This window comes from Rosa rugosa, chromosome 3 (assembly GCF_958449725.1).
Source record: "Rosa rugosa chromosome 3, drRosRugo1.1, whole genome shotgun sequence".
Lineage (NCBI taxonomy): Eukaryota > Viridiplantae > Streptophyta > Magnoliopsida > Rosales > Rosaceae > Rosa > Rosa rugosa.
The window spans coordinates 56128920-56197677 of NC_084822.1; the positions used below are offsets into that span (position 1 = coordinate 56128920).

General features: G+C 38.5%; 10 protein-coding genes across 14 annotated transcripts; 4 read left to right on the forward strand and 6 right to left on the reverse strand.

The window, feature by feature from the left end:
- Window positions 1–1268: 1268 nt before the first annotated feature.
- Window positions 1269–3077, reverse strand: LOC133738574 (ethylene-responsive transcription factor RAP2-1-like). Of its 2 annotated transcripts, none has more exons than XM_062166132.1 (2): window positions 2858–3077; window positions 1269–2734 (listed from the first exon to the last, which is right to left on the reverse strand). In XM_062166132.1, exon 2 carries the CDS (start codon window positions 2656–2658, stop codon window positions 2188–2190), a length of 471 nt encoding a protein of 156 aa, XP_062022116.1. In that variant the 5' UTR covers window positions 2659–2734; window positions 2858–3077; the 3' UTR covers window positions 1269–2187. The 2 variants fall into 2 exon arrangements, with proteins under 2 accessions (XP_062022116.1, XP_062022115.1); XM_062166131.1 differs by having other exon boundaries at window positions 1269–2743.
- Window positions 3078–8547: 5470 nt separating this feature from the next.
- Window positions 8548–10284, reverse strand: LOC133740902 (uncharacterized). The gene has a single exon (XM_062168842.1). The coding sequence runs from the start codon at window positions 10161–10163 to the stop codon at window positions 8934–8936; it is 1230 nt and encodes a 409-aa protein (XP_062024826.1). The 5' UTR covers window positions 10164–10284; the 3' UTR covers window positions 8548–8933.
- Window positions 10285–14421: 4137 nt separating this feature from the next.
- LOC133738273 (uncharacterized) lies at window positions 14422–16875 on the forward strand. The gene is made up of 2 exons (XM_062165770.1): window positions 14422–15613; window positions 16049–16875. The coding sequence occupies exons 1-2, from the start codon at window positions 14665–14667 to the stop codon at window positions 16537–16539; spliced, it is 1440 nt and encodes a 479-aa protein (XP_062021754.1). The 5' UTR covers window positions 14422–14664; the 3' UTR covers window positions 16540–16875.
- Window positions 16876–20411: 3536 nt separating this feature from the next.
- LOC133737983 (F-box/LRR-repeat protein At3g48880-like) lies at window positions 20412–21416 on the forward strand. The gene has a single exon (XM_062165430.1). The coding sequence runs from the start codon at window positions 20412–20414 to the stop codon at window positions 21414–21416; it is 1005 nt and encodes a 334-aa protein (XP_062021414.1).
- Window positions 21417–33632: 12216 nt separating this feature from the next.
- Window positions 33633–35184, forward strand: LOC133741190 (uncharacterized acetyltransferase At3g50280-like). Its single transcript, XM_062169126.1, has one exon. It carries the CDS (start codon window positions 33745–33747, stop codon window positions 35110–35112), a length of 1368 nt encoding a protein of 455 aa, XP_062025110.1. The 5' UTR covers window positions 33633–33744; the 3' UTR covers window positions 35113–35184.
- A 2327-nt stretch (window positions 35185–37511) lies between these two features.
- LOC133736583 (SUMO-conjugating enzyme SCE1-like) lies at window positions 37512–39289 on the reverse strand. The gene is made up of 5 exons (XM_062164124.1): window positions 39105–39289; window positions 38930–39013; window positions 38064–38216; window positions 37869–37982; window positions 37512–37786 (listed from the first exon to the last, which is right to left on the reverse strand). The coding sequence occupies exons 1-5, from the start codon at window positions 39171–39173 to the stop codon at window positions 37724–37726; spliced, it is 483 nt and encodes a 160-aa protein (XP_062020108.1). The 5' UTR covers window positions 39174–39289; the 3' UTR covers window positions 37512–37723.
- A 532-nt stretch (window positions 39290–39821) lies between these two features.
- LOC133736582 (long chain base biosynthesis protein 1-like) lies at window positions 39822–44676 on the reverse strand. 2 transcript variants are annotated; one of them, XM_062164121.1, is made up of 13 exons: window positions 44489–44676; window positions 43973–44118; window positions 43768–43862; window positions 43300–43391; window positions 42955–43048; window positions 42792–42864; window positions 42559–42691; window positions 41956–42130; window positions 41216–41356; window positions 41024–41119; window positions 40708–40849; window positions 40411–40538; window positions 39822–40322 (listed from the first exon to the last, which is right to left on the reverse strand). In XM_062164121.1, exons 2-13 carry the CDS (start codon window positions 44079–44081, stop codon window positions 40146–40148), a joined length of 1455 nt encoding a protein of 484 aa, XP_062020105.1. In that variant the 5' UTR covers window positions 44082–44118; window positions 44489–44676; the 3' UTR covers window positions 39822–40145. The 2 variants fall into 2 exon arrangements, with proteins under 2 accessions (XP_062020105.1, XP_062020106.1); XM_062164122.1 differs by having other exon boundaries at window positions 43973–44131.
- Window positions 44677–52749: 8073 nt separating this feature from the next.
- On the forward strand, window positions 52750–61294 carry LOC133735590 (kinesin-like protein KIN-4A). 2 transcript variants are annotated; one of them, XM_062162992.1, is made up of 26 exons: window positions 52750–53117; window positions 54158–54304; window positions 54389–54538; window positions 54690–54943; window positions 55133–55317; window positions 55409–55533; window positions 55768–55804; window positions 55898–55989; window positions 56113–56220; window positions 56431–56544; window positions 56642–56735; window positions 56938–57053; window positions 57139–57237; window positions 57325–57435; window positions 57534–57650; window positions 57742–57822; window positions 57988–58059; window positions 58323–58416; window positions 58652–58692; window positions 58781–58878; window positions 58961–59059; window positions 59199–59420; window positions 59529–59691; window positions 60044–60214; window positions 60318–60631; window positions 60763–61294. In XM_062162992.1, the coding sequence occupies exons 1-25, from the start codon at window positions 53001–53003 to the stop codon at window positions 60531–60533; spliced, it is 3123 nt and encodes a 1040-aa protein (XP_062018976.1). In that variant the 5' UTR covers window positions 52750–53000; the 3' UTR covers window positions 60534–60631; window positions 60763–61294. The 2 variants fall into 2 exon arrangements, with proteins under 2 accessions (XP_062018976.1, XP_062018977.1); XM_062162993.1 differs by having other exon boundaries at window positions 56941–57053.
- Window positions 61295–61520: 226 nt separating this feature from the next.
- Window positions 61521–63324, reverse strand: LOC133735591 (uncharacterized). Of its 2 annotated transcripts, XM_062162995.1 has the most exons (3): window positions 63232–63304; window positions 63116–63198; window positions 61521–62208 (listed from the first exon to the last, which is right to left on the reverse strand). In XM_062162995.1, exons 1-3 carry the CDS (start codon window positions 63284–63286, stop codon window positions 61843–61845), a joined length of 504 nt encoding a protein of 167 aa, XP_062018979.1. In that variant the 5' UTR covers window positions 63287–63304; the 3' UTR covers window positions 61521–61842. The 2 variants fall into 2 exon arrangements, with proteins under 2 accessions (XP_062018979.1, XP_062018978.1); XM_062162994.1 differs by having other exon boundaries at window positions 63116–63324.
- A 785-nt stretch (window positions 63325–64109) lies between these two features.
- Window positions 64110–67575, reverse strand: LOC133736679 (probable inactive receptor kinase At5g67200). Its single transcript, XM_062164268.1, has 2 exons — window positions 65700–67575; window positions 64110–64945 (listed from the first exon to the last, which is right to left on the reverse strand). The coding sequence occupies exons 1-2, from the start codon at window positions 67105–67107 to the stop codon at window positions 64335–64337; spliced, it is 2019 nt and encodes a 672-aa protein (XP_062020252.1). The 5' UTR covers window positions 67108–67575; the 3' UTR covers window positions 64110–64334.
- Between the last annotated feature and the right edge of the window lie 1183 nt (window positions 67576–68758).

Consider the following 68758-nt stretch of genomic DNA (forward strand, 5'->3'; position numbering starts at 1 on the left):
CAAGAAAAAGAAGATAGTACCCAACTACTCCAAAAATTGGCACCACTTAAACACGCTTAATTATCTCTAGATCAGCGTGATTAAGTACTTGAAGTCTTGATTCTTGTGAGCAGTGTTTAAATATGGACTTTGAATGAGAAACCTGTTGGGACCATATCTATATGTTTAGGTCTTAGGTTTTTAACTTTTGTTCGTGGGGAAGCACTACTTGCTTTTGCTACATAGCTGAAGTACTATCTATACAAAAGATCTTCATATCTTTAGGATTCGATTAATTGGGGAGGTTTAGGTACTTGTAGTCTTTTACGTACTTCTGTCTATGAAGGTGACAACCTGGTTAGAGTAAGCTAGCTAGTAACACCCTGGCGCTTGGGTCGCATTGAATTATTGGTCATGTTTGATCATGGGTCGGTTAAAGTAGAAATTCCAGAGTGATTTCCTTCCGATGTTTCTGAATCAAAGATATGAAACATCATCTGCTCGGTAGTTGAGAAAAGAAGGATGATTCTGTTCTGATTCTCTCTATACAATGCTGCTAATTGTTTTGATTGTAAAGCAAGGTGGATCAGCTTTTTATTTAGAAAATGTGAATCAAAAGCTGAATGTGTTATCTGTAAAGAGAATTCTGTTGCATGTTTACGCCACCGAAATGCCACTTTTCCACGAAGTCAAGTGATGTGCTGAGAATTTTTCTTCGGTTGAAGAAGAAAGATAAGGTTTTATAACCAATTAGCCAATAGACTACTGGTTTGCAGCAGATCGAAGATGGCATTTCCAGTTTAACATCTTGTCAGGAACTGATTTTCTATAGTTTTAGGTGTCATAGAGATAAACTCCACTCAATCATGCGATGACTTAGCTAGGATAGTATTATTTCTGTCAAACCTCTTGACTGAGAAATTCCACCGTCAATATATAATTACTGATATATCAATTTAAGCATATGTTAATTGCTTCGTAAATTTGGTGCTTTGAATTAATCACAACTTAAAAAAGAAAAAGAAAAATGGAAGTCATATAATTGATCATAATACTAATGTAAAATTCAATGATAACCTCAAATTTTCTCTAGTGGGGGAAAAAAATCTAAGCAGATTCATAGAGCTGCAATTAATTAAACAGCACAACTACGATAAGGCCTGCAAGATCCATGAAGACCGTAGATTAGTTAATTATAAGAGATACGAAAGTCAAGAATTTGATTAATACAAAGACAGTTGGGCAGCCAGCCAGCCGCAGATTTTGGCTTACAAAGAGAAAAGAGAACGAAAGAAAAGGAATCACCATCCTTATACATAATAAAAACTCATTTTGGTCCCCATACAGATCACAGGCCAAGCCTCAGCTCTCTCATTCCTCATAGTCATGCTCATACATAATAAAGAACTATAATAGTAATTAAGTAGTTATTAAAAAGGAAAAAGGAAAATAGAAAAGCCTCCACCGTCCATGACGAAGCTTTCACTACCATACTATGAGTCCTATCATGAAACTATGTAAATGGTGCATGAGAGCGACATAACCTCTCTGATTGAGGACCATCTTCTTCCTAGCTACCTCATACTTTCACCACAGGAACATCATCGTTGTTACCGCTTCTTTGCTGCCTCTGCCTCCTCCCTTATCTCCTTATCTACTCGCTCTTGTTTGGCAACTTCCTTATCAAAATCAAATTGAAATGATATAGCTTGTCTGTAACCAAATACCATGAGGTAGGCCACCGCTGTTCCTTTCCCGTTTTGTTCTTTTGCTCAAACTCGGGTCCAGAATCGATACCAACCGCAGAGAATGATCCGCCACCTCCATCCACCAAAACCATACAAGCAACTAAAAAGATTGGAATGAATTCATTGATGACCCAATAACTAACTATTGCTAGCTCTTCAAACTGTTACAGTTTCATGATGAAAAACCAAAACTATACTATACCAATCAAAACAGAATCAACTCTTTTGATTCTGTTTTCTCAGACTCCAATAATATCTCATTCTATGTTTATCTATCTATCTCTCACTTATTGCACAAGTAGGGTAGCTATATGTTTATCATCAACTGAGATATATAGAAATATGGCTAGAAATATATAGAAGAAGAAACCAATAATTAAGAAAAGAACAACGAAAAGAGAATAATATTATAGACAGTTGGTGATCAGTCTCATCATCATCGTGCCTAGGAACTGTTTCATCAGTTGTCATCGGAGTTTTCCGGGTCCGGGTATTCGTTCAAATCAGGCTTAATCTGGGAGCCAGTTTTCGACTGAGACGACGGCGACCGGAGAGCAGTTTGGAGAGCGTCGACTTTGGCCCCAACCTCGGTGGCCTTCTTGCGTATGGAAGCGGACGACATGTCGTGCAGCTGGCCTTCTTGGAAAACTAACTCCGGGAAGTTGAGTCTCGCAGAAGGGCCTCGGAGGTAGAAAACGGCGGTGTCGTAGGCTCTGGCGGCGGCGACAGGAGTTGTGTACGAACCAAGCCAAATCCTGGACCGCTTGTTGGGTTCTCTAATCTCGGCCACCCACTTGCCCCACTTTCTCATCCTTATTCCTCTGTAGGGCTTTTCCTGGTTATCATCGTGCTCATGTTGTCTCTTCTTGCGCTTCTCTAAGCTCGTGGTCGAGGAAGAAGACGATGACGAACAACTGTACTCTCCTTCCATCCCAAGAAAACGAAAACTCTAGCTAGCTCGGCTAATATGGGTTTGGTTCCCTTAGCTTTTCTCTTGTGGCTTCTAGCTTTAGAGACTAACACAAAACAAAACAAAACTCAAATGAATGAATGAAGATTATATACGTAATATGAGGTGAAATTCATATATAGGAGGAGAGAGAGGGAAGGGATCGGATTTAGTTTCGTACTTGGCTGCTAGTGTGTCGTATGGGCACGGCCGCCACGTTGATGTATGTTGAAGATAAATACAAAAATGGCCGACATATTCCATCATCTGCTCCCACCTTACCTAGCTTCTTCTTCTTCGTTCTATTTCATATCTCTCTCCCTCTCTCTCTTTAGTTTCTCTCTTTCCCTTTCAGCACTGCTGCTATGGTTTGTTTGCAATTTTTGTGCTAGTGTAGTATGAAAAGGCCTTTTGGAGCGCTTATATATAATCTCTTAGGGGAAGAGGACCCACGTAGCGGTTTTGTGGGCATGTGAGACCGCCGACGTGGATGGATGTTTACTCCTCTTGCACGCAATCTCAACCACAGTAGCTTTGGATAATTGGTCCGCCCTCTTTTCCAGGATACACCAAATCCGTTCATGTTTTACAACATAACGTTCATCTTCGAAGAAATTCAATTAAGTCAGAGGTCGTTTAGTGATTCTGTATAACATGAGTAGACGATCCACTTCATTAATTAGTCTTAGTTGCTCTGTTTATTAATTGAGACATTATTATTATTCTACATGTTTTTATCTAAGAAATGTATATAGTTCTTACGAAATACACTTATAAAGATAATATTTTATTTATTTAATACAATAAGATCATCAAACAATTTTTATATAATGAACTGTTTATACTTATGAAGATAATATTTTATTTATTGATGGAGACATTATTATGACATTTTACATGTTATCATCTAAGAAATGTATATAGTTTTCGCGAAACACACTTATATTTATTTGATACAATAAGATCATCAAATAATTTTTATATAATATAAACGGTTTGACAATTTAAGATAAATGTTATCCGTCGTAAAGATGAGTGAACGAGCCGATTCTCTAAGAAGATGATCGGTCTATTTCTTCCCTACAACATCAAAAATTATTTTAATTTGTCAACCCAAAAGTTTGAGGGATGTTTTTGTTGCCACTTGTGAACTATAAAAAACGATGAGGACCACAGACCCACAGAGGTCGGTGGTGGATGGGAACCGCAATGGAAATGGCAAAAAACTGCCATAGCTTTTAATCCAGTTCGGTTCAAGGAGCTTGGCTTTGGTCACTTTATTTTTTAGACTGATTCCAATTGTCAATTTTGTTGTTAATGTTGAAGCCATGAATGGTATCAATTTATTGGAGATTAGCTTGCTTGCCACTTGCTTGCTTTGCTCGGGCCACCTAAAATCAAACAATGATTTTGGGACGTGTCGAGTGAGCACTGGTTTCTGCATAAATTATTGGGGGTAGTCAATTACTCATTTTGAATATTATGACTTCAAACGCTGCCGAGCACCACCGTCACAAATTCAATACTCACCAATTTTATGTTCATAAAATTTTTCATTCAGATGTGAAAATTCCTTAATTTTCTATTGGATGCTCATGGATCTGTAGGATATTCTTGCTCCCAGTCTCTCTTTAACCAAACTTAGGGGGGTGTATTCAATTCAGATTTTAAAAAATTCTGTTTGAGTTTTTATCATTCATGGATTTACTTAATCCACTGATTGTTTAAATTCCATATGTACTCTTATTGATTATAATGGATTGATTTACTAGTATTTGTTTAGATTTTACTAGTCCTTATGATGTTTTTGTAGCTTCAGTTTAGTCAAGGTTTAGGTCGTATAGGCTAATCGTCTTTTTCTTAAATGTGCAGGCAACTCTAGAATGGATTTTCTTTGTTAGGGATTTGTCTTCCGATTAGGCCGAAAAGGCAAAAGCAACGTTTATGTGCTTTGGGAGCTTAGGCTCTGTTGTATGGATGATCCTGAGGGTGACTTTGTAAAGTTATGCGAATATTGATGCCCCTCAAAAAAAAAAAAAAAATTCACTACTTGAAACAGAAAAGTTTTATACTTGAACAAGGTATAAAATCCTTTACAATGCCATACACAACTAACTATGACAACCAAAACGATTTAGTGAATTCTAATTATTGAAGAAACACATCAATAAATATGTGATTTTCTAGTTTCATACTTGTGTATCCCTTGCACACTTAAATAAATTTAAATTAAATTCAACTATCGAGTCGATCTAATTAGAAACCAGAAAAGGAGAATTAACATTAGAGATAGTATAAAGTACGTTTTCCTTAGTTTGGGCTTTGCAATCTTAACTATTGACTCATATCTCCTTCAAAGTCTTTCACATGTGTATAGCATGCTTGATTTTCAAGTATTCATTACCTTGACATTAGGCATCAAATTTTCCATCTTTTTATAATATTACATCAGCCAAGATATTACACAAAAAATAAAGTACTAAACTAATGACATAATTTATTTCATATCTAATTTACAAAAGAAAATAAACATGTGTGGATGTATCATCTTAACAATATCATTAAGAGTTACCTTCATTACCTAGAAGGAAAGGCTTCTAGAGCTATAGTGATAAAACTAAAAAAATTATTATATGGGAGCAGAGGTAGAGGAGGATAGTGGGAAAATGGGTCTAAGACAAAATGGATTAATGTCATCTATTTGAAGGATGCTTCTTCATTTTTTTAAATTTTTTTTAGGAAGAGCTTCTTCATTTTTTGAGTGAATCCATCAAAATCTCTTAGGAAGTGGCTGAATTGTCTTTGTATAAAAAGCACTATAAAATCCTCCAAAATTAAATCCTAAAAAATCCGTATACTTTTGAATATCGCCAGATTTGAATGGATAATTTTAAATTTTAATTGAATACACCAATATTTTAAAAGATTATTTAAAATCTCAATTAAATAACCATGGACTTTTAAAATACAAAAAAATCTTATAGACTCTGAAATGAATACACCCCCTTTAGTTGTAAGTGAGCAATCTGGGTGGCAAATTTTTTTTGTTTTTGTTTTTGGTTGTAATCTGGGGTGGCAATTGAATCGTGTAAGTGACTCTAAACGTAGGACTCTATAAGTTATTATGGTACTAGATACATTCCCAAAGATAGCTTCTTTATACGAGAAATCTTGCTCTCTGCCGCACCATGTGGCGGTGCGACCCTCTAATCAGATGAAAGAAATTTTTTCTTCTTTTCCAAAACTGCCCCTGATTTTTAATGTAAAATACCCAAAATACCTCCCTACTTGGGCAGCCCCACCGCCACGTAGTGCGGGTGTCGTACCTAAGTCTCTCTCTTTATACATGACATTCGTATTAAATTTAATATATTTTAAAATTTTATAATTATAATCGAGAATAGTCAAATTAACTATCATTTGACATTTACATAGTAATTACATAAATTCAATACTCGATAACACTAGAGAATGGAGAGAATACCTTCGATACATTTTGAGACTTTGAGTTATGTACGCGATGAATCCAATGATGGCACTGATTGCGTCATACAAGTTCCAAGCCGAGGAGGTGGATGTTTGGCGTCGACAATCCAATCTTTTTCATTTTGGCACTTGAAACGTGGAGGATGAACGGCACGTGGAACATTGTGCGATGTGGATGAGTTCGGTACCTTTAATTTTTGTCAACTGGGCAATTTGGAGGTTTTCTAAGTCGGCACAGAAATAGTAAATGAGAAATGGATATTGTCTTGCAAAATGAAACGTCAGAAATGATTTCTGTACTAAATTTGGATATTACATTTCACATGTAAACTGCGACTGTTTATTTAAGTCAACAATGAAACTTCAGACCCAAAAAAAAAAAAAAAAAAAATCAACAATGAAACTGGTTCTAAGATGCTACAGTACTTCTCAATTAAAATAAGAAGCTGCTTTAGCTGTTCTATACTTCCCGGTTCCAACCTACAGTAATATAAGTGTATTCAAGCTAAGAGTAGCTCTTCTTGCCAAAAAAAAAAAGCTAAGAGTAGCTCTTTGCCAAAAAAAAAAAAAGCTAAGAGTAGCTCGGTAGCTATAGAACACACCGTAAAGAGTGACTAATTTAATGTTTAATTTCAATACTCCGAAACAATTTAGAATTTCTGCTGTAAATAACATAGTGGAATTGAATAAATTTAACGACAGAGCAGTAGAATTTATAAAAATCAGTTTTCATAAAATGAACGGGGTGTTTTATTCCCGGTGATTAGAAAGAAGACAACCTTACCATGCTGCTTACTAAGGTCAAGTGCTGAACAAGAATCAGAACCAAACCCAGAATCTTTTAAGGTCAAAACGCTTTACCATGCTGCTTACTGATAAGGACTTTTGCAAATTGCCACCCAGAAGTAAGGAAGACTCATGGTAAGGCATCTGCCCCAACATATTGAATATGATTTTAATACACCATTATAATATCAAGGACCAAATACAAGTAAAATCTCAACAATATGTATATGTTAAGGGATATATAATGGCATGTGAGATCCAGAATAAGTTTTGAACTTACAATTACATGTGATCTATTACATCATTTGGATTCTGAACTGACTGCTCATTGCTCAATGAGGCTACACATCCCAGTTTCGCCCCAGCAAATTCGAATCACCCAAGCTCCAGTTATCATCACAACATTTGTTGATGTACTTTCAGGTGATCAAGATAAGGATAAGGAACACCACGTGAAACCAGAACAAACAAACATGTGAACAGCACGATTTAAACACTTGAAGTCTACAACGGTAATTAGTAAAAGGAGACACCATGTATCTTATCTAATTTAAGCCAAAAGAAACTTCATTGATACAGAAAGTCCACACTCTAATTTCAACGGAGATATTTAAAAGAAGTATCTAAGTGGTATGTTTTTCTTTAAGCTCAGGTGATGGGGTTCTAGTTGGACATCCAAATTTGCTAGTTGGACCTCTCCTACTTATTGGACCTCTAATTCACTTTTTTATACTTAAATAGCTAAGTGAACCTCCTTAATTTTACCAAAATATCCTTGAACAATTAAATTTATTCTTCAACAATCTTTTGTTCTATTTTTTTTTTTATTATCTCTATTAATTCAACTAAGAGAAGAAGAAGCAAAATTAATTGACCAAATTGCAAATTTGGACTAGTCAAGTAAGTCAATTTTCAGGTATTAACGCTGCTCGTGAGTCTTCCGGGTATTAACGCTCAAACTCGAAGAAGAGCCTTTCCTAAAAGCGAGATTCTTTGATGTTGGTTCCCTCGGTTCTATGAATCAATCCAACATTTTGGAGTGTCGTAAGCCATGGAGAATTGAAGATATAAACTTTGAAGAAAAAGTTAAGGGAAGTAGCAGAACAATTGAGAAATTACAAGTATTTTTTGTTACTGTTGCATTCATCTATCCCTTCCTAAAGTTGAAACAAATAAGGAGTAGTTTTGCTTACAAGTATAAAGGCCAAACTTATCTAATTCCATCTTCAAAATATGTGACGTTAATAGAAAACAATAACAATTTAAAAATTTCTACAAATGTATCATCTCGCATCCAAACATACATGAGAGATTAAACGGAGAACATACTTTGAAAATAAAAAGAAAAATGTCCTTAGTTTGTCGTGGGAGGTAAGAAGAGTTTTTTTTTTCTTCTCTCTTTCTCTCCGAGTCTCTGTATCCTTATATGTCTTTTTATATGAGTTGACAAAGTCCAATAACTATTGAAAAATGATGGAGGTCCATATAGCAAATTTAGAGGTCCAACTAGAACCACCGTCTTAGTACCATCTTTTCCCATTCAACAAAGTCCATACCTCACCAGCTCACCCATGATACTTGAGACGAAATAACAAAAGCTAAAACAAGAAATGCAATGCAATCTTATAGTGAACATCAGTAGCTAGTTTAGCAGAATATAGGTATTGGATTACAGACTACACCCTAGATCAAACAGTTGTATCGAAGTTGCCAGGGATGAACTTTAAGTGTTAGTTAGTAGTCACATTAAGCTAAAGGGAATTTAAAAGAAAGAAGTTTGGACCTTCGACTGTGGACGATGGAGAAGGAAAATGTGGTCACAAATATCTTTGTATTCTTAACCAGGAACTACGAACACTTTACATTCTTGAACACCAACTTCATCCTTTGCCATTGATCACAATGTAGCTGCATTGCTAATCAAACAGTGCCACAGCTGAATCAAATGGCATGCCTGATACAACTACAAATTCAAACTCACTATATCAAAAGAACCCATCTTCATCTTCTGAATCCTCATCCTCGCTGTCCTCCAACAAATAGTCCCCATCCTCACTTTCCTCATAGTCTTCCTCCCAATCTCCTTCTTCCACTTCCCCTTCTGAAAATGCCGAAATCCTCATTCCACCAGACCCCTGAGACCTTAGTCCAACAAGATCATCAACCACATTGTCCAATTCACTCCCACCACCAAATCCCAAATCCGAAAACACGGAATCCTCGTCAGAGAACTCACTTGTCCTCCTTTTCGGCACCAAATCCTTCTCGGAAATCTCCCCCTTTTCGACCTCAGTCCACGGCACCCACACATCCGCATGCCTCCCCAAAGCTCTATCCCAATCCCCCACCACCACAGTCCCCAAAGTGGACTCTCTAGCCTTCCTCAACATGTCCGAAAAATCCGAATCGTCGGAAACCAAGAACAACCAGTCAATCCCACGGCTCATAGAATGCTGCATTTGCCTCTTCAATGCCCAATCCGCCGCCTGCGGCTTATCCTCCACCGTCTTCACAAAAACCCCAGCTCTTCTCAGCTCAGCCGCCAGTCCATACCCAACCTTGGGCTTGATCAAAGTACTCGCAGCCTCATTGTACTTATGATTCCCCGAAATAAACCTCTCCTTGAAACGCTGCCGTTTCTTCCCTTTCAGAGACCGCATTCGGTTCAGCTTCTTCTGCCGCTCCCGCTCGTGTAGCTGCTTGAAGTGCTTCGTCAAATCCAAATTCGACTTACACTTCCGGCCGCAGACTCCGCAAATGTAAGGCTCGGGAGGCGTGACTATCCCCTTGCGCTCCAGAATGTCTAATTGCTTCCGTTCCCGGCGCTGCTCCACTACCCAGTTGGGCAAGTGGATGAAGGCGTGGCGGTTGGCGTAGGCCGACACGTCAACTACCTCGCCCAAGTGCTGGGCCACCTGTTTCAGCGCCATGGCCGCCTGGTACGGCGGCCCGCGAGGGGGTTTGTTGTCCAGGTCCCACAAAATCACCACTTTCTTCTGTTTCGGCGTGTATATGCCTTGCTTGTTTCTCACCATGTCGATTTCGGAGTTCGCGCCAGCTGTATAGCTCCTCCTCCATCTTCGTTTGTTAAAGGAAATTGAGGACGAGTGTTTTGGGTTGATTTGGGAATTGAAGAATGGGGATTGGGAGGAATTGAGGAAAAGGAGAGGAAGGGGTTTGTTATAAGGGATTGGGTTGCAGATGATGGGGTTCATTTGATGTGAGTGTGCCTTCGTTGCTTTGGAGACGACGAAGATTACGAATTTTCTGGGATTATGTGGGAACTGAATCGGTTGGGCCTTTCATTTCTAAAAGATATAATTCTGGACTCGTTATTAATGGGCTGACTTGGGTTTTACTCAATGCTAAGACAATGATAGGCCCATAAGATTCTGCTAGTGATTAATAAGAGGGGCCTTTCCAAAGACACAGCGGCTCGGTCTCTTTTCACCTACACTACATATAAGTAAATTTTGTTCTTTCTTTTTCTTTTTTTGGGAGAACATATAATGATCTTACGCTACGTTGCAGAAACTTTTATGTAATTTTATGCGACACGATAACATTCAGTAATTTGCTATAATAAATACCAGCAGTGACATCATTACGCGTCATTGCATGTGGAGTGTGATGTCATTTTTACAAAACTGGACAAGAAATGAGACCTAATAACTATTACTGACCCTTTAATGATTTTCAGTCATATAATTAGCCTTATTGTTTTTTTTTTTTTGAAAGGATTAGCCTTATTATTAAAGGTGCATAAATTAAGAAATAGTTGCCAAAATTGATTTTACCTGCATATTTTAATACCCAATGGAGATGCCATCAAGTTGTTTTGTTTCCCTAGTCCTAGATTATCCTCTTAAGAAACTTTACCCAATCATAGCTAGTGACGATTATGTCTCTAAGAAGTGAGACAAATGAAATGGATGGGCTCTTACTTACATACTTCTGGTTATAAGGCTTTGCCAAAATGCTTTACGTTCTTTTTTTTTCTTTTATTTATAAAGAGGAATAAAGGATTTCACTCTACCCCCATGTGACTCGAATCCCATGCTTTACGTTCTTCTGCTTTATAAGGCTTTGCCAAAATGTTTTTCTTTCTCCCCTATTTTGCATGTTAAGATTTTTATTTTTATTTTCATAACATGTAAAATAGGATAGAAGTTATGTATTTAGTGGTGAATTTCATATTTCTTATTTTACAGTTTTACTTTTCTTTTATTTACTGATCATATAAACCAATGCTAAATATTATGTCGAACTTTATAAAGTATGCATAATAATCTTTTGATAAAAATGATATTGTCTCATAGAATGCGGAGTTTAGATGGTGATTAATTTGATGTCTATTGTCTAATCGTTCCATCACGATTTTCTTATTCATTTCGTTTATCCTCTCATTAGTTCTCAGCCATAAACAATAATGTCATGTATGGATAGTTATTTTGTTGCAAACTTGAGAAATTTGTAGACTCTTTAATATCTCCTCCTTAAGTCATGGCAGTTTATCTCCTTAGTCCTTATCATGTGATATGATTGGCCATTGGATGATGGTCAATTATTAATAAGGTCCTTCATTGTGATCATACTGATGAATTAAGTAGAACGGCATTTAGTGGGTCTTTTGTAGTTGAGTAGCTGCCAATCGCGATTTGTTATTTGTATAAACATATCTGGAATAATGAACTTTGACCAGTAAAGACGCCATTCTTTTTGTGTTAGGTTTCTACAAGATAAAGCTCCTTCGTTCTTTAAGCAATTAAGCCTTACTAACTTCCACCTTAATTTATTTAATGTAGGATTAAATTCAGTTTACCCTCCTGAGGTTTGGGGGTAATTTCATGTTAGTCCCTGTCCTTTCAATTTAATCAGTTTACCCCCCAAGCTTTTCAATTCTCCTCAACCGTGTCCATTCCATCAAATTTGGACGTTAAGTCTGATTTTTGAGGGCTAAAATGGTCATTTCAAGACAAAAAAAAAGGAATTTTTTTTTCTTTTGTTTTTTTGTTTTTTTTTGTTTTTTCTGTTTTTCCTTTTTTTTCTTCTATTTTTTTATTTTTTATTTTTTATTTTATTTTTTCTTCAACCTATACACCACAAGTTATAATAGGTTTATAAGAACAAAAAGATACTCTATGTGGTTGAAAGCCGCTCGCTGATCTACGATATTTGTGATATATCTCCGATAAAGTGAAGAATTTTAGGAGATATCCCCAATAAAGTGAAAAAATATCTGTAAAAAACCATTTTATACTTTATTTATAAATATCTGTAAAAAATGATTTTACACAGATATTTCTTCACGATTTTACACTTTATCTGTAAATATCTGTAAAAAATAATTTTACACAGACATTTCTTCACTTTATTGGGGATATATCCTAAAATTCTTCTCTTTATCGGATATATATCATAAATATCATAGATCAGCGAGAGACTTTCAACCACCTAAAGTATCTTTTTGTTTTTATAAACCTATTATAACTTGTGGTGTATAGGTTGAAGACAAAATTTATATATAAAAAAAAAGATGGAAAAAAAAATTTAATGAAAAAAAAACGAAAAAAAAGATTTTTTTTTTGTCTTGAAATGACCATTTTAGCCCTCAAAAGTCAGACTTAACTGTCCAAATTGGACGAAATAGTAGAAATTGGACACGGCTGATTGAAATTGGAAAGTTTGAGGGGTAAACTGATTAAATTGAAAGGACGGGGACTAACATGAAATTACCCCCAAACCTTAGGGGGGTAAACTGAATTTAATTCTTTAATGTACCAAAGAAACTTCTGCCCATGGAATCGTATCAATAGTCAACACATACAGATGAATTCAAGGATATTTCTAAAGTTTTCAAGTAATAAAAGGTTTCTCAATGAATGAATGTAACGATATATCAAGTTAATGTATTGGCTGATTAGCTCGTTTGATCTACGGTTATGGAGTACTAACTACCCGATAAGAGTGGTGGTCGGAAATGTAATAATTTTGCTGGTGCACATAGTAAACGAGTTGTGCGTTTTCAAACAAGGGTCATCACCATGAGTTAATTAGGAATAGAGTATCAAATTGATTAACCACTATTACAGAACAACAAGATGGAGAGGTCAGAGTAACTTCTAAGATGCCCTTATTCTAATCACAAACAAACGAAATTAGTGGTGTGCATGTTTGAATCCACTACCGATCTTCCACCACGCCAGGTATGCTTGACCGAAAGACAACACTATGGGTGGTGTGAGAGATTCTTGCGTGGGGCAGCCGCACTGCCACGGCTGACCAATCAGTGCCCAACATGAGGGTATTTTGGATATTGCATTTTTAAAAAGTATGGACAATTTCAGAATAAGGAAAAAAAATTCTAGTATCTGATTGGTCAGACGTACCACGTGTCTGGTATGTCTGACGCACGCAAAAATCTTTCGGGTGGTGTTCCCCTCGTCCAACTATGTTCTAGCTCTCCTTTTGCAAATGCCAAAATTAGTAGACCACATGAGACAAATTCATTATTTTGTGTTGAATCCCATAATCTTTGACTATTGGGTTTGATTATTCAATATTTGATAAACTCCTGCTCTTTCATTATCTCTACTTACCACGTAAACAACTTCAAAATGTTTGACAAATTATTGTACCAAAAAAAAAATGTTTGACAAATTATTTTGTAGATCAAGAAGTCTGTATAATACGTAACATATTGTATTGTTATTTAACATGTGGTTGATATATACTGTTATTTAGAATGTAATTATAATAAAAAAAATTAAACTCTAAATCTACAACATAGGCAGTTTTTTACCAAAAAATGTATTTGACAATTTTAGTTAGACATTCACAAGTTCTTACATCCAATCATACAGAATAATTTCTCCGAAGGCTAACCTTTACGACTATATCTCCAAGAAGGTAACATAACTCGTGAACTAACCATGGAAAAGAGATCAAGGAAACTTTTTAGAATAACCCTAGTTTTCAGTTCAATCATTAATAATACCAATCGTCCATAACTCCATATATTCCCATAATCTTTGTGATTATTCCCCATCTGAAGGAGACGACAAAAGTTTGATTATGATCCCCCATCTTAGGGAATCTGTCTGCCTATTACGCCCCTCCTAACCCTAATCAGAAATTACCTCTCTGGTTTAAGGTGACTTTTGAGTATCGACATATCTTTAATCCTTGAATTAAACAAATAACTACCAATTTCACCTTTTTGTAACTTTCATTTTAACCGCCTCAACGTCCCCTCTCACAATCCTAATGCCAGACCCTGAAAAATAGTCAAAACCAGAATATTAAACCGTCATTAACATTTCTGTACCTTTTGGCTTTCTAGAAGTGCATGCTACTAAACACAACCATGTCTATATATCCTAACTACCAAGGCACCCCATCTCTTTGGGAAAAAGCCGTAATGAAATAAACACCAACGCGTATTTTTAATGTAAAGGACTGTCGGCTCACCCTAATTAACCAAGTATAGAATTCAAAGTCTCTTTTTGAATAAACGTTTCGGCCATCTCTCATGACTTTATTCTAATGCCAATATGCCATACCACCATGCCTTGTTTCGTTTCCTCAGTTTCCTACCTTTCTTGAACCAGTCTTGGTCCACGCCTGCCCTCCTCCTCCGCTCTCTGGCTCTGTCCTTATAATCTCTGCTCTTATCTATTCCACCATTGATTCCTCATTCGAGCAAATTAAGAATAAATGGGGCAGATACAATTGGTTGCGGCGTTGCTAGTGTGTCTTGGAGTACTCCTCGCTGCCTTTGTTGTTCTGGTACTATGGCGGTTGGATTGCTGTAAGAAACGGAAAGAAACCGGTAACCAGACGACGCCGAGGAGGGTGAATATTAGAAGTGACCAGAGCTTGGAAGCCGGAATTGCCAAGCTTCATAATAATCAGCAACAGGGTCTGCAGGTTGATCATGTTTCAAGTAAGAAAACGGGGAATAGCTATTACATGTATCGTCGTGGGGTTTCGGGAAAAGCATCCCCTCTTTTTAGTTGGTCTGATCATCCCTCCTCCGTCACCGACGCCGTCGAAAACGGGTGGTCACGATTTGCTTTTGCGACCACTTACACGTCGTCACCGTCCACGCGATCGAGGCGGCTGTTGGGGTTGTGCGCCGTTGGTGAGCACAGAGTGAGAGAGACGGAGCCGGAGATTAGTTGGGAAGTTTGTCAAGGATCGGTGGATTTCATGCAGAAGATCAGATTAAACTCCGGCCTGAAAAGAGTGTTGAATTCCGGGAACACCACCGCAGCTGCTGCCTCTGTGATTAGGACCGCTCTTCCTTTGCCGGGGCCTCCTTTAGGGAACAACTCATTTCCCCAAGAGGCCTATTTCGAGATCACGGTTTTGTTTTCTCTTGGAGATGAAGTAAATAGTGAAAGTGAGAAGACCAAGCTCATTAAAGAGAAGTTCATTGAGATGCCGAGTTCAGAATCTTTAGTACATGTCACTAGTAGTGCGCAGAGAAATAATAAAATTGAGGAACTGAAGCTTGGTGTTATAGATGAACATGATCAGAGAAAAGAAGAAGCCGTATTACTGTCATTGGGGCTCACTACAGGTGGCTTGCTTCCGATGAAACTTCCGGGCAGCTATCCGGGAAGCATCGGATTCGGATCCAACGGTTCTGTCCATCTCGATGGTAAGTGACTTTTCCTCTCTCGCATTGAATTTTAACACAGTGACAATGGGTGATAATCACTCTGTTCTTGCAATGTGCATTGTCTAGTAAGACTTCAACTAGTCAATAGGTTAAAAATTTCTAGTTTTGGGTAAATTTTTGGCCAGTAGAGACAAAGGAAAAAGCAGCGAACCACCTGTGAATCAAACCTCCCACCTAAAGAATCTCTAGCATGTCGAAGATGAAACAAAATTAATGTTTGTATATGCACATTACATGGTGCCCATCCTTGGCTGTACCTGGAGTAGGTTTGAAGTTGTTGATGAAACTTTTTTAAACAAATATTTGGTAGACTTATTAGGTGTTATTGCATCAGTATATGCTTTCCTTCATCCGCAATTTCTGCAATTCACTTTATGTAATTTTCAAGTTTTAACTCTGGTTATTTTCTTTCAGGGATTAAACTTGCATTTGAATCGGAGAAAGCCGCGTGGGGAAGAACAGACCATGTAATTGGTTGTGGGTTTGATCCAAGACAAAAGAAGGTCTACTTCACTGTAGAATCGGAGCTAGTTCATGTGGTGCATTGCAAGTCGGAGGAGTTTGGGACTCCTCTGTACCCAACTCTTGCAGCAAACACAGATATTGAGGTTTTGGTCAATTTTGGACAAAGTGTGTTCAAATATGCACCAGCAAATGAGCACAGGACCCCCAATCCCTGCTTTGTTGGTCCTCTAGGAAATGCCTCCTCTCATGCCTTTTATGAAGATAGCAAGGAGCTCTTTTCGATGGGAAGGATCGATTCTCAGTGGCTTAATCGGAGTACAACCAGAGGCAGCCAATATCCAGGCACTGCAAACCGGGCATTAGATTTTGATGAGGAGTCTAATGATTTGTTTGAGATTGTTTTGGATAGTTGCGGAAGATCCCCAAACACCGTGTTATAGAACACAGTATATAAGCAGTACTAACCGGCTGCATTGCTCCGTGTGAGTGAGATGGATTCGCCGTCAGGGTTTCGCCTCTGGTTTGCTCATCATGAGAATATACAGATAGAAACACGTTCCTACACATAATAGTTTTCTTTTTCCCCCTTGGAAAAATTTTATGCTCTGATTTTGCAAGAGTAATTCTTTGCCATTGTATATATACCAAAGTTCCTTTAATTTTCAATGTTTATTCAAGTTGTAACTGATCTTTGACGTGTCTTTCATGAAACTGAATATGATTGTATAACATAAATGATATTGGTAGTCATTTGTATATGAAATGTTGGAACCTAATGACTAGTACTGAATGAGTCGGCATGGATTAATTGAGGGTTGAATTGGATGCCGGCCAAAGTCTCTCCAGTCATTCGCTAGCGACTTATGCAAACCCTTCACTTATGCACAGTGTAAACCCTTATGTCTATGATTACAATCACTTGTACATTTTGTTGTGATGCAATTGCCAGCTATTTTTTCTCTAGACTTGAATCTCCAAAAATAGAGTCCCTCTGCTTCTTGTGACTTGTGAGCAGCTCTTATTCGATAATTTGGTTACGGTAGCTAGACTGAGTGCTATTTCAGTTTCAGAGTAATCTATGCTATTTTCCGTATTTCACCATGTAGTAGGAACTTTTGATCAGGGTTGTACGGCAACGAAATCACCATGGTCGAACCAAAAATATTGTCCCCTTTGTCTGAGTTAGCCAAGACTAGGCCCAGCAAACTTCGAATGACACGAGAATCCTAGGAAGCTTGCTGTTGTATTACTCCCGGCAGCTCCTTCCTCATTCACAGCAGTGAACTGGTTGTGTGTTACTTACAATGAAGGGCTTGACAAGATGTGCGTGGCGTGGGAGCTAGAAAAGCATGAGTTTCGGAAGAAGAGATTCCGACAGTGATTGGTGGATTGGTTGAGGTATTTGGCATAAGGGATAGGAGTTGGGAAGGTAGAGGACTAAGGATGGATTTGGGAGAGAAGAAGCATGGCAGAGAAGATCTTTATACGATAAAGCATGATAAGTTTGAATCTACATGAAGATAAAGGAGTTTTTGGGTTTGGGAATGGTTTATGTGATTCTAATGGGGGGAATTGCTTGATTGTTTAATGGTTAGCTTGTGTTGCTCCCCCTTCCACAGCAACTATAACTCTTAATTTATAGAGTGGCGGTGGCTTAGTGATGTAGGACAAGAATAGGCCTGGTACCGGAAAACTAGAAAAATAAAGAAGCGGAGTGGAATCAAGAAGAGTGATTGGAAAATAGATAATTCAAGCATAATGAGGTTACTAGCCGCTTGTGAGGGCAATTTTGTGTTTTGGTTTTCCAGCAGCAATAGCCCTCTTGATAGAGCGAAGACCAGGCCCAAAATCGATTGAAGGCTTGACCCAGGAACGATTTTGTTGTGACTAGGTGGATGGTAATAGCAACGATTGGAATGATAACAGCAGCGATTGAAGTTATTTTCACGAGCACAACAGAGCTTATAGGTGGATATGGTGTGGGAGCTAGATGCCTGGGAGTTTAGCAGAGAGAGAGTTCCAGCAATGGCATGATTTCTGGGTTTTGGGTTCAGGTTGATTGGGAGGAATAGATGGCTAGAGGTTCAGAGATAGAGCTTGATCTCTTGCTTGATGTTTCTGGGTTGTTGTGGTCTGCTTCCAACGGTGATGAACCCACTTTTTATAGTGGAGATAGGAGGGGAAGATTCGTGCTAAGGACTGGGGGTTTTGAAGTTGTATTCTCAATCTTGGTGGGATCATTCTAAAGTTTTCAGCTTTTGCTTCCTCCATGAAACCAAAAGAGTGAGAGCGTGTTCTGGCTATGAGGGTGAAGGTTGCGTATAGGTATAGGACGACGACAATCCCAGATTATGTGCTGCTGTGATTTTTGAGGGATTCTAATCCCCTAATTTCTGCTATTGTAAATTGTGATCACAAAAATCTAAGGGTTATTGGAAATTGGAGCAAGATTTCGGAAGATACGAATTGGAAAGCTTTTTTGTAGGTTCAGGGCTCTTACCAAAAGGATGAAGCAATAATCCCACCAACAGCTTGATAGAACAACGTTTTCTGCTTTGGGGAAGAAGATGATTCAACAGTCTTTGGGCTAAAGGCTGGTGTAATGGACATTGGGTGAGAGAATGGCTTTGGTGGGCTTTAAGCTTTGCTAGGCCTGCTTTCATCTCTCTACTAGCCCATGTTAAGATTTTGGTCCATCAAGCATGAATTTTGGTTCCCAAGTCCAAAATTATCGATGGGCCTTATCGTAACAATGGGCCTCACAGGATCCGTTACCTTCCACACCACATCCCGCCGTATAAGCCCCAAACGTAGCTTGGGCCTACGTGTATTGCGTGGTAATTAAGCGTGTCGGCTGCTTTGAAGAGGCACGTTAGTTGTTTGAGAATTTGGGCTTGTTGTATCTCTTGCTAACTAGAAGGCTTCCTTTTGGCATGAAATGGGCTTGCTTGAAGACCCAACTAGGTTACGAGGTTGATGACTCACCTTCTTCACGTGTCAGTTATTAAATTTGAACTCGTGGAAATTTGGGTGTCAACACCGCTGCAATATCCAAAAAAATTTGGTCCAAAACTTTTCAGGTTTCTCGTGCGAAAAGTCAAGTCTTAATTGTGAATCAGATTTGATCAACTTTTGGCCAGAAACAGAGATGATACCTTTCTGGAATGGGAATGACAAGATCTTCAAGACTCACTTTAGTGAGGCCTAACGGATTTAGGCCAAAATAAGTCGTTTTAATTATCCGATTCGGGATTTAATATTTTTAGGCTAGTTTTACATTTGTTTTAGAATTCTTTTATTTTAGGTTTTTAGTTTCCTTTTAAATTTGGATTCTTTAGGATTTCTTGTTAGATTATGATTTTAGGTTTTGGATGCCTATATAAGCACCATTATGCTTTGTACTAGCTAGAATGAGTTTATCATATCAAATTTAATAAAAATTAGAGATTTTTCTCTCTTTCTCTGGTCTCCAAAACTATGTCTTTTAAGGTTTATCGCTTGTAAACCCAGGTTACTTCCGACTGCGTCATTTAGGTTTAGGGCTGTTGCTGTTTCTATGTTCCCATGAATCCTAGTGCTGTAATCCCAGGAATCCTGCTGCTGTGATCCGAGGATTCCCGCTGCTGTGATCCCAAGAATCTCGCTGCCTTTTGGGGTTCCAACAAGATTTGCTGCTGAAAAAAGAGAAGTCAAAGATTGGGAATTGGCTTTGTGTGAAAGAATGTAATATAGTATTTGAGATGTCTAGTTTTAACAAAAATAATTGAATGTTGGGTAAAGAGGAGTGTTATTGTAATTGAATGGTTTTTTTGGGTTCTTTCTTCTTCACTTACCCATAGTTAGAATCGGGCTGTTGGGCTTGAATTTTGGTCCCCAAGTCCAAAATTACCAACAAGCCTAAAACTAATAATGGGCCTCATGCATTTCCGTTACCTTCCACACCACACCCGTTCTTGCAAGCCCCAAATGCGTGAATGTGGCTGGGATCCACATGCGTGGCATGATGATTGTCGGTATAATTTGCTTATTGGGCTCAAGATATGAATTGAGCCTAGTACTAGATTTTTTGGGCATCAACACACCAAAAAAAAAAATATGGTTACCAGCAACTGTAAGAGTTAAAACAATGGTTGGGTCATATCTATTCTATGAAATAAGCCCATAAACTCCTAGGAAAGGCCCTAATACTTAGATCCAGCCCATAAGAGTCGTCCTAAAATTTTGTTTCGCCTTTCGGTTGTTATTTTGGAGGTATGGGGATTAGGGTTTTGGCCTCGCAATTGTATCGTTCCTGAGGCGAAGGAGTGAGAAGATGGATGATGAGAGAAGAAGATGGGAGGATTTAGACACAGACTGCTTGACGAATGTGTTTTCAAGAGTTAAAATGGAGTCTCTGTTTTTGGCTGTTCCTTTTGTCTGCAAATCATGGTACAAAACAAGTCTCAATCCTTTGTGCTGGAAACGTCTCTGGTTTCCAGATTTTATACCTTATCCTTTGTTTACTGATAAGGCCGAGGATCGGCTTCAACCTGCTCAGAGTTTTGGTCCCTTTTACGATCAGTTTGTTGATGAATATCGAATAAACAAGACTCGGTTCTCTATCGATGCTTTTGTGAAGTTGGTAGTCGATCGTAGCAATGGAATTGCCACTTCTCTCATACTACCTGAATTCTGTACGGAAGAATCATTGAGATATGTTTCAGATGCATGCCCTCTCCTTTGGGGAGTTTGGTTCACAGATGACCTGGTGCTTTTCAAGAATTCTCAAATTATTGCACAAGTGATTGGCAAGTGGAAATTTTTGGAGTGGTTGTATTTGGGGAGTAGCTTGGTGAAAATTATGCGGCAAAGAAGATTGAGTAAAAAACATTTGAGTGAACATTTTAAAGTGTTGTTGACAGTGGAAAATCCACCCTGCTATAATGTTCTGGATAGAATCCTTGTGCAGATTGCCACTCACTGCAAACATTTTAAGGAATTATCTATTTCTTCCTGCAATGTTGGTGAAATTGAGGCATCCACAATTGTGAAGTTGCTGCCAAACCTTAAAAAGTTGGATGTGAGCAGTTCTTGCATTGATCGAGATAGTGTTGTTAAACTATTGCAGGGCCTTAAAAAGGTGGTGCGTTTTCATATCACAAGATGTGAAGGTTTTGAAGAGAGTGATGAAGAAATATCAAAGCTTGGTTCCCAGGTCAAACCCTTTTTATGCCAAGATTGTGCAAACTGTGATTTATCTTGGTTTAAAATAATCGTTAAACAGAGGAAGGCTATTTTCAGGACATTGGAGTTATCAAATCAGATTAATGAGGGATGAGAAGGCCAGGGGGAGGTCTCATTTTGATCTATGGTCAATGTGGTGTTTGTTTGTTGTGCTCTTCTAACTGAGCTAATGTCCTGATAGCCTTTATCACTTGATCCTAATAATGCATAAACTATATCTAGTTTTAAATAGAGCTTACTACTCATAATGTTATGTTTTGTTGTTTCATCTTAAATCTAAATGCAGGAGTGTGTTATGCAGCTTAAGATATACTTGTGAAGATCTGTTTAAATGATAGATTCAAATTCAATTATTGTTTGCAAACAGTTCAGTACTTTGTTGCATCTTCATGTTCAAAGGTTTTTTTTTTCTGATCGTCTCTTTTTATATTGTTGCCCTAGTTTCTGTTTCAAGCTATATAACATGCAACTTGCCCCAGTTTATCCTTCTTTTCTCATCTTTTTTCGTTTTCAAATTTTTGGTTTTCTTAAGTTTCCATACAATTGGCTCTGTTCTATTTATAGAACTCGGTTTTGAATAAAGAGTAGTCTAATTAATTATTATGTAAGGACTCAGTTGCATCTGCGAGTGGGATGGATTTGCTGTCTGGTTTAGCTTCTGCCCTCCGGTTTGCGCATCATGGGAATATACATATAGAAACAAGTCCATACAGAATATTCGTCTTATCAAATTGAAGACTGCCGTATAACAGAATTCACTTGATATCACTTGTTATCAATTGTATATGAATTGCTGTACTTAATGACTTTTCCACTTGCATAGGCGAATCAAGTAATAACAGAATCTATTTACCAACACTAATGCTCAGAAAAAAACAACAAAAAACGATGGCACAAATTAACGAGCAATTTATTCTTTAATTTGTAGAGTCAGGTTTGAATAAGGACATCTTAGTTTATATATTCTCTATAGGAAATTAGGAATAGGTTAGTAGTTTGCAAATTATGGTACACAAAAAGTCTCCATCCTTTATGCTAAACGTCAGGTTGTATTTTCTCTAGTTCTCTGCTAGAGAATCGACTGATGAACGAAGAAGAAGAAGAAGAAGAAGTTAGACAGTACAGGGATTGCTTAACAATCGTGCTTAGAAAAGTTGGAATGGAGTACTGCATGAAAGGCTGTCACTTTTGTTTGCAAATCATGGTACAAAACAAGTTTCAATCCTTTGTGCTGGCAAGATCTCTCGTTACAGATTTTAGACTTCATCCTTGGTGACTGAGGATTGGCTTCCACCTCCTCATATTTTTAATTTGGTTATTTGATGACAAGTTTGTAGTGGAATATGGAATTAAAGTTTGTAATTACAAACTATTTATTAATTAATTATTTGTAAATCATATATGGTGGTAGCTAGTTTAGCATTAAATTTGAATAATAGTGATCTCGAGTTCTCGACTGATATGACACATTTGAAAGTGTTCTAACATTGTCAAAACATGTCAAACTTTGTCAACATTTTTTTATTTTATTGAAATTCTCTTGCTATAATCTCATAGTTGATAGTAATTATATCGGTTTTCTAACTTTAGAAAATTGTAGCAAAGAATTGGGTTAGTATTTTTGAATTCTGTTGGTTGTATAATTGCTTAAATATTTAGGTGTGAAATTTTTTTGGTGAGAAAATAAAAAAACACAATTTTGGCAAAAAAAAAGAAGGGGAATTTGATTCTACACCCAAATTCACACACCCCTTTTAGAATAAACCCATCCATAAGAGTGTTTTAATATACACCCAAACCAATTAATTAGGTTTATTCAAAATAAAAAAACCTATTAAATAGAGTAAATATTAAAATCCAATGTTAAGAATTACTGAAGCTGCCATTATCAAATTCCCCATTCACCTATTAAATAAGATTAATAGTCAAAATCATCTAGCAAATATTATGGAGTTTGATTGACGTTATTGTTGGTATTACCTTCACTTTAGGTTTTTATCAGTACTTAATTTTAGGTGTTTACATTAATGTCATTATTATCATATAATGATGAATTTTTGGTATATTTCTTCCTATATATAGAAGCTAGTGAATTCATTCGTCATTTTTTTTTTGGGTGGAGACCTTTCACAAAGTTGCATATGATTTCAAAGGATGATTTCAAATGATGATTTCAAACGACCTATTCATGAGGTTTATTTCATCATTTTCTTAATTATGGGTTAGAGACTTTCTTTCAAATAGGTACATATATCATATTCGTAATTCAAATTACCTATTCATCAGATTTATTTAGTATAATATTGTGAGCCCCGGAAAACTGTATCGAGCTTAACGGAGATCGTACGCGAAACTATTCAACGATCTCGATAAAGGTCAAGATGCTCGATGAAATTTTCATAAAGTGAAATCCTCAATTCGGGGAATTTTCCGGATACTTGAGCTATTTATAGCGATTTTCCGAGGTTATGGGATTTTAGAAAATAAATTGGAGAATTAGAAAACAAGTGGAGCAATCTTAGCCATCCATTTTCCCCACCGCTTGATCATGGCCATCCATTGATTAATGGACAAATCTATATAGGCCTTTGATCAGTGGAAGACCCAGGAGAATTCGAGAGAGAGAGAGAGAGCATGCTCTCTGACCCGAACACAGCGCGAACCAGCCAGCGACCACCCGGAGTGACGCCGTCCGGCCACCGATCGACGACTCAAGACCACCGACCTCTTCCTCTTGTCGTCGCCGTCACGCCTGTGGTCTTCGATTGCCCATGCACCGGACGAGGAGGGAGAAACGTCAGTGAGAATGTCTGAGTCTCTCCGGCGAGTTCTGCAATTTCCGGCCACCTTCGGGGCTGCAAGTGGTATGAAAAACTATCTCCTCGTCATGCTCTTCAAGTCTGTGCAACTAGTTTTCAATTTGGTTTAAGTTTTGACCATCTCGTTTCTGGGTTTGTGCTCGGGTTGCCGTGTTCTTTAATTTGACACCGACAGCTTCTCCGTATTTTCTGGGCTACATCTCTTGCTCAGCTGCGCTTCTAGTCAACAATCGAGGAGTTTGTCGAGTCGTTGGTGTGAAAATCATCAGTTCATCACCATTCCAGTCTTGGCAGTGAGTTCTGGGGACTGAGTTTGGATCGATTGAAGTTGATTTCTGATTTTCCAAGGTATAATCCCGACCTTGAATCAAAGTTTGGCACTTGGTGATAATCGGATGTTAATCCCTGAAAGTTGAGGATTTAGGTTGGCTGTGCGGTATGGTTTGCATGTGCAGAATGAGTGTGTATGTCTTGATTTGAAGTGTTGTAGTTTCGATAGCTTGGAGTTTATGTTTGGAATGGATAAGAAATCTGATAATGTGTTGTTGAAAATTTGGTTGCATAGAATCGATTGTGTCGTTGTGCTTGTGATGGTACATTTAGAATGAGCTATGGAGATTTGAAAATGGTCAAGTTATAAAGCTCAGGTGTCCTTCGTAGTTTTGGGTACACCTTGTATGAAAATTGGAAAGTATTGGGTGTCCATAGTAAATTCCATCGAATTACTATGTGACGAAATTATTAAGTAAAGAAAAGAAAATAATATCGTGGGTGGCCTTAGTAAATTTGGATGCACCTAAAAGTATTTGGATTTAAGTCGATGTTTGATTTGTTTCGACACACTCGTAATTGGTCGATATCGTAATTTCAAGTAAAGGTTCGGTAATTTGGGTTAATTATCGAACAAGTCTCGATTGGTCAAAGTTGGTCAACTCCTGGTCAAACTAGGAAAAGTTGGTTGTACGATTTGTTAATCATCGAGATTTCAGTTATTAATTCAATGCGATATTAACTATCGAAATGTCGGAACTTAGGACTCCAGCTACCTGAGGAACGGAAGGTTCGTGATCTCCAAACAACATGAGATGGTAAAACTTCGAAATCCAGGTAAGGGACTCGGGACTCTCTATTGGCTAATGGTTTTCCATATTTGATTATACGTGATGCATGATGAAAGTATACTGTTAGTTCAAATTTGAAATGTTTTTAAGTTAACGTGCGTATAAGATTGTTGATGGCGGTGTGTGAGAGCGGAAAGGTGGTCGATGACTTCCTTGGGGATTAGCCACCCCTAAACCTCCGGAGGGTTAGCTACACCGGTCGGACGGTGCGCAATCGCAATGACGACCCGGTTCCTTGTGTGTAGCTAGTGTGTTAAGTTTGGCGCTCTGTGACTGGTAAGGTCAGATGTTGGTTCTACGGAACCAGGCCATCAGGTAAATCGCACGTAGTTTTCTAATCATGCATCGGGTTTTAAGATGAATGATATTTTAAGTTTGTCGTTCTTACATATATATTCGCTTTGTTTTCACACTGGGCCCAAATCCAAATTATTACAAAGTTGAGCTGATTTTCAAACTTAGCCGGAGTAGGTCCCATAGAGCAGCGATGACGAAAGCTCACCCCTACAACAGTGTATGTGCAGGTACTGTGCACTGGTAACGGGATTGTAACGGTTGAGCTGGGTGCGCGGAATTTGATAACCCTTCCGGACTGTAAACGAGTTTCTGATGTACTCTTGATCTTTATTTCTTGATCCACGCCTTTCTGAAACTTGTTGTTGAGTGTTCATTGTGTGGTTAAGTCTATTAGTCCTTAACTATTCAAAAATGACAAATTCTAGACGAACAAAGTGAATTTTGTAATTTCAAGAAGCTTTCACCTCAAAAATATTTGTAGCTTCCGCTGTGTTTATACAAAAAAATTTTCAAACAAAATGCCTAGCGGTTCTCTAGGATGTAAATCGAGTGTTCGGTTTATGTTTTAGAGACTCGCGGCACTGTAACGAGCTTAGGCTGGTGAGGTGCAGCTTGGGGCGTTACAAATATCTTTGTTAATCTTTTGATTTTGTGTAAAGCTTGAATTTGATGGATTTTTAGTAATTAGAAATTTCAATTTATGAATCTGGTACAAAACTTAGTTTCATTCCTTCAAAATAGAATCATTGTTTCTAATTACCTGATACTTAGATTGCTTTAATATGTAATACCTATGATTTAGATGTTTGTTTTTGTAGTTTTAAATTATTTGTGTGACTCTATATCATATATAGGTTGTTTATTCCATAACCTATAGTATTGACAATTTATATACCTATATTTTGGATATATGTATTTAAATCCTAATAGAGTTTTACCTTTGAAATAGATCTATGAAGTTAATTTGCAATTGTATAAGGAATCACAACATGCAGAGCACTAGTAGTTGGGAGATTTATGAAGACTACATTGCAAAGTACTAGTCGAGATGACGGATGAAGTGTTATAATGTTCTTTATATTAAGTTCGAAAATGTAAAGTTTATATTTCAATTGTAAAAACAAATTTAAAATTGTTTATTTCAATACTGGATGAACATCATTTATGGTTGTACTCATTGTCCCTATTTCAATAAATTTTTAGGTTTATTCCTTCAAAAAGAATGTGTATTTAAATTATCTTGATATTAGAAATAAACTTCTTAATATTGTTAAGTTCAATTTCAATTGTAAAACAATGAATGATAATAATGAGTTTGCTAAATTATAGTGCAAAAACTCTTGCACATTCAAAATTATTCAATGTGCCAAAATTAAGGGATAATTATATATTAAGCAAACTCTACAGTTACACATAACTATTATGTGGTCCTTGACCACCTCATAGAATCAGGCACCTATGTGGAGAAAAATGTAGGGGCGGAAAAAAAAAATCTTAAAGCAATCAATCTACATCAAGTAAATTTAACATGGGCTAATTACATTAACTCGACCATTTTAGAAAATTAATGAATATGGAATGATTGTATAACTACACCTATTAGAACGGATAAGCAAAATAACATACCTTAATGAGAGAATGTTTAATCATGTCGAGAAAGAAAAATATTTATATAATAGGAATATAACAGAATCTGATGATACACAATAGCAAATATATAGATCACATCGGAAAGGAAGAAATATAGGATAATTAAGGCAATTAATCGTTTCAAATAAGAGAAAAATCAAGGATTAAATTGATTGTATTAAATTCTAAATATTTAAATTCAAAAAATAGTCAACAACTATATTTGAGGAATATTTTATTTATTCAATCAGAAGGGCAAAAAAGTCAAACTAAAAAATGTGAAAAATGTTAATTATAGATTTAAAACCTATAAGGAATGTTCAATTATGTGAATTGGGTGTAGATTAAAAGAAAATATAGGGATGAGTTTTTATTAATAGGAGATTTGTTTTTTGGGTTTTTATCTAATTTTCTCCAAAAAAAAAAAAAAAAAAACCATATGCTCATCCATGGGACCACTCTTCATTCTCTGTTCATGCACTAATAATGAGCTTTGCTCATCAGTGTTCTTCAACTCAATTAACAGACCACACAAGCAAAATTTGGATCATTGATTGAAGAATCTTCTCCACCATTGCAACATCTTCCAGTTTGTCACCATGTGGAAAATGTCAGACCCCTTGCAATTTTTATGGTGACAAATGGAAGATGTTGCAGTGGTGGAGAAAGATTCTTCGATCAACATTCTCCCTCCTTAAAGTCTCATGCTCCTTGCGAAGAGCCTGTAGCTGCTACCTGATTTTCACCCCTGATGTCCCATAATACATAAAATCTCATATCTGTTTCAACGTGTCCTTCTGAAGAATAGTCTCCAAAATGACACAATCAACTACTTGAAGCAGATAGTTTTGGCCTTGAGATCCTTCAATTTCTGTTCTTCTGCTGAGCCTCCCTCTTCACCACACCCACCGCTGGCTGGTTCATTGACACCCGCTTCCACTATACTCTCATTGGATCACAAGAAATTTTTCATCAATATGCTTCAATGGTCATAAAGTTAATCGGTTACCATGACCAATTGACCATTGGAGCATGTTGATGGAAAATTTCATGCACCTAATGACCATCGAAACGAGGGATTCAGGGCTGCACAAAGTTGCTATTGGTTGCCATGAACACTTGCTGCTTCAAGTAAACTGCTACTTTTCATTTTCCTTTTTAAAAAAAAAAAAAAAATTACTTTTGGGGATACCAGCTGGAAACTTCTAAATGAATTCGATAATATTATGCATTAATTAAGGAGGATATAAATAGCACTACAGCAACAAACAACTCAGAAAATATGGAACAGTACTAATCCCATCCGTAACAAACTCCTCAACTGTTGGGATGCTCCTAAAGAACAGGTAAACAAATACTCTACCTATTGACTTATTCAATTACTATTTATTTAACATAAAGAAATCCCAAACAGAACATCATGATAGTGATGTCGACGCCGGGGAGCAACGACGACGTTCAAGATCCTGGCAAGACAAGAACATGGGAAGATTTAGACACGGATTGCCTAACGAATGTGCTAAATTTCAAGAGTTGGAATGTAGTCGTTATTTTTGGTTCTCTTTTGTCTGTAAATCAGGGTACAAAACATCCTCAGTTGTTTGTGTTGATAACGTCTCTATTTTCCAATCTTTACACCTCATCCCTTGTTTACTGAGAGGCAGGATCAGGAACCTCCTCAGAGTTTTGGTCCATCTTATAACTAGTTCGTAGCTGAATATCGAATCGATAAGACTCGTTTCTCTGTCACTGCTTTTGTAAAATTTGCATGTAGTTAATTGTAGCAATGAAAAAGCTACTTCACTCAAGCAGTCAAGCTACCTGGCTTCTGTACTGTAGAAGCATTGCGGTATGTTTCAGATATACACCCTCTAGGGATTTGTCCTTCAAGGATGATTTAGCACTTTTCAAGACCGGTCAAATTTTCCCAGTTGTGATAGGAAAGTGGAAATTTTTGGAGAACTCGCATTTGGGGAGCAACTTGGGGAAAATATTGCCTAGCAGTGCCAGACCGTGGTGAAAGTTTGAGTAGAAATTTTGAGGTGTTGTTGACACTGGAAAGTCGACCCCCTTTGCTATAATGTTTTGGATATGATCCTTATGCATTTGACACTCACTTCAAGCACTTTAAGGATTTATGGATTGCGAACACCGATCTTAGTCAAGTTGCAGCATCCACAATTGTGACCTTGCTACCAAACCTTAATAAGTGTGTTTGGATGAAGGAAAAAAAAAATGAAATTTAAATGAAAATGAAGATAATTTCTAAACATGAACTATCTTATTTGACATTTTAAATTTAGAAATTATGAATTTTTTTGAGATATTGACCAATTACCCAAATTTGGGTCAATATACTCCCACTTACTCCACTAAAAGTTTTTTACTTCCATTTACCTAATTTAACATTTAATAACAGTTTTGCCCCCTATCAATTAAACCAAAACTAACTCCTCTCTCTCTCTCTCTCTCTCTCTCTCCCCCTCCTCCTCCTCCTCATTGGAGCACCAGAGTCCGATTCACGGTGGTGAAGACTTCACCAGCAGAAGTCATGTGGCCCGGCAAGTCGATGACGATGACGTAACCTTTCCTGCGGCTTTTGGGCCATCTCGGCTATGTTTCTCCATCCGGATCTTGGCCGGGTCTGTGCTCAACAATTTCGCCACGGTGAGTAACCGAGTTGATGTCAGAAAGATCGATAGTGGGGAGGGTGGCAGTAGTGTGTTTAGATGCGGGTTTGAGGTCGGAGAGGGTTTCGGGGTCGTGGATGAAGAACTGAGGGATGGAAGTGATGCCGGAATCGAAGAGGCCTTTAACTCCGATCTTAGACTCGTCGAATTCTTTCACTTCCTTCACTCGGTCATATCCTGATGTTGCATCAATGGCTGCCATTTTAGAATGAAGGTTCTGAGCACCAATAGGCAATAGCTTCTTGTTTTATAGTGAATCACTTTTCTCAGTGATGGGTGAATATATTGTATCCAACCAAATATAATGCAAAAGTAGTGTGCATGCAGTACTCACCGGTATTAATTGATAAAGTACTCAGCAGTTTTCACTTTTTAAAGCATCACCTAACATAAAGCATCATGATGATCGTGAGCCCATCGTCAGGTTCCACGTCTCTCACGGCCCGGGCAATAATAATATTATTTGGGAGCAATAATAATATTATTGAGGGGCAGTAATATTTGTATTAGGGGCAATAATCATGTTATTGGGGGACAGTAATAATATTATTGGGGGGCAATAATATGTATACTTGGGGATAATAATATGATTATTGGGTATTATTAGGGGGCAATAAAATCGGACCCCGGAATCCGATCACTGGTCTGGTAGTCGGATTCGAGATTTCGGTGACCAGTTGCCGGATTCCTCACTTTAATTTCCATTAGAATAAGTATCATTTCAAATTTCATTGCAAAAATTTCTTTCTATTACTTTATTAGTTTCCAAAACAAGGTTGTTTGGTTAATATTTTAATATTGTTTTAAATTTTCTTAAAATTTATTACAAGTTAGAAATTCTAAATAGATACGACCACGTCGTCAAATAAACATTTAAACCCTAAAAAAAGAGCCTGCGAGAAAAATTAAGTTTTCCCCCCTGTCCGGTGGTGAGCCCTTCCGCCGTCGTCGGACGTGCCTTTGTTGGCTTCATGTGGGTCGGAAGAACGCCGGATTCCTCGAGCGACGTCAGGTTCGGATCGGGGAGATAGCGGTGGCGGGTTTTGAGGTGAGGAAGGGGGAGATCTCGGCAACTGTTGGGTTTTGGTGTGTTCCTCGATGGTCTAGTCGACGGAGTGGATTGGTGGAGCGAGGTCGGAGCCCGCTAGGTGGTGCAGTGTTTGTGGTGGCGTGGCTCGAGTCTGATCAGTTCTGTCGGATCTGGGTTCGTTCCTTTCGATCTGATATGGTAATGGTTTGGTTTGACAGAGGTTGTGCGTTTCCATGGCAAGGCAAGGATAGAAGGATGCTGGTGGGGGGTATCGTCGTCATGGCGGTGCGGATCGGTTTCTGGGTTTGGTCTCTTCGACCTGACCCGGGGATGGGTCTGTTTGACTGGGCTGATATGGTTCTGGCGGCGAGGTGTAGTTGGTCCTTGGTGGAGGTTTGGGCCTGGACTGGGCTGGTGTTTTGTTTTTGTGGTGGTGGTCTGGAGGAGGCTCGACCAGATGGGTGACGTTACGGTGGTGGGGGATGTGTTATGTTGGGGATTGGCCGGCGATGCTTGGTTGCCGGCGGTGGCGGTCTGGGCCTGGGGTAATTCTCTAGGTCTATTAGGTGTTGTTATTTGTTTTAAAGTTTTTAGGGTTTGGTTTTATTTATTGTTGGTAATAAGACACTACTCAAGGTGTGGCAGAGACAATCTTCTCTTTCGCAGTCTTGGGGGTCGTTCCTGTTCTGGAGTTGGGTCAGCAGCGGTGGCAAAAAAGTCAGGCATAGACAATCCTCCTTGGCCTTCTAGTGGGTCCTTCTTGTCTGGGATCGGGTCGGAGGCGATGACGTTTTGGAGCAGTGGTGGATGGATGGTGTTGACAACAGGGAGGTGATGGTGTTGGTTTTTTAGTCCCAGGTCTGAATGTCCGGTAATCCATTTGGTTGAGTTTAGGTCACAACGAGTGTTGGCTTGGTCAATCAACTGCTGGTCAGGAGGACTCTGGTTGGTGAGTTTAGTGTCGACACAAGTGAGTTGTCTAGTCTTAGAGTTATCACTGGCTGGACGAGAGGTGCGATGTTAAGGATTCACTGCTCCTGCGCTTTTGTCTTTGTCATACAGTTATAGTGCAAGTTTAGAGTCAGTCATTATAGAGTTCCAGTGTGAAGTCTAGAGGCCATTTCTGGGTTAGAGATGTCGCCTAAAACTCGTTGTAAGCAGTTCATTATTAATGGAGTTCTTATTTGATAAAAAAAAAAAAAAGATACGACCAAACAATGAAAATTGCAATTAATGAAATTCTAATTGGTAGAATTGCAGATTTCATTATTTAAAAATTTATCAAGAATTTATAGTTGTCTCTTAATTTGTGAAATCACACACCAAAAACAATTTATCTCAATGTCTATTTATAGGATCACAATTAGTCTGACTCCCAATATGATCTTCAATCCTAAACCTTTATTTCTAAGGAAAATCTTTCAGAATCCTAGATACACTAAAACAAGTTTCTCAAAAGAAGAAGGGAAAAAAATATAAACAGTACCCAAACTATAACCGACTCCGAATTTCTGTACCCAAGTTTCCAAAACTATCACTTTGGTACCTGAAGTTCGGACCCCGACCCAACTTTAGTACCTAGAACACTGTTGGCCGTTACAGAATTAGTCAACTGTTAAACTTTGAGGGGTATTCTCGTCCTTTCACTAGATTTCTTCTTCTTCCTCGAGCTCTCTTCATTTTCTTCTTCCTCCCAACTCTCCCATCACTCCAGACCATTGCCAAAAGAATGAAATCCAGAATCCTCTCTCAATTTTTTTTTTCTTCTGATGATTTCAACAGACCTACCCTCTCTCTTTTGGGTCCCTATGCTCAACTCTCAAACCTTGAGCACCACTGTCCACTGCCATCAGTTGGAGGAACACCTTCCTCCATGCCGCTTGAATTTATAGCTTTGGAATGAGGACATTCTGGTGTTCGCAATTGAGGCCGAAATCGGCACCTCTCAAACTTCCACCTTTAAGCTGATCAAAACCCAAAATTTCTCACAACCCACTTCATATCTCCCCTAAAATCAACCGACCCAAAAACGATCAGCCCCAAAGCAAACAATCAGAGCTAATAAAAACACTATCTTCCCCGAGATTTCTTCTTGCAAACCCGTTTTTTACACGCAACGACGAAAACAAGAGCAGAAAACAAAAGGGGATTAAGTGTGAAGAAAGTGATTGTGAGAAAAATTAGAGGAAAACAGAAAAGAAGTTGTCGAGGTCTCTCGATCGGCTCTGTTGGAGCTTAGACTCCACCACTGCTGATTGCTACTTCTTTGGGTGTCAGAAAGTGATTTTTGCTATTAATTCACCATTTCACCATCGTTAATGGGTTTATGGGTAGGCTCCACCATTGTTGATGGCATGTTCCCTCCACCATTGTTGATTGTTTCTGGGTTTCTGGATTTGAATGGGGACGAGAGAGAGAGAGAGAGAGAGAGCATGGGTTGTCTAGATTTGAATGAGGACGAAAGAGGGGGGGGGGGGTTGGGTTATATATCTGAGAGAGAGAGAGGTTATATATCTGGGTTTGAAGAAAAAAAATTGAGAGAGGAAAAAAAATATTAAAAAAAGTCTAAGTGAATGAAGTGACCAAAATATCCTTAAAAATACGCCACGTGGCATACGGGTTAACGCCGTCATGGACGGTAGGTATATATGTTGGGTCGGGCGGGATATTTGGGGTACCATTGTGATAGTTTCGGAAGTTTGGGTATAGAAATTCAGAGCGGCCCATATGTTGGGTACTGTTTGTATTTTTTTCCCAAAGAAGAATCCAAAACAGACAACAAATTAGTTTGCTTTATATATGTACTACATATATAAAGCAAAGCTGCAGCCATGTCATGGAGTCCCCAAATGTCAAACACATCTCAGAATGCTTTATCCAACCTCACAATGCTTCGAAAGAATCAAAGAAGCCCTTTTATTTGACCCCCACTGACCTCGCCATGCTCTCCGAGCACTATATCCAGAAAGGACTCCTCTTCACCAAACCTCCAAAAGCGAACAACCCTAATTTTCTTGACACTCTTTTGGCGAAACTGAAGCACTCTCTTTCCCTCGCACTCGTTCACTTCTACCCGCTAGCGGGTCGCCTTGTGACCAAGAAAGAACAAGACCCTCATCTCTACTTGGTCTATGTGGATTGCAGCAATAGCCCTGGAGCTAAATTCATCCATGCTTCTCTTGACATGTCCATCTCGGACATTCTTTCCCCAACTGATGTGCCCTTGGTGGTTCAGTCCTTGTTTGATCACGACAGGGCGGTCAACCACGACGGACACACCACGTCGTTGTTGACGGCTCAAGTCACGGAATTGGTGGACGGCGTTTTCATCGGGTTGTCAATGAACCATTGTCTCGGTGACGGAACATCTTACTGGAATTTCTTCAACACTTGGTCTGAAATTTTCCAAGCGCAAGAAAACAATGCCACTCTTTCCAAGATCTCCAATCCACCAGTGTTGGATCGGTGGTTTCCAGAAGGTCATGGTCCGATTATCAGCCTTCCTTTCACAGACCCAAGTGAGTTCATTGACAGAGTCGAAGCACCAAAACTCAGAGAGAGAATGTTTCATTTCTCCGCAGAATCCCTAGCCAAACTCAAAGCCAAGGCCAATTCAGAGAACGAGACCAGCAACATCTCCACCTTCCAGGCCTTGTCTGCGCTTCTCTGGAGGACTATAACTCGAGCGCGTCTTCTGCCACCAGATCAAGAAACCAGTTGCAGATTGGCTGCCAATAACAGAGCAAGATTAGACCCGCCATTGCCTCCGAATTACTTTGGCAACGCCATTTATCCGATCAAATCAGAACTGATCAATGCTGGTGAGTTGCTTGATCATGGGCTTGGATGGGCCGCGTGGAAATTGCACCAGGCTGTGGTTAACCTCAATGACCAAGTACTAAAACGGTATCTTGATTACTGGTTAAAGTCTCCGACTGTGTTTACTATGCGATATTTCGATCCATTTAGTGTGATGATGGCGAGTAGTCCGAGATTCGACATTTATAAAAATGAATTTGGGATGGGAAAAGCTGTGGCTCTACGAAGTGGGTATGCCAACAAGTTTAGTGGCAAAGTGTCGTCGTTTCAAGGGCGCGAAGCAGGAAGCATTGACTTGGAGGTGTGTCTTCTTCCAGAGGTAATGAGGGCTCTTGAATCTGATGATGAGTTTATGGAAGCTGCCTCTGTACCAAGTTATGAGTAGTCAAGCTAGAACTGTATGATGTTGCCAACTTGCCATGTTAATTTTTTTTTTTAAAGAAACGCATGTCTAAGGTTCTTTACCTTGAATCGAATAAGAAGATACCATGAGAATCAGTGGCGGAACCACTTGGAAGGCTGTCTGGGCTGCAGCCTAGACAGAATTTTGGTCCAAAAACTCTCAAGTATATGTATATTTCCCTTCAATCCATACTAGCCCCAAAAAAAAAATTGTATGCAGCTACTCGACTAACTCGAGCCCTTGAGTCCTCGGGTCCTCGTCTCCTTGACGACAGTGCGGCACCAGTTGGAGAAGAGCTCGATGATCTAGTCATCTTTGATCGATGGACTCCCCAATGACTGCCTTGACCTTCTGCTAGACATGACCGATTGGAATATCTATTCCTGCTGCATATATTTGTTCAGTACCAATCTAGCTTTTGTCAAAGCTTATGAAATTGCTAGAGTATATTATATAGTAGTGGTAGTAGTAGTGGACTAGTGGAGGAGGAGAAAAACCTAGCTAAAAGAAGAAAGTGGGGGAGAAGCAATTTCGGAGATAGAAGAGGACGAGGAAGAAAGAGCTATAGCAGAAGCAGGAGGAGTAGGAGTGGGCGAGTTGCAGTGGTAGTTTGTCTTAGAAAATTGTAAGATGGAGTGATATATATATATATATATATATATATATGATAATCAATTGTAAGATGTTGTGTTGTGTGTCTGTTCTCAAGTTGGGGTTTGATTTCCAGTGGGCTTGGAGAAATGTGTTTGTAATTGAGCCAACAATGGGTAGGGGACTCGCTGTACATGTCTCAATATGCATATCGCCATGTGATCATCTTACGATACTCATTGCCCTAAGCCCTTTCTCTACTTACACAACTAATATCAGAATTTTATCCATGACCAATTGCTGATTGCCACGGTAGCCTACTCCCCTGTCCCTGTGCGTTTTAGCTTTCAAAACTACTCTTATGTTTCAGGGCATGCAGTTAGTATAAGCTGGAGGGAGACGAATCAGTTAGTTTTTTAGAAGATCCTGACTTGGCGTGCTGATTTGGGAAAATCCCATGAATCTACTCTAAGTTTCGATTTGGGAAAATCTCATGAATCTAATCTAAGTTTCGATTTGGGAAAATCTCATGAATCTATTCTAAATTCCGATTTTTGTGTTTCGATGGAGGTCAGTGGCTGACTTGCTGGCGATTGTAGGCTTGCCGGAGAGCAAGATTTAGTTAGTTTATTGTTGTTTTACAATAAATGTATATTGAAGTTATAATTTACGGAGTTTGGTTTTATGTCCCCTCCGTTGTATGTTTTGATTGAAAATAATAAAAGTCTAAGGATGAGCCTCCCATTGGGTTTCAAATCTCCAAAAAAAAAAAAATGTGTACTTCTAATTAGCCTAGACGACTTTTGTATCCTGGATCCGCCACTGATGAGAATAATGATGATGTTCTACCTAAATCTTCTTTAATCATGGAGGAGATACTATTGTGACACTATTTTGGGGTTGCAAAAGAGCTTGATCTTTTTTATGCCAGAAATTGTAAATGTTTTCATGAGAGATAAAGAAATATCAAAGCTTGCTTCCCATGTTAATTACTTTTTATGCCGGAATTTTGGGAGTTGGTAAAATGTATGCTTCACAAACGATGGATCTACTGAGGAAGGTAATTTTCAGGATGTTGGTCAGAGAAGGGATGGTTCTCATTTTTTTTGATCAAGGACGGTTCTCATTTTGGTCCATCGTGACAGACATTGTTGGTCTCAAGTCTAAATTGGCCTTACTGAACTTTTATGCTGATAGACTTCATCACTTAAATTCTATGTTTGTTTTCATCCTATATTTGGATTTATAGAACCAAAGCTCTGGAACTATGCGCGAGTAGCCTTGAGGCTTGAGCCATGCCTGGTTCAACCCCCCATACCGGATTGAATCAATTTCGCTTTTGCACGACAAATATTGGTCTAATCCACGTAACTGATATCCACTCAACTCACAGCGCTAGTGGGTTTGGTAGATGGGGTTCTATTCAGTGTACATTTGCTTCTTCATTGAGCTCAATCAATCATCTATATTGTTATCACTTATCAGAAGAAGAGGTTAGCAATACGTATTGCCCGGACTTCGAGTTTGGTTTTGTGTTCGAGTGTGAGAAGTTAAACATTCGAAGCAAAAAATGAATTTTCAATTGTTGAAACACCCTCCAAATGTCAACAGTACGAGCTTTACAAATATGAAAACTCAACTTTAACCCATTTTGGCACAGGACATGGATTTGCCCCTGCATTGCTTAGAGAACTACAACCTTTAACAAGCATGAGTAGAAAAGAATTTTCCCAGAATAGCAAATGAAAGTCAAGCAATGATAAGAAAACCAGAACAAAGTCACGCCAAGGTTAGGAGTTTGAAGTTTGTGCATAACAGCCTCTACTGTCTGCGAATTTTCAGTATTGTCACAAATGAGAATGAGAATAACTACGATACACACAACCATAAACAAAGAGAGAAAAAAAAATGCAAGGAACCCACTTAGAAGGTTGGTCAAGTCTTGAGAAGAGCCTTGAGCATGATTTTGTTTAACTAAACAATGAGTTAACAAAAGCACTCGTCAGATAACAGATGGATATTGCTTTGCCTGCTGCCGCACTCTTCTTCTGTACTCAACTGGTTCCTGCACATCAGAATCATATATATTTGGTTAAACATAAGTTCACTAACAAGAGAACAAGATGCAACTAGAATTCAAAACAAACCTGGATGAAGAGCTGATAACCCTCAGTTTGTGCTGGATCAGCAGGGTTAGGCTGGTCTAGCAAGTCCTGAATGCCTACTAGGATTTGCTTCACAGTAATGGCAGGCCTCCACCCCTGAAAAAGGAATTCCCATTACGCTACTTCAATAATTGACAAAATCTCCCTATATAAGTAAATGTAGTGATATTTACTCACCTTATCCTCATTGAGAATTGAAAGGCATACGGTTCCAGAAGGATAAACATTAGGGTGGAAAAAACCCTGAGGGAACTTGCACTTTGGGGGTTTGCTGGGGTAATCCTCAGTGAACTGGAGTGTAAGTGGATAGTTGCCACCCTCCCAATCAGTCTGCATTTGAAATATGGTCAATATTGATAGTACAGAGACATTCACATCATCAATGAAGAGGCAAAAATATGAAGCAACAATGGACAATCAATAAGGACTGGCAATGTCGTTATCTATAAAGCAACAAATATCAACTCATCTAGACCATAACATGCTCGTTAAGTTGCTACATTAATCTCCAACTTCCAATATTCAATTAATAGACCCTCTCTACACTACTACAATCAATAAGATCTTTGAGGCTTAAATAAATCATCCGTTTAAAATTCTCCAAATGGCACATTACATCCTACTCATGGTTTCTATCTGTTGTACTTCAGGTTGCCCAACAGAGAAACAAATACATCATAACAGGAGACAGTCCACCACAACAACAATCGGAAAAGAGCTCAGAATGTAAGAAAATAATCCACAACATCGACTCGACAGGGTTACTAAATACTAATGCGAAAGGATAAACGTCTTGACAGAAGATACCAGTCAATTGATCTATAGTAGAGGTGCTGCTGCCAGACTCCGAAGAGTTGCTATGAATTAAACAGCAATATGAGCAACCAGTATACCAAACAAACTTCTCAAACACACATAACTGAAAATCTTAGTCTGATTAGAGTAATACAAGGGTAAAAGTATAAAACCACAAAACCTAAATCCTTTTTATGCCCAAATTGACTAGCTAAATACAAATTTCCAAAGAGAAGAGAAAAACTCACAGCGGGTTTCCCAGGGATTAAGCACTGCCAAACCATCAAATTGACGGAGCCATCTGCACCGGTCTCTGGCTTCGCCACAAAACCCTAAACAGCGATTACCAATTATTAGCAAAGACCTTCAAATTGAAAATTGAAAAAAAAAAAAGAGAGAGAGAGAGAGAGAGAAGGTACCGACATGGGGGTGATTCTTACGCCAGGATTTTCGTTCCTCTGCGAGGCGACCACGCGCGATTCCTCCAGACATTCTCTTTTGTCTCTGAAGAAGAAGAAGAAGAAGACGATGATTGATTGATGGAGGAAGCGCAGCCGCCTAAAAGTAGAAGAGTCCTATTAAGCAGCTCGCTTTTTATTATATTCTACCGTATCCAAATCCAACGAAATTATAGTACAATTGTACAACTACGCGCTTACGAAACTTCCATGCGCGTGTGTTTTAATGCTTCATTTTGTTATTTTGGTTGGTGGCCTGCCACCTCCGAGACGAGAGCAACTTGGTACGACTCTTTTTCAAGGAATGTTTTTCACAAGCTAGAGTTCGAATCAGAGACCCCATATTACTAGAAGAAACTCTGCTGTGTCCGCCCTACTTACAGCCTAGCATGCTTTCACTAGACAACTCCATTGAGTTTAATGCTCCATTTTTTTTACTGTAAAATAAAGAATAAATATAGGCATTTGTTCGAGAAAATATAAAACAGGACCTTTGTAAAGCGGAAACAAAATCGTGACGTGAGCCCACAAAATACTAGTTATTATTGTATATTCTAAGTTATATTATTGATGTAATCATGTAATAAGAAAATATAAAAACAAGCGAAGAACGATAATTTAGATCAGTCGTCATTCCAATTTTCAACCGATAGAAACAGTACCATTTCCTTGACATCTTCGATAACGAAAAAATAGTCATAAAAATCAAGCTTCAAGAACCAATGTACAGTTGTAACATGAATATTTTGACCAGCGCTATGAACAATCAAAGATGTATTTGTGTTCTAAGACTAAATCTGACGTTAATCTTGATCACATGTATACACAGTGGCCGAAAAAAATACCGATCACATGTTAAACAGCGATGAAAATTAATCATATCTTTATCGCGTCAACCAGAGGCCTTTCACCGTTATCCTGCATTTCAAAATTGCTCAACCATCGAAGGGTTCGTAAAGACAGAGGATGTGCATCAGTCAGGCAAGAGAAATCAGGCATTCTCCAGTCATATATGATTCTTCAGCACTGATTCCGCAACCGTTTTCAGTGACTCTGATGCCTTGAGCAGATCTGATTCTGAATGGGCAGCAGAAACAAACAGTTTAATTCCCACAGGCAAACGGCATTTATCAAGTGTCGACCTTTTGGACGCCACCGCAAGAATTGAATGATCCTTTAACAACTGCAAAACCACAACAAATATACTTGAGAAAGAAAATCAGCAGAAATTGATTCAGCTTAGTGTAATCAAGATAAAACCATTTACTTACATGGTCAGCAATATCGTCGAGGAGTTGCAGGTCACTCTTCACAGAACCTGTTGACTTCTGTAGTTTGAGAAACACAATGGGTGATTCTGGATTGCTCGCTAATAAGAGGCCCATTACACCTGACAATCCTGCACATTACAGCACAATACTCAATCAAGAGGATGCCAGCGTAAGCATGTGATAAGCGACTGCTAAGACACTTACTAATCAAGTGATGACCACACTAGCAGTGCGATAACTATCCAAAAACCAAGAGAAACACACTTATGCACATGAAAAAGGAGATCAAGCACAGACCTTTCCATAGTAACGTAATGTTTTTCTTCAACTTCGTTAACAGATCAGGATTCTCCTCAAGAACATCAATGGCAGTAATGGCAGCACTCGCAAGATAAGGGGGCAAAGAAGCAGAAAAGACGTACCCAGAACTGCTCAATCGCTGCCACAGACAATACCCCAAAACTTATTTTTTTTGAAAATGATATTTTATATCCACGCAAAGACATAATCATTATTATGATAAGACAAAAAATTTCTTGTTAGAATTCCAATGTTTTGACACATATGTCAGTAACCATATCATATGGCTATTCACATATTATAATGACCATACCTGGTGATCAGTGACTCTAGCACTTCCAGTGCAGAATCCTCCTTCTGCGGCTAAGGCGTGTCCCATTGCAGCAGTAATAATATCTATCTTTTCAACCTGCAGATATCACACCACCGGAAATTCACAAACTAACTATGAACCGATATATTGTGATCTTTTATTTTTTTTTCTTTAAGGTTGTTTGAAAAATACCGGCACCCCGCAAAATTCTGTGAGACCTCGTCCAGCTCTTCCAAGGACACCAAATGAGTTGCTCTCATCTAATAAAACACGAAACCTATATTTCTCTTTCAATTTAACAATTTCGTCCAAGGGGGCTATTTGGCCAGAATTCTGCAAATTTTAGGATAAAAGATAACCACTCAATACCTCCAGTCAAGCAATTTCTTTAACTAATTGGAAGAAACTAGGGGAAGAAGGAGTAACTGTATGTTATAATGTGACAGCATAGAAAGAGCTAAAGAAGAGATCTCATTCTGTTTTAGTACAATTTCCACATCGGTCAAAGTAATAAAACAACATAACATAAGTAAATACTTAGCATCAGAAAGCGGTAACAGAGTACATGACAACAGAACAAGTCAATACACCTACAAATAGGAATCAAAACTTCTAAATTGCATTAAGCTATTTCAATTCTTATTAAAAAAATGGAGGCAATTTGCTAACATGGCAACTATGAAAAGGTGAAAGGTCATTGTGTTGACTTCCTAGAGACATGATCTTGGTTTTTAAGTAGAATTGTCCTCTTGCTGACAATGGCACTATAGCAGCAATTCATGTAGAGATAGAAGTCTCGCATTTATTTTGCATAGTATAAGCAACCCTATAATGAAAATGGATGATGCTGAGTTGTGTCTTCAAAGAACTCACAACATGCCAAAAAAAAAAAATATATATTTGATGTAATAGCAATGCATAGACATAAATACCTGGTAAACAGCTTCAACCACAATGTAACGCCGGAGTTTCTTAGCCCGCTTACTCTTCACAGTGATTTCCTCCAGAGTATTCCTTAATGATTCCATGTCATTATGCTTGAAATACACAATTGTGCTTCTAGAAAGATAAAGACCATTTTGTATTCCCCAATGGACTCCTTCGTCCCTAAAAAAGAGAAACAAAAACCACTTTACATATAAATTCATATCTAAACAGAAATCGTTGTGCAATGTATTTAGCAGCCAGAAACTCCATATATTCGAAGCCCAGGCCAGTACAGTAGTAAAATAGAAAAGTAATGTGGCACCTAAAAAATATGAGAGCAATGAGTAAACAAATTAATCAGTATGCATCTGAATAGTTTACATACTTCAATTACTTTTTCAGTAATTTGAATGTATTTTGACCATCATTTTGAATTGTAATCAGAAGTAACAATCAAAAGATCTAGAAATTAGCTTAAAGTCATGAGATTTGCCATGATACGTTTTCCAAATTATTCACTTTCATTAAAAACTCTCCAACTAAACAAGTTTTACAGCCCAGAGCAAAAGACAACAATAAATAACATGATCGAGGTTATGCATACTCACACAACAATGATATCTCCTTTTTTGCAAAATGCTGGAATTGCACTGAACATGGTGGAGAGACCATAAGAATAGAGAATTGAGTCAGGAGTTCCCAAAAACTTTGCTATTCTTGCCTCACAATCAAGGTGGACATCTGATGCAAAATAAAACAATAAAAAATATACAGCAGGTGTCTACCTTTCTATAAAAAGAAAAGAACATCAATATTTTATCTCATAGTATATAAGTCATACCAATTGTTCCATAGAACCCACGAGGACCACATGAACCAACACCATATTTCTCCAATGCAGAGGTACATGACTCCTGAGATTAGACATAGAAATATATATGTGCTATTCATGCTATCATTCATGTAGAAAAAGTATATCAGTAATATGAAAAGTTATCTCTTACAAGCAACTTCTCATGTCCTATCAATCCAAGATAATTTGCTGCAGCAAAGTTCACGACTTCTTTGCCATTAACTATTGTGTGTGGCCCTGCAGCACTGAATAAATTCCACTCATTAGCAATATCCCTTAGAACAAAGAATATACTGTTTTATTTGTACCCATAGGCAACATCTTTTTAACTAAGAAAATTGCAATAACGAATTTTTTATTCTTTCTTCAGAAATAATAGGCAGTACTTCTCTGGTCTCTCTCTCCCTGATGGAAATAAAAAAAAAGGAACATGCAAATCAAAGCATAGCTAAACTATGGATTGGTTTATGAGGAGCTAGAAACTAAGCTCACTCACCTTTCCAACACTGGGGGTTCATACTGCATATCTTCAGTGATAGGGGGGATGAGAGGTTCAGGAACCCATTCCTGACATAGATCATCTATTTCCTACATGTACCAATACACTAGCAAAGTTCAGTTAAGAATTCATGCCACATGTCACATCAGAAAGCACAAGAATCAGAAGCGTATAATCATACTAAATATTTAGCAAGTTCATACGTGGTGAAATGCAAATAGTGGCATCACTAAAAACTATATTCATTGAGACAAAAGTTGACAATTAAATTGGTTACACAGATCTTTTCTTTTCAAATCTCACTAGGAAGTATAATCAAATTACAACAATGCCTCAACACTTCTGAACTCCTTATTTTTCTTAAGTTACGGATATAAAAAGCAGTCCAATAGATTAAGCGAGGTGTGCAAGCAGCGTGTACTATTCAACAAGACGAAGGTGCTGCCATAGAACTTTTACACAAACCTTCTCTGTTAAAGGCTTCTTAGGAGGCTTGTAACTTTTCTGGGAGAGTAGAAAAACGATGACTGCAAAAAGAAGTACTTCTACAAAAAGATGTCCTACAAGAAAAAAAGGCCAAACAACAAAGATTTGTTGATCAGAGACAAACTCTCATTAATAAAAAGCATGAATCTCATAAAGACAGTTGTAAAAAAAATCGGTAGCCTACCACCAATGGGCACTCCAAAAACAACAGCTCTGGAGGAGGGAGCATCTAAAGTCGCTGTCACCCAATCCAACGTAGAATTCACCAAATTCAAAACATAATTCGATGCCATTTTACTTGATATAACTCATTAACAAAACGCCAGGATCCTGCATATAAATGCTGTTATTAACCAATTAACTGATCATTCACAGGTAAAAAGCCTACGAAATCTCATTCTACAAGAGCTCAGCTCAGCTCAGCAGATAAGGTAAGCGGATATCTACTTATTATGAGCAGTACCACCATGAAAACAAAACACTATATTAAGATTTGAAAAATTCTGAACACAAATCCAGTCTCTACAGATATAGTGATCAATGATTCAATGAGATCCAAAAGCTACAGAGCACATCGAAACGAAATTTCACGGAAAATTCATGCTCAATCATCATTGTTATAGTGGTGTAGTTGATGATCCAAAGACACGCATGCATATATTGATGAGGTCAGCATAGTCGGAGAGACAGTTATGAGTACCTGAAAGATTGAATGGAGTGCGGCGGCGGCGGTGGCGATGGCGGAGCAACGGAGTAGTAGGGTTGTGGTTTCTTCTTCTTCTTCTTCTTCTTCTCTTCACCTTGGTTCGCTTGTATGAGATTCTATTATGAAAATGAGGTGCAGGGTCAACCAAGTCGCTTCTTTGCGTTGGCAGACAAAATTTTGCCGCATTGGCCAACAGAAAACATAGTAGTAAATTTTATTTTGCTTTTGGCCAAAATATTTCTTAGGATTAATTACAGTTTACCCCCCTGAGGTTTGGGGGTGTCATCATTTCACCCCCCAAACTCTCAATTTCACTTTTTTACCCCCTGAACTTTCCAATTTCAATCAGTCGTGTCCAATTTCTACTATTCCGTTCAAATTGGACTTTGACTCTGACTTTTGAGGGGTAAAATGGTCATTTCAAGACAAAAAAATAAAAAAATAAAATAATTCGTTTTTTTTTTTTCCTTTTTTTTTTAAAAAATTTTATGTTTCTTCGTTTTTTTTTTTTTTTTTTTTATATTTTATTTTGTCTTCAACCTATACACCACAAGTTATAATAGGTTTATAAAAATAAAAAAATACTCTAGGTGGTTAAAAGCCGCTCGCTGGTCTACGATATTTGTTATATATCTCTGATAAAGTGAAGAATTTTAGGATATATCCCTAATAAAGTGAAGAAATATCTGTAAAAAATAATTTTACACTTTATCTGTAAATAAATATCTGTAAAAAATGATTTTACACACTCGCTGGTCTACGATATTTGTGATATATCTCTGATAAAGTGAAGAATTTTAGGATATATCCCCAATAAAGTGAAAAAATATCTATAAAAAATAATTTTACACTTTATCTGTAAATAAATATCTGTAAAAAATGATTTTAAACAGATATTTCTTCACTTTATTGGGGATATATCCTAAAATTCTTCACTTTATTGGAGGTATATCACAAATATCGCAGACCAAAAATGATTTTACACAGATATTTCTTCACTTTATTGGGGATATACAGATATTTATTTACAGATAAAGTGTAAAATTATTTTTTACAGATATTTCTTCACTTTATTAGGGATATATCCTAAAATTCTTCACTTTATCGGAGATATATAACAAATATTGTAGACCAGCGAGCGGCTTTTAACCACCTAGAGTATTTTTTTTATTTTTATAAACCTATTATAACTTGTGGTGTATAGGTTGAAGACAAAATAAAATATAAAAAAAAAACGAAGAAACATAAAAAAAAAAAACGAAGAAACAGAAAAGAAAAAAAAAGAAAAAAGAATTATTATTTTTTTTAATTTTTTTTGTCTTGAAATGACCATTTTACCCCTCAAAAGTCAGAGTCAAAGTCCAATTTGGACGGAATAGTAGAAATTGGACACGACTGATTGAAATTGGAAAGTTCAGGGGGTAAAAAAGTGAAATTGAGAGTTTGGGGGGTGAAATGATGACACCCCCAAACCTCAGGGGGGTAAACTGAAATTAATCCTATTTCTTATTTGACAAAGTTTACCTGCTCATTTTGATTTAATTCTACAATTAATTAATTAAATGAACTGTTTACAAATATGATAGATGAGCATGTTCTCCTTCATGATTTATATGTGAACTTTAAAATATGATGGTTCTAGTTCGATTTAGTTCTCGATAATATATTGTTCTAAACGTTAGATGTAACCATTTGATCGGAGTCCTATTACAAACATGTTATGCGTCAATTGTAAAGTTTAAGTTTATGAGTGAACTTGGGCGAACTGGCCTATATTTGTCTCGTAAGTCGTAACCTCTCAACTAATTTCAACTCCTTGTACGTACTTGTGAGCTAAACTACTACATATAGAATTATCAAAAGGGTCCTTGACCAAAAGCCCCAAAATGAGCCAAAGTTATCCTACTTACCCCAGCAACAGATTTTTATTCCCCACTACCCAATTTAAATTAAAAAGACAATTTTACCCTCACTCAAATTAATAAATTACACCATATGCCATCTAGCTCTCTCTCCTCTCTCCCCTCCAATCTGACTCTCTCTCCTCTTCGATCTGACTCTCTCTCCTCTTCGATCTGATTCTCTCTCTCTCTCTCTCTCTCTCTCTCTCTCTCATCTGGCGATAGTCGTGCAGTCCAGAAGCCGGCGACGAGTTTGTGCAGCCCAGAAGACGACGGCGAGTTCGTGCAGCCGGCGTCATCGATCGTACAGCCGGCGGCGAGTTGGTGCAGCGAGCTCGGAGCTCCTTTACGTCACCTCCGTGCAGCTAGGTCGGAGTTCCGGTTCGTGCAGCGAGCTCGGAGTTCGCGCCATCCATTGCCGGCGGCGAGTTCGTGCTGAAGACTGAAGTTACCGGTTGCTTGGCTTCGCCGATCACGAAATCAAAACCGCAGCTCATCTCCGGCGGGAATTGGCACTCGAGCTCGACCTCTGGTGCTCGACCCAGGCTCTCCGGCCTCGACACAGGCCGGTGGCAGAGGAGAACATGGATCTGGTATGCCGGTGGTGGAGGAGAACCACGATTTGGTGCCCAGAGCTTTTCTCTGGGTGCCCAAATCAACTTCTTTTTTTTTTTTTGCTGTAAATTGGTTCAGAAGCCCAAAATGAAAAGAAAGAAAAAAAAAAGGTTCTATTGGGGCAATAGAGGCCTCTTAAAGATCTATTGGGGGGGGCAATAGACGTCTATTGCGTCTATTGGGGGGCAATGGAAGTCTATTGGGGGGCAATAGACGTTTTGAATTGACGTAATCTCCTCTTTTTTTTCTTTAATCAAAGTTTTATTTGTGTAATTTTAGGAAAATTAGTTCCCATTTCGGTAATCGAAACGTCTATTGGGGGGCAATACATGACTGATAGTCGTCTATTGGGGGGCAATACATGGTTGATAGTCGTCTATTGGAGGGCAATAGACGTCTATTAGGGGGCAATAGACGTCTATTAGGGGGCAATATACTATCGGGGCAATAGGCGTCTATTGGGGGGCAATAGGGGGCAATAAAGGTCTATTGGGGGGCAATAGATATCTATTGGGGGCAAAAAAACCTTCCGGTGAGATTTTCAGCAAATTCCGGTGGGCGGAGGTCGGTGACCAGATTCCGGCGGCCGGTGACCGGATTCCGGCGGCCGGTGACCGGGCTCCGGCGAAGTCCCCTATGGTTTCTCTCTCTTCCATTCTCTCTCTCTCTCTCTCTAAGTAACAAAGGTGAGGGTAAAATGGTATTAAAAAAAAAAAAAAACAAAAAAAAAATCTTAATGGGGTATTAGGGAAGACCTCCTTAGAGTGTTTTGGGTAAGAGGGAATTAAAAAAACTTAGTGGGGTAACTGGGAAAAAAATCTCTAAAAATGGTGTAAATGGACAAAAACCCTTATCAAAATGACATGTTACCAACATTATTGGGTTTTATTGGGCTAGCCATGGTCAAAAACAGCATGGCCCAAGCTTTATGCTATGAACCAAAACAGATTGGGTTAAGCCCACATATGGTTCAGTCGGCCTATTCAATGGCCCAAAATTAGGATAGGACTCGGACCAGCCCATCTTTTAGGGCATACTCATAGAAATTCAAAATCTGGTATCGGATTGTAAGACTAATTAGGAATCCAATTCGAATACGAGATTTGGAGCCTAAGAAAACTTAAAAGTTAAAACCGATGTCGAGACACTCATCGACGATACTCTTTTAAACCTTGTGTTTTATCAACCGATAGTAGATGCTCAGAATTAAAACCTCAAATGTAAACCTAACTATTGTGTAAATTTCTTCATTAAGTAGAAAAGAACAGTGCACACTGCCACATTCTTTTTACGTTTCCTCCTCCAAACAACCAAAAGAACAATCAGTCTGGCCTATTTAATCGCCTAAGAAGAAGAACCTAACCCAAAATCCTTCTGGGCCTAATATATACAAGTTCCTAACTCACACCACGACCACGTTGGCCAAAACGACGTCGGCCGTACCAACAAAAGCGACTGAGCCTTGAAGACCACTTAGAAAAAAATATGATGGAAGTAGTAATCATCAAGACCAAAATCTGATGGACGCTAATGATGGAAAATTGCAGAGTCTCACATGTTGTGTCTCCTCCTCCACACTCTTGGTGCTTTTTCTGATGCTTGGAGCCAGAAATAACGATGGCTTTTTAAGCATAAGGTTGCAAGATTGATCCAAGACAAGATATGATGGAAGCGAAAGACTCCGAAAAAGCACACTTAGATTTGGATATTCATTCACTTTGAGTAGACAATTGGACCACACTCATAATAATTGTGCAGTTTGGAATCATATCTCTCCTATGTTAGCATAATTCTGTACTAAAGAATTAATCAATGTGATTGGACTGTGAGATAGTCCAAAATCCGTGTTAATTATGGTGTTAATCATTTTGAAGATAAGAGATCATAGATCGTTTGAAGAAAAGATCTTGAGTCTGGCCGTCAGACCAACTTACTGATTGGGTGATAGAGGAAAATGGGAGCTAGCTAGCTTGGATGAAAAAGGAAGCTAGGTTGGGAATAATGGTAGTGATGTAAAGGTGGTAGAAGCATGTGATGCAAAGCTCCACATGGTTAGGGAAAGAGAGCACAAGGAAAAAGATGGATGTGGTGAAGGGAATAGAATAAAGAGGCACCAATGCTTCACTAACAGCCAGCACATTCTCTGATCTGATCGAGCTTCCATTGAAAAAAAGCTACTGGAAACGGTTAAAAAGAATGTGTTTAGTTTTCTTCAATCATGTGGCCGCCCTCGTGCTCTATTGAAAACAATGAGTTGGATTTCTTTTCTTTAGGTTATTTACAGGAAGGCTAATTACCCTGCAATGTGTTAGATGTACGCAAGTATTATAAGTTGAGACCTTCTCCCAAATTATTTTAAAAGTGCAATCAATCAATTATAAACATGTTAAAAAATGTAGCAACGTTATCTCTTTAAAAAAAAAAAAAATTATTACAGTGATTCATGTATTAATCCGAATGATAATGTTTCGTACTTTTGTGAAAGAAGTCGGGGTAAAATATGTACTTCCTCAAGATAGTAATCTTGCATAGTGAAAGAGAGAAGTAATTAACTCACAAGGTTGGGAAAAAAAAAATTGACCCAAAAATGAAAAAGTTTAGGTGCCTTGTTTAAGAAGGCACATTTTATAGTATCATATGTGATTAGGTTGAGGCTTTAAAAGGTAAATGGTAAGACATCATATCATACAGAGAGCTATTTCCCACACTGGCAAGTAATTTAATAGGAGAACCCTAAACTCAGCCAATATCATCTTTTTGAAATAGGCAAGATCATCTTTATATTAATGTAAGTTTGAACAAACTAGAGCTTTTTCCTTAGCAAAGCAAACGAAGCAATATAAGTGGGGGCCTTATTTCACATTCCGGATAGTTGCTTGGTCTGCCTCCAAGCTAACGGTCGAATCAGAGAAATGGAATGAGTGGGAAGTTAGGTATTGGGGTCACGAAACTTGAGGTTGGGATCATTTTCATCAGCTTTTCTCTGGGTTCCTTCACTCTCAATTAAGGAGCTGTAGCTCGAAAGAACTGCAGAAACCCCGTTGGTGCATCTGGAGCTGCTTGCTTAACTTGCAGTCTACCGCTAGCTTCAGGGCGGAGCGGAGAGAGTTTTATTTATTTTTCGCGTTTAAAAACAAGTCATCAGGATGCATGAGTAGCTGATTCAACACGTATATTATTCTTAACCTAACAATCTTGTCAAAGAGCGTATAATTTTATCTCAAAACCGGTACCTCATCATGATATTAAAGTTAAATTACATATTTATCAATTGTGGATTGCTGTGGGTGTTTTTCAAAAGTTTGATCGAGACTCTACGATCACGAGTTAGTACAACTTGAATCAAAAACTTTGTATACTTTGGTAGTTTGCGAGAAATAATGATTGTCAATTTATGTACGTTACTGTACACATCTGTAATACTCCTACAAAAATTGAAACATCATGTAGCTAATCTTATAGGCCAAAACACAAAAATATACAAGACAATCCCCTTATCTTAATTTGGCCCACAGAAGAATAAAATAAAAAAAATAAAAACTTGGAACCATGGATATCTTTAGCTCCTTGTCTATTTTTTTTTTCAAGTACTGTGGATCCCAAATGTATAAATATGTTTCGATCACCACTTAAATAATTCAAGTATCACCATCAACCAACATTACTCCATTTGATGGACCTTGCTCATCTACTTGCTACACTTTTATTTGAGCCGCCTAAAATACTAAATTATTAACCGTGCAACCACCACTGGGCAGTCTGGGCAAATAAATGGTTAATAGCATTATTAAAAATTGATGTACCGTTTAAAAGCATATTTATTGAACAAGATTCATAATAATTTGGTTTATTATTAAATTTAACAAGTCGATGTAGAGAGATACAGATAGTCTTTCAAAATCAGAATCTGTTTAAAATAACTCAGCACACTGCAAACGGTGACTAATTTAACAATTCTCAGAAAGCTAAATAATGTGATTCTTTAAGGAAATAGAGGGGATGAGTTATTTTACCCGGGTGCCACAGGTTTGTGAAAACGTCTGAGTCTGACCATTCGTCGTCGGAGTTGGAGAGGACTGTGGTGGAGGGGCAGTGATCGGAGTGGGGTCCAGCTAGGTGGGTTTATGGCCATGTGAGGGTGGGCGACCACCAGCTGGCATTGTCTAATTTGTGTGGGACTGTGTTTCCGTCCACTCGCTTTACTGCAGCGGACCTCCCTCTAATTATCACTTTTCATTAGTTGGGTGCCTCCCATTCAACTCACTTGCCCTCTTCGCCAAGACATAGTGATACCCTTTCCCCATAGTCCCATACTACATGTTACAGAAAATGACATTTTATCACAAGAGAAAAAAAAAAAATCCAAAATACAAACAAAATGAATATTTTCATAATCAAATTGAACACTTTTGGAATCATTTTAGAAGTGTACTATTGTAATATCCAGGTTTTAACAAGTACATTTTATACACATATTCTAGTCAAAATCAGAAAGGCTTTATCTTACACTAAAATATTGGTAGAGGTATAAAGTTTGAATTTCATTAATTCTTAGAACCCTAAACAAAAAAATTGTGATAAAAAATTGTAATGTTTTAATAGGTAATTTTCTTACAAACAACTCCATTTACTACATTCAATAGTTTAGAACTCGTGACTTAGAATTATAGTTTGAGTAAATTCATAAACTATTTCCATGTGTTAATCTATAATCTATTAGGCCCCGTTTGTTAGCCAGGAAATTAAATCTGGAATGTGAAATAGTTTCTCATTCCATTAAATTGCCATGTTTGGTTAAATCATAAGTCTGAAAAGAAAAGTAAAATAAATGAGTTGACCGGATTTCAATTCCATAAAAGAGACGGAATAGAAATACCATCTAGAGTGTGATATTTCAATTCCTTCACTCAATGGAATTGAAAATTTACTTGTTTAGCCCCTCATAAAATCTGATCAATTAATAATTCTTATCTCCACTCATTCATTTTTAATCTTCCATATTTAATTCGATTAGGCATTATTAAAAAATCATTAACAAATTAATTCTCTCAAACCATTTTCTAATTTCAAGTCTTGAATCCTTCCAAACACCACAAATGGAAATGCTAAATCAATTTCATTCCATCATTGAAAGGAAAATTAGTACAATTCATTTTTTCATTGTAACATTCCGGCCAACCAAACTGGGTCTTAGTACTTAAAAACAAACATCCCTTTCAAAAAAAAAAAAAACAAACATCAAGTAGAGAAATTTGAAACATATCGATTGCGTTTTCTACTTTGTAATTGTGATTTAAGGACATGACTAGCCCTCTAATTTGTTGGATGCAGAAAAATGACACCAATTTCCATAGTCCATCACACGTGGCTCGGTGCGCTGTGGCCGTCGCTTTTCCTCACCAAATTCCCGCCCCCCTCAAACGGTACCGTGAGACCGCAAACCAACCGGAAAAGAGGAAAATCCAGATAAAAGGGGCAAAGACGTAATAACGCAGGGGGCGATGGTGACAGCTCGCAACTGGACACAGCCCCCACGTCAGTGTCAAACATTACGGAGACCGTTGCAAAAAGCTGGAGGGGCAATTCCGGAAAGAGTGTCATAAAAGTTTCAGGGAGCGCAAACCGTCTGGGCGGTTGTGTAGTGAAGCGGAAGGAAAATGATAGTGGTTGTTGTCCTTGCAGTTACGCGCTCATTTCCCCAACTACCCTTCCCTTTTCTTACTATTTCTACTTTCTCTCTCCACACTCTTATCACAGTCCCCCCGTCTCGAACCAAATGAGCTCCTCCAAAATCTTCTCTCTTAGCTTCATTCTTTCACACATGGCCTCCTAGCTGGCGTATCACTTTCCCTGACCCGAATTCTTAGACAATGAGAACGGTTTGATCTCGCAATATTCTCCGCTCATTGTCTCCTTCTCAATCTTCTTTTCATTTTTTCTTATCTCCGGATTCTCCTCTGTTGCGCTGGAGGAGGAGCTCGTTGATTGCCATGGAAGCCGGGGAGGATTGTAGTGTTAAAGTGGCCGTCCACATCCGGCCGCTCGTCGGAGACGAGAAGCTGCAGGGATGTAAAGATTGCGTCACTGTAGTCCCTGGGAAGCCTCAGGTACTGTCACTATTGGTCAAATTAAATCACTGCATTTCCTTCTTTTCTTTATATATAGTACTTAGTCGAAGAGCTTACTGAGCGTGCCGGAGAACTGAGTAGGAGGGAATCGAAATCTTGGAGATCTAGATTCAGTTATGGTTGCGGCTTTAGTATTGGAGGCATAGGAGCATTGCGTGCTTTATTTGCTAATTTTGATTTTGGATCCGAGTTCTGGATTCATGGTCTCGAATTCATGTAATTATTAATTGGTTGAGATTGGGAGCTGATGGCTACATTTAGTTCTATATAGTCCAATTCCGGTAACATCTGAGAAATCAAACTTTCTCTGAGAGTTTTGCTAATATTTGGTTGAATTTACGCCATCGATTTAACCGGTGAAATATTTTTACCTAAATTGCTTTAATTCTTCTTTAGAAAAAAAAAAAAAAAAAACGAGTGTTTCTTCTCTGTTTATACGGCGTGGCGAAGCCAGAAATGTATAAGCTTGGGATATAAAATAAATATTCTTTTGAAACTGATAATATATTATAGGCTAATTTCTTCTCTTCGGTTCTTATTCATGGTAAATTTGTTTTTGGCATAAGCAATCAGTAGTTTTTTTTTTTTCTTTAACTCACACCGTTTCATAATCTCTAGTCTAATAGAATGTGCATGTCCAATTGCATTACTAGATACCCAGTAACAAAATAACTACAATATACAAAGCTTAATTAAGACCTTTGCAATCCAAACCCAGTTTTTTTTTTTTTTTTCCTCTCATGAAATCATTGAAATGGCCATTGTTTGGCAACAAGTCAATACGAAACTAGTTGTACTCGAACAAATTCTAAATATTGTCGCGAGGTGTTGTGAAAATGGAGGTGAAAAGCCAGTGAAGTTGGGGAGGAGGAGGCGGTGTTGGTGATAAGGAAAAATGTGAAAGAGTCCTGCACAAAGAGCAGGAGAACTGTAGTGACTCCACCACTGATGAGTTCTAGAATGCTGATTGCTGACAGTTTGATTAATGTGACTAAATGTTGGTTGTGACAATGGTGCAGGTACAAATTGGGACACATTCATTTACTTTTGATCATGTCTACGGCAGTACTGGTTCTCCATCATCTGCAATGTTTGAAGAGTGTATTGTTTCGCTGGTCGATGGTTTGTTCCAAGGATATAATGCTACTGTCCTTGCTTATGGTCAGGTTGTTACACTTCTGATGCAGAGTTGAGATTCCATACCTTGCGGCTAGTGTTACTTTGAAGCTAACATAATCATTCTATTGCAGACCGGTTCAGGGAAAACATATACTATGGGCACTGGTTTCAGAGATGGTTTGCAAACTGGAATTATCCCTCAAGTCATGAATGTATTATTCAGCAAAATTGAAACTTTGAAGCATCAAACGGAGTTCCAGTTGCATGTTTCATTTATTGAGGTTTGTATTGGTGTTTTATTCTTTACTAAGTTGTCTTTCATGCTTTGTGATGTTACTGTAGTATTTTGGCCTAAGTAGAAGATTTGATAGCTACTACTTGTTACATATCTGAGTTTCGTTACTGATCTAAGTAGAAGATTTTGTTGCAAAGATTCTCAAAGAGGAAGTACGAGACTTGCTGGATCCCAGTTTTCTGAGCAAACCAGAAGGTGCAAATGGGCATGCCGCAAAAGTAGCAATCCCCGGAAAACCACCAATACAAATTCGAGAATCATCAAATGGTGTTATTACATTGGCAGGATCTACTGAAATTAGTGTTAGTACACTTAAACAAATGGCCACATGTCTTGAACAAGGATCACTGAACAGGGCTACAGGGAGTACAAATATGAACAATCAGTCAAGGTATATTTGGTGCCTTACTTGTCCTTTCTAAGGATCATTGAACTCAATTTTTTTTATTAATATACAGCAATAAGAAATGTAGGTTTCTGCATTTATAATTTGTTTCAATCTTTTGATTTAATTATCTTTTGAGATAGATTAAGTGCCACTAAGTTTAATGACTTGGTCCTTTTCTACTTATGTCTACAGTCGTTCACATGCCATCTTCACCATTACATTAGAGCAAATGCATAAGCTCAACCCAGCATGTTCCGGCAACGGTCTCAATGAGAGTATGAATGAAGATTATCTATGCGCTAAATTGCATTTGGTAGATCTTGCTGGGTCTGAGCGAGCCAAGAGGACAGGTTCTGATGGTTTGCGTTTTAAGGAAGGTTGGATACACTTTCTTTTTTTGTGACTTTTTATATCTACGGTGCATTTATGTTATACATTTTCATGAGGACATTATTTTCTCTTCAACAGGAGTTCATATTAACAAAGGTCTTCTTGCACTTGGAAATGTTATCAGTGCACTTGGTGATGAGAAGAAGCGAAAGGAAGGACTTCATGTTCCTTATCGAGATAGTAAACTTACTCGGCTTTTACAGGTTTGATTTTATTCCAAAATTGATAAAGTTTTCTGATATAGAGGCTAAGTTATTCATATACATATGTAAACAAAAAGATCTAACAACAAGTGACAAATGTTGTTGACTGAATCATGTAAGAACTCTGTTGGCATGAATGCCATTTTGTTTGTGGTTGTTGTCTATTGCTATTCCTATGTACCTCCCTGCTTTAAAGTATAATACTAAGTTTAGACTATGTAATGGTTTTGGCAGGACTCGCTTGGTGGTAACAGCCGAACTGTTATGATAGGTAACTTCATTAATTTTTCTCATTCCATGTTAAGCAAACTAATACTTGCTCATAGGCAGCCTATGATGTTTGTTATTATCTTGTGTTGTACAGCTTGCATCAGTCCTGCTGATATTAATGCTGAGGAAACCTTGAACACTTTGAAATATGCAAATCGTGCTCGAAATATCCAAAATAAGCCCATTGTAAGTTGTTACTTATTCATGGTTTTATTATTTAGTGTTCTTTTTCCCTTCCCAATGTAGATACAAATTCTCTGCCTTTTTTAAGGTGTCATTTATGCGGACTTTTCTGATTTATTGTACCAGGTCAACAGAGATCCCATGTCGAATGAGATGCTGAAGATGCGCCAACAATTAGAGTATTTGCAAGCCGAGCTTTGTGCCCGTGGAGGAGGATCTTCTGATGAAATGCAGGTATTACTCTTATGTGAGTTCTTTTAATGTCTGCTTTCTTCCATCAAGGGTTAATGGTACCCATGTTGTATAGACTCAGAGGTTGTTCCACTAAAATGAAGGAACCAAATCAAAACAATATGACAAATTCTTGATTTGTATAGCAGTTTATTTATAAAAAAAAAATAGGTATGCATATCTTCTAACTAAGTAATCTATCAATTTTTGTAGGTTCTCAAGGAAAGAATTGCTTGGCTTGAAGCAGCTAATGAGGATCTCTGCCGAGAACTTCATGAATACCGAAAGAAATGCACAGTTGTAGACCAATGTGAAAAAGATGCTCAAGTATGTGTTTCTTGCTCTATCACACTATTCTTTGATCTTGCTTCTTTCAAATCTGCTTGTCCATGGGCATATACACATCTTAAACTTCATTTTTCAGGATGCTAGTCCCTGCTCTTTGAAAACTGATGGCCTTAAAAGGGGTTTGCTAAGTATAGAATCGGCTGACTATCAAATGGGTGAAGCAATATCAGGTATTTATGGTTTAGAACGTCCTGGGTGACATTTCATTTTCTCAATCACATCAGCTGCAATCCTGCAACTATGTAAATTTTGTTATTGTTATAAGTTGTGCACAAAAATCACCTAGAATCCTGTGAATCAGTTGTATTCACATAAAGGCTAAGCTTTCTTTACTTGAAATCATTTCATCTAGGGTCGTATTGCCTATTTTAGCAGGTGATTCTGGGGAAATTGATGAAGAAGTAGCAAAAGAGTGGGAGCACAGCCTTCTGCAAAATACCATGGACAAAGAGTTGCATGAACTGAATAAACGTCTTCAGCAGAAAGAGGTGTGTACTTGTGTATGTTAATATATTTTCTGCATAAAGGTGTTCTTGTTTATCATGTATAACATTGGGTTTGATGTATGTGCAGTCGGAGATGAAATCTTTTGAAGGGTTTGACACGGTGGCACTCAAGCAGCATTTTGGAAAGAAAATAATGGAACTTGAAGATGAGAAAAGAGCTGTGCAGGTGAACTTGAAGCCTTTGAATTTTGATGTTCTCATTCAAGAGAAGTGGTATTCACATGTTCAGTCATTAACTTGTTTCATATTGCAGAAAGAGAGGGACCACTTGTTGGGTGAAGTCGAAAATCTTGCTGCTAGTGATGGACAAGCACAGAAACTGCAAGATGTTCATTCCCAAAAGTTAAAGGCACTTGAGGCACAGGTGACCAAAATTTTCAGCTAGAAAGCTTTTGTCTTTGGATAAGCAGGAGATGTCCTTATAATCAGAAATGTTTCATCTTTACAATGTTAACATACCAGATTCTGGATCTAAAGAAGAAACAAGAGAGCCAGGTTCAACTTTTGAAGCAAAAACAAAAAAGTGATGAAGCGGCAAAGCGGCTTCAAGATGAAATTCAATCTATAAAGGCACAAAAGGTTTAGACTAATCCATACAGCATCTTTGAAGTATTTATCCTAATATTTCACTTCGTCCACTGCTATAATTTATATTCTTCTAAACTTCTAGGTTCAATTGCAACAAAGGATAAAACAAGAAGCAGAACAATTCCGGCAGTGGAAAGCATCTCGAGAGAAGGAATTGCTGCAGGTATTATCTTATGAAGTCAGTTCACAAAGTCTGAAACTCCTGCTGTTATCTCATGGCATTTTACATATAAAATATATTTAGTCTAATGGCTCTTCATTTAAAATCTCTTAATTGGATTTCCTGTATTAATTCACTCCCTTCTTTGATTTCACTTTCAAATATTAGTTACGGAAAGAGGGCAGGAGAAATGAATATGAAAGGCATAAGCTGCAGGCTTTAAATCAGCGCCAAAAAATGGTGAGTATATCTCAGTTGCTTAGTTATTTAATGGTCTGAGTTCAGAGAATTCAATGCTAAGTCTGTCAAGCAATAGAAGTTTCTGATTATAAATTTCTGATGCTGATCTTTGCATGTTACTTTCCCTTGTTACGCTCAATCTGATTCGGGAAATAATCTGAATTACTGCCTGTTGCTTTCATCACATTATGGACGATTCTCTTTCATGAGAGAGAAAGAGTACATTATTATGGTACATTATTGAATGGAATCCTCTCTTTTAGGTCCTTCAAAGAAAGACTGAAGAGGCTGCAATGGCTACCAAGAGGCTTAAAGAATTGCTTGAAGCTCGTAAATCTTCTGCTCGTGACAACTCAGGTATATATAATTTTTAGGGCTGCAGTCTTTTAATCATGCATTGGTTCTCTCATATGGAAGTATTGAAGAATGACTTTACCCTTAGCAGAACATATGAAATCACCGACTTTCTAATATCACCTCACATGGGACGAGCTTTCCTCTTTATAAAAGACATAGGGTGCTTACATGTTCACACCATGAGCCTTGTCAGTTCTCATTTAATAACCCTTCTAACTGTGCAAACTTTTACCAGTTGTTGCCCATGGGAATGGGTCCAATGGGACACATGGACAGGTAAACCTCTTTTCTTCATCTTCTTGCCAAATGCTTTGTGTTTTTCACTTTGGATTTTGAATCCTTATAATTCAACTTTTATCACTAGAACAATGAAAAATCCCTGCAACGGTGGTTAGATCATGAGCTGGAAGTCATGGTGAATGTGCATGAAGTTCGTCATGAATATGAGAAACAAAGTCAAGTGTATGTATAAATTGATATTCATTCAATACTGAATCTATTTGAGATATTATTGGAGGTTTATTATTTAAGCTTGGCTATCCAGACGTGCTGCATTGGCAGAAGAGTTGGCCATGCTGAAGCAAGTAGACGAATTTGCATCAAAGGGCCTTAGTCCTCCAAGAGGAAAGAATGGCTTTTCCAGGTATGTTTGTGTTAATACACTTAATAAGTACTTCTTCCTTTCTTAGCTTTAAATTGGATTGAGAGGTTAGCATGATATAGTTAGATGGTAGAGCTTAAAAATCTCTCAGGTGATTTATTATTGTATTTTGTTTGCTCAGAGTTTCCTCCATGTCACCAAATGCAAGAATGGCCAGAATATCTTCACTTGAGAACATGCTTGGCATATCATCAAACTCACTTGTAGCAATGGCATCACAACTTTCAGAGGCAGAAGAGCGAGAGCGTGCTTTTACTAACCGTGGACGTTGGAACCAATTGCGCTCAATGGCAGATGCAAAGAACTTGCTTCAATATATGTTTGATTCTGTTGCTGATGCAAGGTATTAAGAGATCTTAGTAGCAATTAAATAATTTCTTGCAGATTATTATGATATGTAAAATTTGATATTCACACATGAAGTATTGAGTATCATTTCACATGTTGACAGGTGCCAATGTTGGGAGAAGGATATGGAAATCAAGGAAATGAAAGAGCATCTCAAAGAACTTGTAGGCTTGTTGCGGCAGAGTGAAACACGAAGAAAGGAAGTTGAGAAGGAACTAAAATTTAGAGAGCAAGATGCCGCAGCTGCATTGGCAACACCACCATCGGTAAGGATATTGGACACCATCTACTATTTCTTCTAATGTAGACTTTAGAATAGCCACTATTCCTTCTAATACCCAGACCTTTTGAAAACATAAGTTTGGGAATTTAGACCTCCCTAGCTTTGGCAGGACCTGATGTAATGTTTTATTTTAGAGTTTAATTTTGAAGAGCTTAAGCAATGTTGAAGCTCAAAATTAACAGTTCACTTGCAAAAGTTTTTTGTATTAGAAAATAGAGGATTCGCCAGGTCCTTTCTATAGGTTTTATAGTAGTTGGAGCAACAGATATTTTCATCTGTTTCTTACCCTTGGCTCAAGTATGTGAACAGTTGTTTTGATATCTTATAACTCTTAGGCTGGCTATGATCACGGGAACTCGCACAATTCACTGAAACACTTTGCTGATGACACGAATGGTCCCTTGTCCCCAATCTCTGTGCCTGCACAAAAACAGCTAAAGTATACAGCAGGCATTGCTAATGGCCGAGTGAGAGAATCCACAGCTTTCATAGATCAGTCACGAAAGGTCAATTCCTGATATTTTCAATCACAGAACTGAGACCTCTTTTTTTTTTTTCTTTTTTCTTTTTTCCCTTCAGTTAACAAAGAAGGATTTGCTGTTCATGCAGATGGTACCTATCGGGCATTTGCCAACAAAAAAATTAACAGTTATAGGACAATCTGGAAAGCTATGGAGATGGAAGAGGAGCCATCACCAGTGGCTAGTACAATTCAAATGGAAATGGCAAAAGCCTTGGAGACTCTCAGAATGGATTAGGCACAGTGATGAAACAATTATAAGGGCAAAGCCTCGGGTACAAGCACTGTCAAATGGGAGGATTTGAAGTTCTGCTGTCACCAGCCTATTTGTTGCCCACGTCTCATCTTTGACCAATACATGGCACCCCTAGACATGGCTGGGGGATTAGAGAATGAATTGCAGGTAATATAAAACACTTGTTTGGACGACCGAAACTACTAGCTGCATAATCGATGGTCATACAAAGAGAAGTTTTGTGGCTTGAAAGAGTTAGTGTAGTGATTAACCCACTTTGAATTCTATAAACAATGCAGTGTGCTATAAGTAGCTATTCGGATCCTGCTACTGTCGTTCTGGAAAGGATGCATAGGTTTGTTGTTGAAAATTTTGCAATGGTTACTGAACTCGGAGCATCTTGTAAAGCTGTGTTGATGCTGCCGATGATACTTTGTGTAGCTAGAGACCACACCAAAGGCAGTGGTGCAAGACTGCAAGTGGTGTTATACTGGTGAAAGGAGGAACTCAGCTGTCAAAAGTGAGACATATCTTTTAATAACAAAATAACATGAGAAAAAACTCCTTCTACCAAGTTACAGAAATATGTATAAAAGGTTTTCTCTCTCTTTTTTCTTTGGTAATTGTATTTTGTAATTATAACCTTTTGGCCTAAGCTGCTATAATGTTATTGTGTATGAGCAGAACAATTTCAGCTAAAGGGAAATTCTTTTGTAGATTTAACTTTTTCTTTTGTTTCTTGTTGTGTAAGAGATTTGCTTGTATGACTATCTGTAATAAAACAGAGGAAAATATTGAATCAAAGTAGACGATGCTATGTCATTTCTTGGACTTCTTTTTGCAGTATTCTCTTGTACAATTTATCTAAGCAAATTCTTTTTGCAGTATTCTCTTGTACAATTTATCTAAGCAAAGAAAACTATCCATCGTTTTGAATACAAATTTCATCACCTGTAATTGATACAGAAATTCTTCAGTCACCAATAAAAAGGAATTTTCCTTCTATTTTTACCATTATTTGGTTTGCTCATGTCACCTATATAAATAAACACACAAGTTTGCAACAACAACTGCCCAATATATTGTCCAACTCTTTCTTTTTGAAAACTGTGATTAACACAGCTACTACAAGATTCTAGTCTAACCACACAATACATTTTATAAATTTTACTGCAAACCAGCCAATGCCTGTTCTCAATATCCTAACCAAACATTCAATGTTGTACTTGCTGGTGGTGGTGACCATTTGAGAATCTGGGAACCACTATTCCACCAGTGATCCACAGAAGTTGAACCATGGTACATAATCATGGATTGGGGGGGGGGGGGGGGGGGAGAGAGAGAGAATTGCACAAGTATCCATCCCAGGCATGTGCACATCAAATTTGGCAACACCAGTAGGCATAGTGCTCGTCTTTGCGATGATTGCTAACAAGACCTCCACACTGTAAGCAAATGAAGCTGCTCCCATCTGAAAATGCATCCAGCACAATCTGCATCCTGCCACTTTCCGCCAGTATAGAAGTTCCATGAGCATCGGGTCCAGCTGACGGGCCACTCACGTTATGTGCTGATGATTCAGGTTTTGAAGGCTGAGCTTCATCAATTGCGCACTCGGCAAACAAAGAGGCTAACTGATCAACAGCAGTGGTTTCTTGCAATCTACATCTGTATAGCTCACGAGCACGTTGCAAGGACTGAACAACAGCCTCATCCCCACCTCTGGTTCTTGATGCCATAATAACCTGTTCCAAAAACCAGATTAGCATGTACTGAAAGCCCACTGTGGACACAGTTATATTGATTCTAAGGTTTCCAACATAGATTATGTCATCTCTTCCAAGCAGCTCAATGCTTTAACATGCTATGAGAGTGTCTCCATACTTGCACACACAATTAGGTACCAAAGGTAACAACTAGACAAGCCTTCACTTCACTAGACCAAACACCTCATACCAAGATCAGACAAAAAGCAACAGATAAACACTACATCAGCCACGTGAGGCAAGTCCAAAACCTAACATTTGCGTCCGATTAAGATTCGGCTCTGAACTTGCACTGTAAATTTTTAATCAGACTTGAGATGTATTGACTTTACCAATTTTCCCTTGTAAGAATCTCCATCTTCCAGCAAATAACTGATTCCAAATCTCCTCCGAGGTTCTCAGTGCTTAGTGCCACCCAACTAGCCTAACTTCCAGCACTACCATTTTGTTAATAAACACAGTACTAAGACCATCTCCGATGAGTAAGAAGCAAGAAATTTTTTTTTAAGCATCCAGCTTTTATTTCCGCTAGCTTTGAAGATCCTACATCAGGCCCTTTTTTCTCCAAATAAAGACAATGCATTCAGACACGACTCCTATCACTCTCTATTCGAAAACGAAGACAAACAACCTCTAATTCAAAAGACGAAAATGAACCCACTTCAAATATAAATAATTTGTTCTCAAATAGTATAAACCCTAACAACCAAGCCGAACCAAAACAAAGGTATTGCAATCGTTTGAGCTTCCAGAAACTTCAACCTAAAAAAACTTGTGAAGCTAATAAATTAATTAAATTTCTCTGCACAATACGAACCAAACGCAACAAAAATCGGAGCAAGCGAACCCAACTCTTAAGAAGAAAATGATGATCATGAAAACTTACCGCTTGGAGGGCCTGAGTAGGCTTGCCTTCACCGACGAGCTGGCGAGCCAATGTGAGCAGGTCCCTGACGACGTCACTTTGGCCGGTATTAGGCGGCGGCTCCGGCCGCCCAGTCGCGGCGGTGTCCACCTCCATCTCCGTCTCCATCATCTCTGTGCGCGTACGCTCCATGCTGGCATTTGTACGCCTATTTCGGATTCCTTTCGATTTTGAAACTTTTGATAAAGCGATCGAGAGACGGTTCTAGCAAATTCTGTTTACCCCCGGCCTGTTTATTTCTTGGGTTTCTTTGGCCCAATACTCACGATAACACATTTTGTCTTTCTTTGGGCCTAACTAATTAATGGCCCTTCATAACTCATTTTTCTTTTTTAGTTAGACATCAATTAAATTTATCGGTAGTGTTCATCTCGTCACTTACTAAAATTTATATTAGGTTAATAAAGTATGCAACATATGAAGGTAAGAAATTGATTATCGTGTTCTAAAAAGACTAACGTGTATCTAACAAGTTGTCTCAAGAGTCGAACAGGTTCGAAAGTAAGAAAATAAGTTACGAGAGATATCATCTATTATGCCTAATCCTTCTATCTTTTGTTCATACATTTTTGTTGGAGTCCGTGCACCAAACTCAATCATTTGGCAAGTTGATCTTATAATAAGCTCTTGTTACTTTTTGAACGTGTGACATTATTCTCAATAATTGAATCTCCTTAATGTAGGAAATTAAAGCCATCAATGGGAATCAATTATCTAACTTCTAAGGCACCAAAATGTGGGGCTGAGCTGATATAAACTCCAGTGCCAACGAAATGTGACCCGTTTATTATTTCTAAAACCAACACAATCGAGGTCATGTGTTAGAACGTCGTTGGCAAGCAAGCGAGGATGATGATAACAAGAATAACACAATACAAATTCCCACCTCCACCAACAATTCAAAATTGACCATATCTGATACACCAACCAAAATCAAAGTTCTTTGGTTAGCTGCAGCAAGAGCAAGAGCAAGAGCAATCGCATTAACTAAAGTAGATGGCCAACAAAAATACATGATAGGTCAATAACCGAGCACAAAAACAATGCCGTGGCAGAAGAACAATTAATATTGCATGCATCATGTTTTCATCTAGCTAGCTAGCTATTTCTTTCATTCATTTCTATCAAATACTACTACGTACTCCTAGTTTGTTCCAACAGTGACTAGTTGGCTCGCTAGCTAGCCAGGACATAATCCCATTAACTCGGTCTCAGTTTCATCCGCGGCCACAGTCTGTTTAATCTCCTGCAACATCTTCAAAACCTGCCACATAGTCGGTCTCTGCTCCGGCGAAGCTGATCTACAAGTTATGGCCACGTCCAGCAGCATTCCCATCTTATCACTACTCTCTTCTGAATCCCCACCACCACCAGCATCTGATTCTTCCCTCACGGACCTCACCCATTGCATCATGTCATTCAGGGGAACTGAAACTAAGTGCTGCGACGGAGGCCTCCCAGTGAGAAGCTCCACCAGCAAAATACCATATGCATACACATCAGACTTGGGAGTTGGTGAGTGATTTGAATGGCGAGTCTCTGGTGCTTTATAGGCAGCAGCAGAATCAGGGTTCTCCTCCTCCCATGGCGGAAGATTAGTAGCGAGAACGGAGAGGCAGTAGTCAGTGACACATGCCTCAAAGTCGGAGCCAAGTAGCACGTTGGAGGACTTGAGATTTCCGTGGACAAGCCTCCATGCTTGGTGGATGTAAGAGAGGCCTTGCGCTACGTCCTCTGCTATTTTCAAGCATGATGTCCAGTGCAGAGGCTTTGCCCTCGTTGATTTTGAACCTGCATTAGTTTTAAAATAGTTCATGAGTAACTTAAATTTTAATTTGTCACATACATTTAGTAGGTACAAATTTACTATTCCAACACTACTGCCATTTGTAATCTAGAAACCAACAGTACCACAAATCAAAGGTATTTAATGGGATAGATAATGCTTGTTACCTACTATTCAAATTTGATCTCTTTCCATACTTGTCAAGCAGCAGCTAGTTCAGGACTCCATTTACTAGAGGGACTATTCTAAATAGGGTCCTATCGAAATTAAAGCACCCATATAACACGAAACAATCTAACAACAATGAGAAAGACCTAAACGGTATATAAATATAAAAAAATGGGATTATGGGATAAAACGAATCCATCGATGTAGGATTCTCATCGAACCAGCCAAAGAGGAGAAAGAAAAAGAATGAGAAAATCCCAAATCTATCAACTTCTTGATGAAGATTAAGGTTGAATAAAAGGGTTAAGCACCTGAGCAAGTAATACGAACCATGTGAGCATGTTACTATGGTTCACAAGCCAACATATAGTCAAATATAAAAAGTGATTGAAGACTATATATAACCCCCCAATGAATAATTTATCATCATGTCTATTCTAGTCGATCTTAAACCAAAAGCAAGATTCTCAATGTTGGTGGAGAAAAAATCTGATACAAACTACAAAATCTAGTACCTTACGTGTCAATCCCTCACTCGCTTGTTATCTCACAAAAATGGTCAAACCCACCCCAGAATTGAAGCAAAATTACCATGAATGAGAGAGAAGAGGCTGCCATTGGGCTGGTAATCGTAGATGAGGAGCCTCTCTTCTTTGGCCTGAAAATAAGCTCGGAGCGGAACCAGGTTCGGATGCCGGAGCCCTCCCACCGATTCCAAGTGCCTCTCGAAGGCTTCCCTACCCGTACCCTCCAACACACTAGCATCCAGCCGTTTAACGCAGACGATCAGACGGTTGTCCAGCACCGCCTTGTAGGTGGACCCCAGCGTCCCTCTTCCCAAAAGCTCCGCCGACGCCCTCATCAGCTGGTCCAGCGAGTACACCTGCGCCTCGCCCGCACAGAACAACAAGCTCCCGCTCTTCACCACCTGAATCCCCTGAACTCTCTTCACCTTCTGCTCCAGCTCCTCCTGCTCCATCTGCACCGCCTGCGCCGCCGCCGCGTCGTCCGAGGAGGACAAGTCCGTCTTTTTGACGTGCTTCCTCTGTTTCTTGACGGCCAGGACGAAGCAGAGGATCGAGCAGATCAGGACGAACACGGCGGAAGAGAAGCCGATGAGGACGGCGGTTCTCTTGTGCTTCTTGTGACACGGCTGAGTCAACTCAACGCCCTGAGCCGTTCTCAGCCCGAGTGCGCGACTAGGCGACGGAGCTGCGGGAACTGTAGACGGAGTCGCCGGACGGAAAAACGGCGCGTTTGGGTGGCATTCCATGCGAATGATCTCGCCGCAAAGACTAGGGTTCCACAAGAACGATGACGGTCCGAAGCGGAGGAGAGTCGGAGTGACCGGTACGACGCCGGTGAGGTTGTTTCCGGAGACGTTAAAGGTTTGGAGAGAGGACTGGTTCAGAGGCGGGACGGTTCCGTTGAACCGGTTCCACTCGAGGCGGAGATAGTAGAGCCGGTTCAGACCGCTCAGCCATTCGGGCAATGGACCGGTGAGGTTGTTATAAGAGAAATCAAGGGTTCGAAGCCTATGGAGAGAGGAGAGGGAATGCGGAAGAGAAGCGGAGAATGAGTTGTGATCGAGGAAGAGGGTTTTGAGGTTGATGAGTCCGGAGAGATCGGGAACCGGTCCGGTGAGCGAGTCATTCTGGAGACTGAGTACTCGGAGCTGGTCCAGGCGGGTCAGAGTGTCCGGTGCGAAAACACCGCCGAGATCCAAGTCTTGGATTACTAACCGGACCACTCTCGATTTCGCGCATTGGATCCCAGCCCATTGACAGAAATGGAGGGTGGTGTTTGACTTTGAGAAGGGAAGTGCGCTGCTCAAATCAGCTTTTGCTTTGAAATCAAGAAGCGCAGCAGCATCTGAGGGGTTTGATGAGTTCACTGAAGAACTAGAACTGGTAACTGAGGTGGTGCAAAATGAGAGGAAAGCAGAGGTGAATAGTAGAAACAGAGGAAATGAGGGTAGTTTCCATTGGTTGATGAGCATTGTGGTTGAATTGAAAGAAGTATAAAACGAACTGGGTAGTTTGCTAGTTGGCCATTGATTGGGGTGAATGTATGAAAGAGAAGAGAGGAGAGGAGAGGAGAGGGCAGAGGAGGCGAGCAAGCAGTACTAGTACGTGATAAAAGACAAAAGCTAGGACGATCAGAGCACAGAGAGTTGGAGCTGTCTGGATGAGACAGATCGAGCTCAGAATCACGTGAAAGTAAAATCCCAAGGACAAGGGATTAGGGGTAAAATCGTGAAAGATTTGAGGGTTTGATTTGGAGTGTAACTTGGGGTTTCTGGAAATGTGAGAGCGTCTTCCTGTATGGGGGGGCCGAAGAACATAACTGCTCATAATTAACTTTGATTTTTACTGTGTAACAAAGTAATTACATATTACGTCTGACATGAAGTGTAAACAAACCAATTTATTTGAGTCTATAATGAGGCTATAATGATACTTAATTAGCTAAATGCACAACTCTCTAGATCTGTTCCGATAAGTTTAATATGGGAGGAATATTAGGTCTTGTTTATGCACGGAAACCCTATTGCCTACAACCTTGTCACTTGACCATGTGATTGTACAGTCCGTGTTGGAATGTAAGATGAACATAGGACTGATGGATAGTTTTACTTCATAAACATTTTTCCATTTATTAGGTTCTTTTAAAATTCTACCGTATATTCAGGAATATTGAGGTTTTAGAATTGGGAGTCGTAGTTATTGTTTGTGGTGTGCCTCACAATATAAATACACCTTGATTTCGGAAATTCAATACTCTGAAAACTCTAAAGTACTATAAAACACAATGTGATGAGTATTGTTGTAGATCACTGGGTCACATACTTGACCTTGGTCCTTAACTTTCAGCTACTAGATTATCTTTTTTCCTTTAAACGCTAGAAAACGTAATGTATGCAATACACCCAGAGTACTTGAAATACGGTTATAGTAGAATTTATGTGAAGTTGCTAACAAAAATACAGAAGAAAGACAATTATTGTTTTAATGTTAATTCGCAGACTAAGTAAAAAGTAAGATAGAGATAGAGAGAGTGACATAGGATATTGGGCGGTTCATCTCGCCCATAAGGGAGGCTATGTCCACTTAAAAGACTTTATTAAGAGTGAGGCTAAGTAGCCTATGCATTAATATAAGTGTGGGGATCATGGATCCCATCATTTCTAAGTAAGGAAAAACTCCCTTTTATACTTAAGGAATCGAGGTCCCCTCCCTGTACATGTTTTTTATGTGAGACACTATATGCATCTTGCTTCTCTTGAAGCCCTTCAGAGAGCATGGGAGGGTGGCCTTCCGGCGAAAAATCGGCCGATCTCCACCATGGCAATGTAGTTCAGGTGTCGGTCAAGGTAATGCATGTTAAACAGTTAAAGACAGGGTCCATCATATCATAGTGGGCCATCTAAAAAGTCATTGCTTATACTTGACGGTATGTACCGTTATAGTTCATTTCACACAAAAAACATAAGAGACTAGATGGGAGTATGAAACAAAGCACAGATATAAAGTGAGGTTAAGGCCTAGAAAAGTTGGAAGGTATTTTAGGTGGATCTACGTAACTTTGTTGGTCGAACCTTATAATGAGTTAATGACTAGAACTTGGGCCTGACTAACCTTTTCTATATC

Coding starts and splice junctions, on each gene's coding strand:
- LOC133738574 (XM_062166132.1), bottom strand. CDS start 2,658: ATGGAAGGAGAGTACAGTTGTTCGTCATCGTCTTCTTCCTCGACCACG.
- LOC133740902 (XM_062168842.1), bottom strand. CDS start 10,163: ATGAACCCCATCATCTGCAACCCAATCCCTTATAACAAACCCCTTCCT.
- LOC133738273 (XM_062165770.1), top strand. CDS start 14,665: ATGGGGCAGATACAATTGGTTGCGGCGTTGCTAGTGTGTCTTGGAGTA. Junction 15,614..16,048: donor CGGTTCTGTCCATCTCGATG/GTAAGTGACTTT, acceptor ATTTTCTTTCAG/GGATTAAACTTGCATTTGAA.
- LOC133737983 (XM_062165430.1), top strand. CDS start 20,412: ATGGATGATGAGAGAAGAAGATGGGAGGATTTAGACACAGACTGCTTG.
- LOC133741190 (XM_062169126.1), top strand. CDS start 33,745: ATGGAGTCCCCAAATGTCAAACACATCTCAGAATGCTTTATCCAACCT.
- LOC133736583 (XM_062164124.1), bottom strand. CDS start 39,173: ATGTCTGGAGGAATCGCGCGTGGTCGCCTCGCAGAGGAACGAAAATCC. Junction 38,217..38,929: donor TAATCCCTGGGAAACCCGCT/GTGAGTTTTTCT, acceptor TTTCAAATGCAG/ACTGATTGGGAGGGTGGCAA. Junction 37,983..38,063: donor CAATTCTCAATGAGGATAAG/GTGAGTAAATAT, acceptor TTCCTTTTTCAG/GGGTGGAGGCCTGCCATTAC.
- LOC133736582 (XM_062164121.1), bottom strand. CDS start 44,081: ATGGCATCGAATTATGTTTTGAATTTGGTGAATTCTACGTTGGATTGG. Junction 43,863..43,972: donor TTTTGGAGTGCCCATTGGTG/GTAGGCTACCGA, acceptor TTTTTCTTGTAG/GACATCTTTTTGTAGAAGTA. Junction 43,392..43,767: donor AGAAGCCTTTAACAGAGAAG/GTTTGTGTAAAA, acceptor TGGTACATGTAG/GAAATAGATGATCTATGTCA.
- LOC133735590 (XM_062162992.1), top strand. CDS start 53,001: ATGGAAGCCGGGGAGGATTGTAGTGTTAAAGTGGCCGTCCACATCCGG. Junction 58,417..58,651: donor TTCTGCTCGTGACAACTCAG/GTATATATAATT, acceptor AACTTTTACCAG/TTGTTGCCCATGGGAATGGG. Junction 58,879..58,960: donor TATGAGAAACAAAGTCAAGT/GTATGTATAAAT, acceptor TTGGCTATCCAG/ACGTGCTGCATTGGCAGAAG.
- LOC133735591 (XM_062162994.1), bottom strand. CDS start 63,286: ATGGAGCGTACGCGCACAGAGATGATGGAGACGGAGATGGAGGTGGAC. Junction 62,209..63,115: donor CTACTCAGGCCCTCCAAGCG/GTAAGTTTTCAT, acceptor TTTTTGGAACAG/GTTATTATGGCATCAAGAAC.
- LOC133736679 (XM_062164268.1), bottom strand. CDS start 67,107: ATGCTCATCAACCAATGGAAACTACCCTCATTTCCTCTGTTTCTACTA. Junction 64,946..65,699: donor CCTCTTCTCTCTCATTCATG/GTAATTTTGCTT, acceptor AAACTAATGCAG/GTTCAAAATCAACGAGGGCA.